This window comes from Nannobrachium achirus, assembly GCF_963921795.1.
Source record: "Nannobrachium achirus genome assembly, chromosome: 5".
Classification (NCBI taxonomy): domain Eukaryota; kingdom Metazoa; phylum Chordata; class Actinopteri; order Myctophiformes; family Myctophidae; genus Nannobrachium; species Nannobrachium achirus.
In genome coordinates, this window is record NC_137814.1 from 32,154,184 (window position 1) to 32,226,272 (window position 72,089).

At 41.9% G+C, this 72,089-nt stretch overlaps 2 protein-coding genes across 3 annotated transcripts in view; one reads left to right on the forward strand and one right to left on the reverse strand.

Annotated features, from left to right (window-relative positions):
- tmem68 (transmembrane protein 68) overlaps positions 1–2,388 on the forward strand; it is a 22,224-nt gene extending 19,836 nt beyond the window's left edge. For both annotated transcript variants that reach the window (XM_080726631.1, XM_080726632.1), the window contains one exon: positions 1–2,388. This exon is cut by the window's left edge and continues 3,132 nt beyond it. The gene's annotated coding sequence lies outside the window, so the exon portion shown is untranslated.
- An 11,650-nt stretch (positions 2,389–14,038) lies between these two features.
- On the reverse strand, positions 14,039–55,886 carry xkr4 (XK related 4). The gene is made up of 4 exons (XM_080726084.1): positions 54,971–55,886; positions 26,700–26,899; positions 17,674–18,028; positions 14,039–16,290 (listed from the first exon to the last, which is right to left on the reverse strand). The coding sequence occupies exons 1-4, from the start codon at positions 55,747–55,749 to the stop codon at positions 15,687–15,689; spliced, it is 1,938 nt and encodes a 645-aa protein (XP_080582210.1). The 5' UTR covers positions 55,750–55,886; the 3' UTR covers positions 14,039–15,686.
- Between the last annotated feature and the right edge of the window lie 16,203 nt (positions 55,887–72,089).

Consider the following 72,089-nt stretch of genomic DNA (forward strand, 5'->3'; position numbering starts at 1 on the left):
ATTTGAACCAGGGAACCCACCCTGACAAGCACTTGGAAATGCAGGAGTTGGGGCATTACATTTCGTTTGACTCCGTTCCACAGATTGTGAAAATATAGCCGATCTACATGTTGAGCTTTATTTTTTATATATTTTGCCTCTTATTTTATTTGATAATTTTTGTCCCATGTCCCATGTGGGAACCCCTCTGGGGGTCCCCACCCACAGGTTGAGATCCACTGGTCTAACATAACCTTTCAAGCTACACTGCTATTTAGTGATTTGCCCACTGCTCTTACTGGCACAGAGACACTTTTATTATGTGCCTGCTGCAGTGCATTTTTCTTTATAGGAAGAAATAACACATTGTGTAATAATACTGGTACAGGAACAGTTCTGGAGAGCAGCTTAATCTCAGCGGTTCACAATGGGTTTTGCCCAGGTAACTATACATCGAACATGTCAGAAATCCAATAATGACACTAAGGCCTGTTAAAAGTTCATTTTTTATAACTTGCCAGAGCAACTCGTGAACCATTTTTTGTTTCCCCAACCCATTTAGTGAGAAGCACTGCTGTGGTGTTAGTCACTCAACAGGGTGCCTTGTTTTATGTGGTGGTCCGAGGTCAATGAAGTCACTTTTTGCTAACCACCATAAACCTGGTGCCCTATTTTTATCAAAATGTTTCAAGGTATCAAGATTTGTCACATCATTCAAAATGTATAAAATATATTTTAAAAAAAAGAATAGCACATCTACAAGCTCAGCGCATCACAAGTCATGGTGCTTTGTGAGCTTGCAGAGGTGCTATCAACAAATAAGTGGTAAGTTTCGATAAAAGAAAGAATAACTAATTGTAAAATGGATTGGTCACCTCCAACCAAGTTACCAGTTATATACTAACACTGTTATTTACAACAGTGGTGCTCAACCTTTTCAGGCCGAGACCCCCAAACTAATCCTATGTGAAACCCCCACCCTGACGAGCTCTTGGAGTTGTAAGAGCTGAGGCATTACATTTAGTCTAACACAGTTAGTTCTATTGTGAAGATAGCAGATCTACATGCTCACAACTCCTCGAGGCATTGATACCCTCTATACACTTATACTATATGTTGGTTTGTTTACTGTTGAGTGAGAAAACAACGTTTCACATTAAGCTAATCATCTGGGGAGCCCCCAAAATCACTTGGGGACCCCCCTGGGGGTCCTGTCCCACAGGTTGAGAACCACTGATTTATACTATCATGAACCACTTAAACCCCAGCATCCGAAAATAGCAGATTGACAAGCTAAAGCAGGGGTTCTCAAACTTTTTTAGGCCGTTTACTGACAGATAAATATTGTGAAAATAGATCTACATGCTCGCAACGCCAACGCCTCACACTGCGAGGCGTTGTGAGCAAGTAGATCTGCTATTTTCACAATGTTTGCCTCTTGCTTACTTAATATTTGACAGTTTGGCCAGTTTGGCATTAAAACAGTCTTTAAAATCCTTAAATTGACACTTTATAAATGTGCAGAGATATACACTGTATACACTTATGTTGGTTTGTTTACCGTTGAGTGAGAATTCTTTTGTTACATTAAGGTAATCATCTGGGGACCCCACAAAATAATTTGGGGACCCCACTTGGGGTCCCGATCCCAAGTTTGAGAACCACTGAGCTAAAGCTTTCCACACATTTATTAACCCATTTAGAACGGGTACACATTTTGTGTTTCATTATTTTATGCTTTAACTATTGAAAAATAGCAGATATACAAGCTCACAGCGCGGCACCGAGTGCCGCGCTGCGAGCTCGTAGATCTGCTATTTTTGAAAAGTCGTGAACATTAGAATTTTGACCCGATTCTATAAGTGTCTTTTGAATCCTTCTAATTCTAGGCCTAAATGGGTTAACAGAAAACAGAAGAGACACTACAGTAGCATAGAGCCCTGAGAGACTCCGCTCAACCATATGGGGTTTAAGTGGTTAAAACAGTACAGTGCATCACAATACTAGTGTATAATTGTGTACCTCGCCCATGCAAATGCTTTTGCGGTCATCCGGTGCATTTTTCTTTATAGGAAGAAATAACACTTTGTGTAATAATCTTTTTGTTATGTAGAGTTTAATCTTTTGTTATGTAAAAGTCTAATAGCAGCTCTTATCTTTTATTGCCAAAACAATGTGCTTTAAAGAAATCGTGTTTTGTTCATTTGTGATCGTGTATATACAGTATTTGCATGTATGTACAGTATGTAAATATTCTGATTCCACAATGATTTAACACACGTTAATCACTGCCAGTGATGACAATGTTTAAAAATGGGATAATTAAAAAATGGGATAATTAATGTGATTATTATTAACGTCTGTAAAAAGGTAAAGTAATATATACTGTTTGCACTTTCAGAATTTAAGGTCCACTAGTACATCATTGTGGTTGAAGACATTAATTTCAAAATAAATATATTTTATTATATGAATTGTTGTTATTACTGTCCACTCACTGTCCACTCTATCTATCTATCTATTACACACAAATCAGAGGATCAACAAAAGATTAGATCCAGGTGATAATACACATCTTTAATGGTATGGCAGAAGTGTAAGAGAGGATTTTTATTTTAAAAACAAATCTTTTTTAAGACATGGTCAATTAAATGAAGTTAGCTAATTTATAGCTGTCATCTTGCACAAAATTCTACATTCATTAAAACTGACTGGGGAGGGAGTCAGGGCGTTAGGTGGATTATTGCTCTGGGTCTATGATCGTTATAACAATGTCCTGCCAATCACAATTAGGTACAAATATTTGTCATTAAAGTTTATGATGACACACTGGCACACTGACACTCTAGAAAATAAAAACATGTCACTTAATTTCAAAAAGGGTTGGTGACCCCTGATATACAGTATAAACCCTTGTATTGTCCATGTTAATGCAGGGGTTTATATATGCTTCACTCAAAATTAGCCCGTCACACATGAAGATTTGTATTCATCTGAAGTCCTCAACAGTCCCATCAATGTGCTTTTTACTACTATGGTGCATGAAGATAGATCTTAAAATAATATATAAAGTTTGCATTCTAACACCAGGTTGAACAATAATCTGCAGCCTGCACAGTGCTGACTTCATGTTGATGCTCTGTTATAGTCATACACCTGGACACTGCAGTGGTACTGTAGAGGTGCAGTGCATGCACTACCTCCCTTATCTAAAGTGGACAAAGGCAGAGTTTTAGCTAGCTAATTTCCACAACGGCTACAGTATTTGTTTTACCAAAGTGTCCATAACAAGTCACTGCACCCGCTCTCTGTGTAGTGTGTACAGAATGGTGTAATGATTTTGTTCTAAAGTCGATTCATTTGAATTGCACTGACTGAAGTTAACAAAATTGCTAAGTTAAATAATTGCTATCCAAGGCCAATGGAAACTTCGGGGCCTTGAACAAATCACTTTGTAGGCTAGTCATGCAGTCATCTCACAACAGAAACAGAAAGATAATGTCAATGATATCACTTATTGAGAGGAGATCTATTAACATTGCTGGCAATGATGAGAAACAAATAAGTAATGCTGGCCTTGTACTTGGCAATAGTAGCAATTTACATTTACAAACACACCCCAGTTTGTGCAAGCCCCCATCACAACACTTGTTTATTCACAAACTTCAGTGGTCTTCACACCGGAGTCAAGTAGGCCTAATTTTCCGTGAGGTGTGTTTACTACAAAGTCGATATGTTCACAGACTCAAGCATAGCTGTATTAATATATCATTTTCCCCCCTTCTTTACTGTTCACACAAAATTAATGTTAAAGATTTCCTTAAAGGTCCAATATTTTAACAGTTGTAGTCATTTTAGGATAATTTATACTAAGAATACACTGAGTAAGATTTCGACGTTAGCCCTTCAGTATGCTCTATGGTCCCTCCACCCTATATAGCCTATTATATTATATAGATGTGCGCTACCCATTTTTCTTGGGTATCTCTTTCTGCTCTTCTAACTCGCATGCCGTTGGTTCAGGCTTTGTTGTGTATTTTTGATATACAGTAGGCCTGTGAATAGACTACCTATACACCTGACCATGTGGACTTAGTAGAGGATGTGAAAAATGACCAAAAAGTGATGTCATCTTAATATTATTATTATTATTATTATTATTATTATAGTCTTTTCTTTTGAGAGACTGTGTGTGCTGTGACTTGTTGGCAGCCAGGAACAATACATTTCCCATAGCCTAAGGCCATTTTATTTTAACTCAAGTTCTTGTGCACACTATTATTTTACTCCACACTTTCCTCGACAGCGTGAACTCAATAGCTTCAATTTGACCTCCAACTTCAATTGAGTTCTAACTTGGTCTGGTGGTGCGGCTACAACCTTGATTCTATTAACTATGTTCCTGCAGCTGAACAATGATTGATCAGCCTGTGCAGCTGAACTGGAAAAACAGCTAAAGTAAGAGATCCGATATCAGAGACACCAGTTATCAGCCCCCTGAGTGCAAAAACTATGTAAAACAGACCAAAACACTGTTTGACCATAATATGGTTTGCTGTATATGGGCCCAAGGCTCAAAGGTTTATGACAGGTGATGGATGCAGGGACGTGCAGACAGAGAATGTTAGAGAGGCAGGGGCTGACATTTCTAAAAGGGCCTTTTGGTGGAAATATCGAAAATAGCCGACCTCCAAGCTCACAACGCGCCGACACGTTGTGAGCTTGGAGGTCGGCTATTTTCGAGCTTTGGTGTTGAGGGGAAAAAGAGCAGACTAAGTACAGAGTGAAAGGTCAAGTTTATTAGGTAATGATGGCTCAAGTGGTTAAATATCTGAAAACACAAATTGACATGAATCCAAAATACACTGATGATTGTGCTGTCAAACGATGAAACTATATGGAATCTATGAGAAGGTTGTGGGGGTCCCTGCTTCATCCCTCTATCAACTAAGGGGTCCTTGGCCTGAAAACGTTAAAGACCCCTGCTCTACACCACCAGTTCATTGTCTAGCAATGACAATGAAGTAATGAAACGCTCAGTTGGACACAGACAGTAGTTTAAAGATCAAACTGCATGTAAACAATGGTAAATACTGTAATTAATGAAGAGAGTAGTGCACGCACATCCGTGGCCCAGGTGCTAGACGAGCAGAATCATGTAGAAGGACATGTGTCCTGATGAAGATCTATTAAGATCGAAACATTGACCAGCAATAAACTTATGGAGCTTTACCAGTGTGCAGACTCTATATGTCCAAATACTGTAATTAAGCCATAATATCACACAAGACATGATAAACAAACAAAAAAAGCTGGAGACTAAAAAAATGACCACAGTGTACTTTATTAAATGAATTTTGGTACTTTGTGTTGCATTTAGATTCAAATAAAAATTTACAAAAATCCAATATATACAAAAATGTCATGTTTGTTGTCTTTTTTTCTACACTTCATTTATTTTTTTTACAATAAAATGTACCTTTTCCTATTTAATGATTTTTTTTAGCACTTCAGACTTTCATCACGCAATGCAACTTACTCAAAAGACCAACAATGACGTTTTTTTCGTCTTTAGTGTTATTTTTTTTATACACCACGTACACCACACATTTTTTTTAAACTCTGTAATACATCGTCATAGTAACAGCCATCATGGCGGCGTCAAACCTCTAAAGACACCCTTCACAGTCAGAACTCGAAAAGAGAGGAATGTTCATTTTCAACATGTACATTTTGCATACATTTATTTACAGATAAGATAAGTTTTGAAGTTTCAATTTCTTATTTGTGATCCTCTGTTTTTTCATCAACCAGACAATCTAAAAGGACTCCTGTACAGTATGGGGTTATACAAGCCTGGCGGGGTACAGAATGTCTGGATGCCCATTTACTCTTCATCTTTGTTACTGTGCTTGTACTGAAGGCTGGATTCAACACAGGGAGAAATGCTGTGGCATTTAACACTGTGTCACAAATGAGTCATCTCCTGGCTACCTAACAAAGAAACCAAAGGAAAAGAATGGTTGTTTCTCTAATGGATCAAGATCCATAGGTGGTTCCCAAGATGTTTTGACAAGAGTCACACAGGATTACTTTAACAGATCATTTTACTTTCTTCTTATTGAGAACAAACTACACAAAAAAAAGAGAGTTTTGCCTACTTATAAATATGGTGTTTTGCCAAAAGAAGATATATCTCCATTGTTGTCCAAAAAAAACTGTCCCAGAGCCATTCGGTTGCTTTGGCCAGAATAATTCATCATTGTGATGAACACAGCTATGTTAATCTTTCCTGGAACAACTTTATGAAGTGACAGCAATATAGATTTTTCAGTCAACATCCCCAAGCTTGTGTTACATTCTGAAAGGAAGATGCAAAAGCTATCGCATCACTTCATAAAGTTCGACAATGGCCATGCTCATCACAATGATGGGGGGGGGGGGGGCAAACATTTAGTTCTATGACTTCAGGATATGAGCTATATCTTGTTTTGGTATGACAGACCTTATAATGTACTAGCTTTTGGAAGTTTCGTTGGCTATGCTGACAATAAAAAAACAACATTATATTATCCAATTATCATCCTTTAATTCTTAACTTGACTTTAATGTGGGTCCCAGTGATATACGATATAGCCATGAAAAAGGTAAAATAAGTATAAATAGGACTTTGACCAATTGTTGTTGGTTCATGGAACCAAGACAACTATAGTGCTTTACTTAAGGGGCTACCGAGAAACACCTTCCTTAAAACTGTTCATGGCGCATGACAGTAACATCATTGCCGAATCATTGGTATCTTTATTCTAGAAAGTATGCAAGGGAGGTTCGGAAAGGCCAGAGGGACATTTCTCACAGTCTACTGCTGTTCTCCTTTATATAGCTAGTTTGATTAATTTGATATCATAATCAACACATCAAGACAAAAAAAAATGTATATCACATGACGAGACCCATAGAGGCCAGATTCACTAAGGGTTTGCCCTTCTTAATGGCCAGTTGTACCTTTGCACTAACTTTCACATAATGTGAGAAAAAAGCATGCCAAATTGCACAGACAATAGAATAAATCGATGTTGTGTCTGATATGGTTGCACATAGCAAATAATTACACATGAAAGTGATCGTTCAGCCTAAAGCTTTAGGTTGAGCCATGCAAATAGAAATGGTGGCTTCTATTACTGCTTGATAGCCACCACAATAATCGTTCTGTTACTGTATCATTTATTACTGTAGTAACCAATATATCTTTAATCTTGTAACCAACATGAAGTGAGACAAGGGAGATTATGTTCCCTCCTAGAGCATCTCTGTTTCAACTCTAGATAATCTGATATCATTTAAGCAGCCAATCCATTATGCAGCTCTGTGAGCATTGGTGGGCCACTTTAATTGACATATATGCAGATGATTGTTTCATTTGCGTCAGCCTTGTTGAATTAGTCTTGAAGACGCAATTTGCCCTTGCAGTTGATGACTAATAGATCACACTTTGTTTGTGCAGAGCTCAGTAGCCCATTTGGGCTACAAGCTCATTTGCATAAATACCTTAGTGAAATGTGCAATATGTTGCCTAATGCACGATGAGCTTAAGCAACAACTGGAGTGCAAAAAGAATGTGCAATCTGCCATCACAACGCATGTTAGTGAATCTGGCCCTCCGAGTCTGACATGGAGAAATGTTTTTAGGGTGAGGTGATCTGGAAGGGGAGGGAGGGACATTTCTACAACCTGTGTCCTAGTATAAGCACAGCAACTATAAATGACATTATAATGCTATTGAATAGTTTGAAAATAAAATAAAAAACAACTACACACACACACACACACACACACACACACACAGCACTTATCCAGAAAACTAAGGAGTGGGTCAAATGCACATTGAAACAATTTCCTGAATGATGAGGAAGCAATGAAAAAAATAGAGCAATTCTTTTCTTTAAGGCAAATGAAATTTACAAAGCAGCTTAAAACCATGACTGGGTGAAGGAGCTTTATTCACTGAAGTGCATTTCCTGTCCTGTTGTGTGATGCACTTCCTACAGTGGGCAGAATATCCACCACTGTTTATAGTTTCAGCATGTATGAGATGTTTACAGCTGGTCAAAAACCACTTCAATCCTCTAGTCTTATTAAAACGGACGTGAGCTACAACTGTAATTGGACCGCTTTTTTAACTAAGACCAAATCTCCTCGCCGAAAATAGTCACAAGCTTGTAGATCAGCTATTTTATTTATTTATTATTTTTTTTTTTTGCTGAAGGTTCCCCCCAGAATAGGCATGCTGGGATCAAGTGGATTACAGCACCATTTGTTTCTGTGATTGTAATTAGGCAGCAACAAATATGAGCTAAATACTATACACTGTAAATAATACCTGAGAGGAGGTTCTTTATGGTTGAGAACTGCTTTACTGGAGCTAACTTTGTGCTTAAATAAATGCTTCTTTGACCAATCGGTTGCTTGGATTAAAAAATGTGTAAGCGGAAACTTCATACAGTGAAAAAGTGGCAGAGTGGATGTTGGTCTTCTCTGTTTGCAAAGATTTCTTTTTGTCACGCTTTGACCAAATCCTACAATCAAACCAGTAGGGCTGCATCATTTGGTCAATATGCAATCACCAAGACAAATCATCTGTTCTTTTGCTGCTGCCTAATTAAACTGAAGATATAAACAAGGGGCTGGGATCTAAAGCATTGCCTTGTATTGCAGTGTCATCAGTGAGAGACCCATAAAGCAAATCAACCACAAATGATGGCGGGTATTCTGGCAAATCAACCACAAATGATGGCGGGTATTCTGCCCATGGATCCAAGTTGAGGTAGGTTTATGTACTGTTTTGTTCCTTCATGTGATGGCGGCCACTTGAATAAAGATCTTTGAGCTATAAGCTAGTGGTTATGCAAACAAACAAAAACTAAAAAAAGTATTTTGACACCCAACGCTTTTCTAAAAGCGTTAAATCCCTTCCAAAGATCAGGCACAGACAAAAGAAACAGGAAAAAAGAAAGAAAATATACACAGTAAAATCTTCAGAAATGGCAAATCATCTGGTTGACGACCTGTGCAGGTCTTTGGTTACTTTTGTACACTCTCAGAGTTAAATTAACACTCAGGATTTTACAGTGTACTATGGAGCCCAAACTAAATTTAAATGGATGTGCTCTGGTAGTTTAAACACTGATTAGTGTTTAATCACCCTTACTGCAGGTCTAATTGAGAAGGTTCAGGTCCAGCTTGTGGGCTGTCCTTAGCTGTATGTTGTCCTTTTTCCTTCCCCCGTTTCTTTACTGTGTAAAAGCAAATAAGCTGGTTGTGAATCCAACACCACTGAGGGTTCTATATTTTATGTTCTTGTACTATGAACAATTTATTCTATCTGAGTTCTCCAGGGACCCAGGAAGTTGGGTCATTTACAACGTGTGACCAGGTAGCGTAGGTGGGTGTTTCACTGTCTCGTTCAAACTTTATGGGGCTGTCACCAACAACTAGACCACTGTGGCACACAAAAGGTTCCGGCAATATTTGTTGAAGCAGACTCAGTTTCATTTGTCTTTCCGTGTCATATTCTACCTAAACTGAGATCTCTAAAATAAAATCACACATGAATATAAAATACCTGGACTCTCCATAGCACGGCTTAGTGTTTTGTTTGGTGAGGTAAATCACAAATCCATCTATATGTGGCACAGAGAACTATTATGTATTCACATATCTAGAGCTTCATTAATAGAAAATCCAGTCTTGTTGGACTTATTCATCAACTTCAGACTGAAGAACACACACACACACAGACACCCAACACACATTCATACATCTGACCCTTTCCATCCATACATATACACAGCATCTTCACGAAAACCCATGCACACTGACACAAATAGCCAGCGATTCCACAGTAAACAATGAAATCCATCAGATGTGAGGGTATACAGTACGCCTACACAGCGACATTGAGAAGGATTCAAATTCATGTTTCATTTATGAAGCTGTGGAGGGAGGGGCTTTCACCTGACCTCTGTTTAACCACGGGTGGACACAGGATTTCATAGCAACAGGCAGTTTTAAAGTGCCTGTCGTTTGCAGTGGCAGTATGGGTCAATGTTTACAATAGACTCTTTTGCTGTGTACATAGTGTTGGGATTGTGTAAGTACTGAGCACTTTTCTAATAAACCGTGGATAAAACATACACTACAAGGTAAATAGACTTTGTATGCACCTTTTGTGCAGTTTAACTGCAGTAAAACAGCTCTACGGTACACAGATTAGAAGCGGTATCGTGCACCTGCAGTTTTTGATTCCCTCTTCAATTAGCATGTTGTTAATCCAGTGCCGGGGCAGCCCTAATGCATTTTAATGAAGTGTTGATAAGGATCTGGGTAGTGAGACTAGCCTTTTGTTGACATAATGGTGTACTTGAGGTACATTAAATGAATAAATAATTAATCTTTCATACCTCTAGTGTGCTTCAGCTATCTATACATTTTCCTCTTGATTGAAAATGCAAGCATTCATTATCCTTTCCTTTTTTCCCTGTAAATGAGTTTTCCTGTAAACATCACTATTTGAACTGATCTGGTCGATTGTGGTTCCCAGAATTTGTTTAGCGGTTTAGACCGTCATCTCTGGCCTTGGGTTGAAACCTGTAATCTCTCAGTCTCCTGTATTTACCCTTTATTTAGCCAGGAAATGCAGAGCAATTGTATGACAGGGATGGCCCTCTTCTTAAATAAACAGTATGTGCATGTGTGCGAAATCAGTACTTTTTCCAGCACTGTGCTTGGGACAGTGGCTAATAAAAATCTGACTATGTTTCATTTTGTGCTTCTGACATTTAGATCGTCCATTTTGTTGCTTAGTCAGTGGATTGTAATTTTAATAGAGATGTGCATATAGGCATAAAATATTAATTTGTGAGGACAGACCCGATTTTCTCATGGCTGTCTGAGCTGATTTATATATGTGCCACAAAGGATAAATAATTATGGAAGTTTCTTTATTCCTGTTCTTGTCTAAATGAACAGCATTGTGCCTTCCATGTTCATCTACACCCTGAAGCCTGTACTGTGCTTTTAACTTTTCCAGTGCTGCCATTCTGGTTTCTGTGTGTCCTTCAAAAAATGAAGTGAAAATAATAAAATCCCTGCATTTTTTTCAAGTACATACCGGTAGTCAAAATAAATAGAACGAGTAAATAAATAAAAAGAATAAAAACTGACAGGGTTTACTTTCTTTTTATGGAATCCTCATTAATTTGATGCAATGAAAAATTATAACAAAAGAGTGAACTGTTTGTAGATACTTGTTTTGAACTTGTCTTTTTCTACAAATACCTGATGAGCAACAAGGTCAATGGTGTTTTCCGGTGGCGCTGCTACATTCTGGGTGTGGGACCTATCCAAAAGCTCTTTTTACACTACCTCCTGAAAGAGTAATGGCATCCTCCATTAATATTTAACAATGCTGAGTAAAACACACCACAGACCATGTGAACACACACACACACACACACACACACACACACACACACACACACACACACACACACACACACACACACACACACACACACACACAATGTAGCGTGGCAGCAACAAGGCAGATTAATGTCTAAAAACAAAGCAGACGTAATGTTTTTCCTAAGCATGACCCATGTTATACATAATTTAAATTATAAGACACAAAGAGCTCAGAGAATCAAAAGAAGCAGCACAATTTGAAACTCAATAAAAAGGACAAAACCAGGAACAACTATGTGTGTCTGCATGCGCATCAATATTCTCATATTATTATATTTCCATCTACCGTAAGCTACGTCAACCTGTACCAATCATGTCGTAGCAATCAAACCCTCATATGAAACGTGGAACTGAGAATTAACCGAGGATCATCGTTATCTCATTATCGCTTCTGTTCCCATGATGATATTTGGAAACTTTTCATGTACTGTATATGCATATATATGCATACTGTATGAGCAGCTTATGGAATACACCATGCATGTAAATGCAAGCACTGTGACAGGCACATGTTATTTGAACCCTTTTAAACCCTGGTGACCCTATTTTGTGTGTGTCGTTATACAGTAGGTAAACAATTCATAACTCTTTTGAAAATAGTAGATTTCGCACCCCTGGCGGAACTTTGCATTGGTGGAACACAGAGTACACTGAATAAACACAAAAAATACAAAATAAATACAAGCTTGGCTATTTCAAAATTAAAAAAGAGAATGAAAGAAAGAAAACTGTCATGCTTTCTCCGTTTAACAACTTCCACTGAACCTAATCCTCCTGTCCATTTCCACACTGCTGAGTGTCCTAATCCTGCACAAGTAATGCTTGATGTACAGTATACTACATCTCTCTGTGGTATCTCTTGCCAAAAAGAACTGATCTCAGAAAATCTCTTTTCGGCAAGCGCCTACAGAGTACAAAGTAGGCTTAAGGACATATGTGATTCAATATAGAGTAGAAGGAGAGAGGAGAGCAGTTTAGAACAGTGGTTCTCAACCTGTGGGTCGGGACCCCAAATTATTTTGGGGGGTCCCCAGATGATTAACTTAATGTGCAACATTGTTTTCTCACTCAACAGTATGTATAGAGGTTATCTGCACATTTCTTTGACAATTTAGGGAAGTTTTAATAGTAATAGGCCTACCTCTAAAATGACAAATTAAACATTGGCCAAATTGTCAAATATTACAAGCAGAAATAGTGAAAATAGCCGATCTACATGCTCACAACGCCTCGCAACACGAGGCGTTGTGAGCATGTAGATCGGCTATTTTCACAATAGAACCGTGATATACAAAATGTAATACCTCAAATCTTAGTGCTCGTCAGGGTGGGGGGTCCCCAGTTAAAATATGGTTATTTTGGGGGTCGAGGCCTGAAAAGGATGAGAACCACTGGTTTAGAACATGAGTTGGATCTGCTTTGATTTGGTCAGTGGTAGGTTTGGTTGAGCAGTGTAAATAGGACCTCCAGTCACATGCTTTGATTATCCAATGAATTCTTGTGCTTCTTGTCATCACTCAAAAAAACTAAACAAAACAATGAAGTTGTGACACATACATACATACATATATATAGGATTAATAAATAAATTGAATAAAACATGAATACAAAAATGTACCCACGCTTGGCTCAACTACATGATGATGATGATCATGATGTCATGGATTGTGTGTGTGTGTGTGTGTGTGTGTGTGTGTGTGTGTGTGTGTGTGTGTGTGTGTGTGTGTGTGTGTGTGTGTGTGTGCGTGCGTGCGTGCGCTCGCTTGCGTGCACGCATGTGTGGATACAAAATGTCCACAATGGTTTTGTGTTCATGACGTGTACAGTACGTATATCATGCCTTATGAGAAAACATCTCATTTGTAGTCTTTTCTTCACCAGCTACTCATCACAGTGTTTAAATATTGGTGCTTCAGCTAATGTAACATTTTAGATTTGTTAGTATTCTAGAATAGTAGGCTATTTCAAGACTATATGGGTATTTTAGAATAGCATTTAGAAAAAGTACAACGATAACGTACAGTAGCTTGTCTTCAAACTACTCAAGTCGTCTCAGCCAGTAAATGCTATTCTAAAGTATCTACTGTCCTGAAATGCTTTACTAAAATATCGATATAATATAATGCCAAACAACAACGCTATGAAACTGATTTTTGGCTAGCTGAGGGAGAAAAACTAGCAAACTCTTTTGAACAAACTGGCAAAATATAAATAAAAAATAAAAAGTTAAGGTATGTCAACTTGTTGATCCATAACTACAACAGCTAATTAGTGTCCAAACATCCTCAGGTGCTTCTCACTCGTCCTTGTCCTTTAAGGGTGTCCACACACACACTCGCACGCACGCATGCACGCACGCACGCGAGCACGCACGCGCGCGCGCACACACACACACACACACACACACACACACACACACACACACACACACACGACATTGAATTCAATACACTAGAGTTTTAGTTTTTTGTTGTGTTTTTTTTTCTGAAAAACATTTGTATGTTGTGTGAGAGGACTGTACATCCTGGTGGTACTGTACTGTACTGTACTGTACTGTACTGTACTGTACTGTACTGTACTGTACATTGTTTAATTTGGCTGAGATGGTTGACTGCCTGTCTTCTTTGCCGTCTCTCCTTTAAGCCCATCTCCTCTCTGTCTCCACTGTGATCCATTCACCTCTCATAGTGTTTTTTTTTCTTGCTTCTGCACCATCCCATTTCACGCTCTCCTCTCCTCTCCTTCGGGTTTCTCGTGTTCTTTTCCGCCCGTCATGTTCCTGTCATCCCTTTGTGCTTTGATCTACACGTTCTCCTTTACTTGCTCTCTTGTCCACTCCTCTCTGCTTTGACCCCAGAAACCAGTATGATTGTACGGCCAGGTTTATGAGGCTGGACAGGTTTATAGTTGAACTGAGCTGCCAGGAAGCTTTTTCTTGGCCTTGTGTATACTGTATGTTTTTCGTTTTGTTTGTTAAATATTTGCAGGCTAGAGAAGGACTAGCCAAAGTCTCTTCATCTTCCCCATCTCTCTCTCTCTCTCTCCCTCTCTCTCTTTCTGTAGCTACCCGTCCTAGACAAACCAAGTTGACCTTATTTCATTTATCCAGAAATGACACGATGACTATGTATAGATGCTACTTCATCAAGACGAGTCGTTTAAGACAAGGCTTTATATAATTCATAGGCAAACTATCCAGTTGTCCAATTATCCAGCCATCAGCGAGAAGGATCCCGGTCCTCTGAACAAAAGTGGAAGTTCAGACAAATCCTTTTTGGCACTAGGAGAACACAGCTGATGATGACACAGAATGTTTGAATGCTGATTGTGATGTAAGTGCCCACTCCCCTTGTTCTAACTGGTGAGATCCATCACATTACTGAAAGTCTGAAACCGGCATGGCCCAATGTTCTGCTGCTAGGCTACTACTACATCACACAGAAGAGCTAAAGTCTCTATCTCTCTCTCTCTCTCTCTCTCTCTCTCTCTATCTCTCTCTCTCTCTCTCACTCTCTCTCTCTCTCTCTAGAGATACTATCTCAGCATTTGTAACAACTATACCACAAAGGAGAAGGAATTGCTGTACTGTATGTAAACCCGGTCGTGGTCCATGATACCTGGTATGGCATTGGTGACACGTATTGCGTGTCACAATGAGCCAACATGGGCAGTCTACGTGGAGCACTTCCAAGACTTTGGTGACACAGAGGCGTGCTCATTTTGTCAGCAACAGATCCAACCTCAGCAAATGCTTGTCAATGTAACTTTTGCCAGATTCAAGTAAGCCTTTAAAGCATTCCGTTTTTGTGCCTTTATTTCTTACTGTGCAATTCTCCCTGACAAGCAGTTGTGAAAACGACAACAACAATAGACTGGCCACCTCCTTCACAAGAAGAAGAAACACAGCCAGACTTTTGCTAATGCTCTCCTTTGTTAATCAAAACTAGCCTCATGTGTGTGGACTAATGCAGAGAGACAAATGGGACTCGGGGTTGCTGTGGTAGTGGTGGGGAGTGGTGGGGTTTTTGATGAGTAAGAGAAGGAAAGAAGCAGAAAGCAGCAAGGGTTAAAACCTATTGCCATAGTCCGTGTTGCTGTTCATTTGTTGAGAGGACGGCCCTCCAACAAATGCAAGTGTTTCCATTCCCCCACTGTACAGGGGATCTGATGATGTCAGGATCAGACTACAACGTGGTCTCGTACTCTAACCTCTCCTGCACAAGAGCATCGTCTTTGTACTGCAGCCGCGGCGGACTCGGGGAACAGTCAATGGCCAGGATCGCCTTCCGTATACTCCTGTCCAGCACATGGCGCTCCCAAGCCGGGTAGCGGTTACGACAGAGGTCAATCTTGATGACGGTCTCATCGAGGCGGGGAGCACGAGAGGAGGGCGTGGAGGGGGCCGTGGGACGCACCTGGAACACCGGCATGCACCCGTCCCGCTCGGAGTACTTCCCTGCGTCGCGCTCCAGCGTGGAGGAGCCGCCGCGGTTGGAGCGCAGGGAGTTGGTGGCACCGTCTGGCGGTAGCATGGAGAACTGCGCCGTGGGGTCCATGAGGTCGAGGGCCTGGCCGCTGGGGGAACGTCCGAAGCGCGGGCCGTTGGGGTGGAAAAAGGCATAGTACATTAGCATGAAGACCACACCGGTGAGGAAGCTGCTGAAGATGACACAGAGTGCGGGTACAGCGAAGGCGTCTGTGTTGTAGGGGGAGCGGTAGACGTACCACAACGCACTCAAAGCCGCGTTCTCCACCAAGATGACCAGGTAGTATATGAAGAGACGGCACCTGCCACAGACGGATTATAAGACCATTATAAGAAGAAAATGAATCAATGGCCTGCTAGCTACATGTACTGTACCTATCTACATGACATTAGACTGAGAAAGAGATATCGGTGTAGCTAGCTAGCTAATGTTAATTTAATATGCAGAGATGGACCTGGGTCTTTTATAATGCATAAGGGTTCATTCCTTAAACTCTCAGTAAAATGAACACTCTGGATTTTCCTGTATACTCTGTATCAAGCACGTTATTGGACTGATGATGTTTTCTACTCTTAAATTATGGATTGTTTGTTTGTGTTTTTATCAAAAAAATGTCTATTTTGAGTGTTTGGATTTTTAAGTATGGCATTACATAATGGTATAACAAACTTTCCAAGACGAGTGAACAAACAATCTGATTCTCAAATTAATTGTTGACTGTCCAAATAATGTACACTTTATTGCCAATCAGTACTAGCAACAAAAAAAAAAGGTATGAAATTCAATGTAACTAACTGCTCTCAGATCAAATGCTATTATCCTCCCACATCTGTGTGTTAAGTGTACTAACCACCAGGTCACCGCAGGGTACAGTGAGTTTAAATGGATTTCATGTTCACATTGTTTGAGTCGAGCATAGACCATGAATACTTTTAATCAAGAAACGTTTCTTGAAATAATAATAAAATAAAATATCAAATTCAATGTGGATTTGCAAGGTATTCAACAGACATATTCAGTACATTTTATCTCACTGTCAGCATTACCTAAACTCAATCAGTCAAATGTAGATTTTTCATGCTATAAGAAGAAACATTCATGTGTTTCAGAAGTTTAATTCATAGATAGATGCTTATTTATCACTGGTACATCAATACAATAGTAAGGCCTATTTTACGCTTATTGTAGTTGTGCACCGGTGTCACAGATCTACAGTAGATGCTCACTTGTAGATCGGCTATTTTTGGTGTTAGGCACAATGCGCAAGGCTATAAATCCAAAAAAAGACGTCATGGGGAACACCAAATTTGGATTGAAAGCTGATAGTTTGTGGTGATCCACGATCACCCATGTTTTTAAACTTGGCAAACACAAACAATCTTTGCACACTCCTGTGTTTTTTCAGCCAAATATTGCAGCGAATTTCAGAGAACGCAAATAAAAAAATCAACCTCACGTTATGTGAGTCACGTTTGCACACTGCCGCCCGCTTCGTATTTATTTTCGGACCAGGGTTGATTTTTTTTTCTAGATTTTTGCAACTGATTTTCACCTCTCTCTCCCCTTGGCCTGACAAACGTTTTGGCGGATTTCGGATTTCCAATACGCAACAAAAAAATCGCAGCAGTGTGCAACCAGCTTAAATGGGAAAACACAACAGAGCAGAGACCAGCATCCTCCTCACCTTGTCCTCCCTTCCTTGACGTTGAACCAGGAGAAGATGTAGATGATGCCCACCACCATGTCGAACACAATCTCCTCCCACTTGGTGATGCAGAAGTCCGTCTCGCAGTGGACGATCCAGAAGGTCATGATGCACCAGTGCAGCACGATGAAGATGCCAAAGTAGAGCTGGAACACGGAGGCGAACAGGGCGAAGGTGATGACGCGCGCCGCGATGGTGAAGAAGTGCCAGCAGAACTGAATGATGACGGCCAGGTAGGTGACGGGCTTCTTGTCGTCCCGGGAGTCACGCAGGGCCTTCTGGTAGGACGCCAGGGCCCACGCCAGGGACACCAGGGAGGCTGCCGCCGTCATGCCTGAGGCAAAACACACGTATTAGACCCAATTCTACAAAATTGTCTTCTAAATCCAAAAGGTTTTCTATGATCAGTGGTTCTCAAACATTCCCACATAGAACCCACGTGGGCTAGCCCAAGTGGTTCCCACCTGGGTCCCATATAAATTTGCCGAGGTGGGGCCCACCCAGAGCCCATGTAGAACCCACGTTGAGCATACGTGGGCTAGCCCAAGTGGTTCCCACCTGGGTCCCATATAAATTTGCCGAGGTGGGGCCCACCCAGAGCCCATGTAGAACCCACGTTGAGCCCACGTGGGCTAGCCCAAGTGGTTCCCACCTGGGTCCCATATAAATTTGCCGAGGTGGGGCCAACCCAGGGCCCATGTAGAACCCACGTTGAGCCCACGTGGGCTAACCCACGAGGGACCCTTGTGGAAACCGCGGACATTCCCAGATGGGGCCCATGTAGGGAAGCCCAACTCATACCCATGCGGGACCCATGTGGGCGTGCTGGCTGGGTTATGAGTAAAATTAACAAGTGTTAGGCTGCGGATCCCCATCTCAAAATATGTTGTTCCAGGGACCCTCAGAAGCAAAGATTTGAGTTAAAAATGTTGCTTTAGAAATATATATTCAACATTTTTGCACAAAAATTATTCTTCAAAAATAGCAGATCTACAAGCTCATAGCGCTATGTATGAGCTTGTATATCTGCTATTTTTGAATAGCTAAAGTACAGTACAAAATAATGGTTAAAGTGGTTCAAATCTACAATAAAGTGACACAGATGCCAGGTCTAAATGGGTTAAAAATGTGATCACGATTGACACGTGGCTGTGGTCTTTACATAATGTCTAATTACTTGTTTTCAGACAATCACCACGGAACTCGGCATTATGACCCATGTTAGGAACATTCTCAACAAATGCCACGTAAATCCACCAAAAGGGTGGCTGACTGCCACACATGTCACCGTCAGAATACAAAGATTATTGTTGGTGGCGAGGGAGGGTTATCATGCCAGATACGCATAACATAGTTAGTCTGAAATCGAGGTTGGATTGTCTAGCATCACAGCCTCTTTAGTCAACTTCGGAAAAAATGGTATAACCCTTTACCCCATTTAGGCCTAGAATTAGAAGGATTCAAAAGACACTTATAGAATCGGGTCAAAATTCTAATGTTCACGACTTTTCAAAAATAGCAGATCTACGAGCTCGCAGCGCGGCACTCGGTGCCGCGCTGTGAGCTTGTATATCTGCTATTTTTCAATAGTTAAAGCATAAAATAATGATACACAAAATGTGTACCCGTTCTAAATGGGTTAATTAAACTGTTGCTTAACCTGCCAATTCACAGTAACTAACGTATTTTGTGAATATAAATACTGTCATTATCCCACTGTGTGCACTGGTGTAGGCTTTAGTTGCCTTCCCATTCAACTAGATGAAGAAAGATATTTTGCTGTGCTGAATTACATTCATTTACTCATGCAGCATCTTTTTCCACGTACTATTAAATATTTCTCCCACTCAGTATGTTCACACATTCAAACACATCTCACATACACATAATGTAAATGTGCCAGCAGACTGTCCCTAAAAATAGTATGTGCTTTAGGCGATGAGCTGGCACAGACCCACAACGGAATTCTGTCTTTTTATTACTCTCTCTGTCTCTCTCTGTCTCTCTCTCTCTCTGTGTGTGTGTGTGTGTGTGTGTGTGTGTGTGTGTGTGTGTGTGTGTGTGTGTGTGTGTGTGTGTGTGTGTGTGTGTGTGTGTGTGTGTGTGTGTGTGTGTGTGTCTCTCTCTCTCTCTCTCTCTCTCTCTCTCTCTCTCTCTCTATATATATATATATATATATATATATATATATATATATCCCTTTTGTTGGCAGTTCAGCAGGTCCATTGCCAGCACAGTAGATCTTCTCCTTCAACTACATTTCCCAGGTCCCATGTGAAATGTGGGCCCAGCCGACTTCCACTCCTGTTGACCCCAGGGCTCCACCGGGCGCGTCGAGCGTCGCGTCAACGTCAACGCTGGGAACGCTCCCGTTTTAATCAATGAAGGGTGCTCCACTGCCGACGGCGACGTCAACGTCGGACGCTCCGGTGACGGCGTCCAAACTCGAAAATTGCCCCGGTTCAATTTTTTGACGGCGTCCACAACGTCCAGTCATGTATAAAATATGAATAAATGCTTTGTATATTTAAATGTAGGCTATATACGTGCGTTTCTGCTGTTGGCTATCCATTCACAAGGGTGACTAGATGTCCCAAAAATCCTAGCATATTTTTTTATGTAAATTATGTATAAATACAACAGGCTATAATCATGACAAAACAAAGTGGTCAGTGGTGCATTGCTGCTCTCTGCTGTGAACATAGTGTGCTCTATATGTTCACATTCAGGTCACAAATAGTTTTATTCCTGTTTGAAAGTGATTTTCATGTTGTTTTGGAAATGGGCTATATTGGCCATAGAATGAATACCTCAGTCACAGCCGCTGCGCTGCGGTGGAGCCGGTCGGACGTCAAAGTGACGGCGTCAATGACGGCGTCAAGACGCAGAGCAACGCGACGCCGCCAGCGGAGCCCTGGGGTGATGTGGCTAGCCATGCACTTGTAGACAGTTGTGTGGTTATGGTAAAAACTATGGTTAGTTAAGTTTTGGAATCAACTCAACCAATTGTCCTGAATTTGTTGTTATATTGTGTGTGTGTGTGTGTGTGTGTGTGTGTGTGTGTGTGTGTGTGTGTGTGTGTGTGTGTGTGTGTGTGTGTGTGCGCGCGAGTGTGCGTGCGTGCGTGCGCGTACGTGTGTGTGTGCGTGTGTGTGTGTGTGTGTGTGTGTGTGTGTGTGTGTGTTTGCATGTGTGAGTATGTGTGTGCGTGCTTGCGGTAGACAGCATCTTGCCGTAATATAGGACATGGGAGTGCTTGGAGGCCCGCTGTGGGCTGTACACTTCAAAATCCTGAGTGGTAACTTAAAGCTGAGAGTGTACTAAAGGACCAGTAAGGGTCCATTTTGAACCCTCTTGGGGTTCAATTTGGACTGAGGGCTTACAGAGTATGCATCATCACTCCCTCTTGCTGACTTGTTGTCACAGAGCGAGGAAGGTGGGAGAACTCATCTGTCAGCGTTTTGGTGTTGCAACATGATGAATTCAAGAATATTTTCTGGACCCTGGTACTCTTAACGATTTGTTGAATATAATTGATCCAGAACAGGGGTGGCAAACTCATTTCGGGCTGAGGGCCGCATTGGACGAAAGGTGACTTGATGAGGGCCGCAACGGTGCAACTGGTCACGGATCGGATGGCATGCACACTCGCGCACTTGTTCGCTCTGATTTTCTTGTCTCAGTCACTGCTATAGCTAGCAGTATAGCAGTATATCATTTTACAATTTGTGTTCATTATGAAGTAAAATAGCTACTTTCATTATTGGTATTACAGTTGCAGCCTACAAGAAATTTGGTACGAGAGGTGCTATTTGTTTAAGAAGTAAATCATTTGATAATAGAATAATTCAATTCAATACTGTCTCTGCTATAATTTGTAAATGGCTACAAAACATTTTGTTTGATGCAGGACAATAATTATTTTATTTTATTTTAAGTAATGAACAATAATGGAATATTCAGAAAATATCAGTGATAATAATACTTAAAAAATATATACATTTTTACATTTTAAAACCCTTTTTAATTATTATTTTTCAAAATGTTGAAAAATATGTTCTTTTCTTAACCCTTTAAGTGCCTATCCCGAACATGTTCGGGATATTCGGGATCAAAAACATTTTTTTATTTGCTATTTTACTTACCCCGAGCTGCTTGGAGCAACGTGGGTGGTCCCGGCTCGCCCAGCGCTCACCAACGAGAGACGCTAGATGCTCCGACGATTTATTCCATTGAAAATGGTTTAAAATAAAGTTTAGACCCCCCCAATGTTCACCCAATGTTCATTGTAGGCGGCGCGACGTATTCCAGGGTGCCTATCCCGAACATGTCCGGGATATTTAATAAAATGAATTATTTTATCGGAGGCCTCAATGAAGCCCCGGTCTAGACGTCCATCCTTGGCCGGGACTTAGACTCGGCCATCCATGGGCCGTATTCGCGCTAACGGCCAAATCGCGCCGCCCACTCCAATAATAAATCACATCTTTAGACAGGATTTTCTCCGGATTGTGTCCCCAGACCCAAAGAGAAAGTTTTTTGCGGCTGAAATAGCTTTAGATCGGGCTTCTAAAGGGGTTAGCATTTTGGCTACGTGTCAGCTAGCTTCCTCCTCTCGACACCCATAGCATTGACTGGAGTGAAAACACAAGGCAGTTGGGAGAGGGTCGACGAAAGCTATAAAGAAGGTCAATGGAGAAATTTCTGGCACTCTAGCACCCCTTGTGGCCGGATGGCACTGTATGAGTTAACATCATTTTTATGCCTAATATCTGTAATCTTATACAGTTTGGATATTGTAGGTATGTTCAGATACATTCCTAGCATTGCTGTCATCTTCAGAGAGAGAGAGGTGCTTGGCTTGCAAGCTGCTCTACAAGCCTCGGGCCGGATCATTTTGCTGGCCGGTTCCGGCCCGCGGGCCATATGTTTGACACCCCTGATCTAGAATTTTGCATTCACCATGAAGTGAGGGACCCAATATTTCATTATATCCCCCTCTTAACTACTTTCAACCTGACATCCCTATTTTAGGCATGTTGTTATAGGCAAAAACAATGCACAATGGTACATTACTGTAGGTTGGAGGTTACCTGTACAACTACATTCCTGTTAACTACAATGTATTTCAAAATTCAACTATACGATTAATCCAGAGCCTTAGATCCTTACCCTAAAATGGGTCATATTCAAGGTGACGTTCTACCATAATGTATTCCAGGAGGTCTTTCTAATTTTGTCATCTTTCAATCATAGTTGGGTCGGGATACTTGAGCCTAGCACAGACAGAGGTACCTTATTTGCAGTGTAAACACGCACACGCGCGCGCGCGCAAACACACACACACACACACACACACACACACACACACACACACACACACACACACACACACACACACACACACACACACACACACACACACACACACACTTCATTTACCGTAGTGTTCCATTAATATAAACTCTGTCCTCACTTGGGATGGGCCGATATACATTATTTTGCAGTGATAAAACACTGCAAAAACACTCTGGATTCCAAAAGGTTGACTATACAGAGTGGTTGGAAAGATCTGTCACTAGTGATTGGTTTAGAAAAAAAAGAAGATGGCCAAATGACCATTCAATCTGAATATCAGGCAAATGAGTTTCTTTCTAACCAAAGACCAAAATTGTGAGTTAGTTTAACTCTGAGATTGCAAATACAATATGCATCCTGTAAAATGGACCTAGCGTACTGTATCCGGGTCCATTTCTCCCAAAAGAAATAAACACTCATGCTTTTGCTTTAGATTTTTCACATTTATTTTGGTGCCACCTGACATTGCGTTGGAGCCCCAAGTGAGGCAGTGAGCCATTGTGGGTCGGTGCCATCTAAAGCAGAATATATTTTCAGGCATTCTCTGCAAGGAAAGCACACTCAAATACACTTCTAAAAGACAGACAGTTGCAGCAGTGAGGTTCATGCCGTGAGCGTAATAAGTACACAACATGTTACATCCAGTCACTGTCAACTGTCTTGTCAGAGACTGTAAGCACTATGTAGTTTATTAGATGCTACAGGCACAGGAAAGAGAGGGCGGATAGGGGATAAGGTGATACAAGTGTTCCATTCAGTGTGATTCAAATCCAAGGAGATGGATTATGTGATCTGATCTGGTTGAGACATCAGAACATGCGGATTGTCACACATTGTCTGTTCATTATGGACTTCATTTCAGAGGTCAATGAACTGTCTGACAATGGCATACTCGAGTTATTTGCACTTTGTATTCAGAATCAACTATTATTGTTAAGGAGCCATCAAGGCACACACTGTAGGCAACGCTGAACAAGCGAAGGTACCCGTTGTTTATGGTTGAGATTGGCAGATTTCACCCAGGTTTTTTCCTCTCACTCACGTCACTTTGTCTGCTGACCTCACTCAGCAACGAAATAAAAAGAAAATAAAGTAAAATAAAAATAAAACAATTCACAGGAGGCAAGCACTAAGCAGTGATCACCCCATGATGTGCACTGCAATGTAGTTTCAAATGCACCGCTTTTTTGAGACATGTGTGATCTTGGTAGTTTGCTCCAGGAAATCTGCCATTCTCAACAGGAAACAACGGTATGTATTGGAAAGGTTCCTTAAGGCAAAAAAGGTTGGGGACCCCTGGTGTAGGCTACTTGAACTATGTGGGAACGCCTACTGAGTGGCAAAAAACGACTTCCTGGCCATGACAGCTCATACATCCAAAAGTCCTATCTGATTGCATTCACTTTGCCACTCAATTTGCCACTCGATTTTCTACCCACTTTATGCATGCGCATACCCTCTACTGTATATGGATAATGCCCCCATGTACGCATGGGGGCAGGTGGCTAAATATGTCTTTAGACACAATAAGCCGTCAATTTCCTTTTTACTATTTACAGTAACACTACTAGCCCCTATAAGTCACATCTGCCCATGAAAGATTACAGAGCTGTCAAGTTGAAAGTGTTCTGAGAAAAATAACACCCCAATTTTACTTGTGTTGAAAAGTAGTCAAATCCTCTTTCTTATGTTGAGATGAAGAATTGTGCAGTCCATATCTGAAGGACCAGAGCTGATGGTCTGTATCTGGACTTGGCATCTGGGCACGTTCCAACTACACAAGCCTTGTTTTCCAGCAGTGCTCTTTGGGCTTGCATGCACGACGCCAAGCCTCCCTCCTTCGTTCTCCGTGTCATGCTAGTTCTGCCATCACTTTGGCGAGGGAGGGCGATCTCTTCTTGTGTCCTAGACCCGGGGTTGCATCCACACGGTGGGGACGGGGGGACAGAGCGCCGGCAGGCAGCACCTGGCGCTGGTGAAAGCTAACCTGGTGAAATGCTAACCTCTGTCCCCCCGTGGGGACCGTGGGGACCGTGGGGACTGTGGGGACGCGACCCCGGGTCGGGGATGCAAGAAGAGATCGGTCTTGCTGACTTTGGCTGCAGTTCGGGCCCCTGTCAGTGTTGTCATCTGGTATTCCCGGACTCGACCGGCAGAAGCAGACAGGGGGATTGGGGTGGACATCATAACCAAAGCCTGGGGATTTTCTCTGCATTTCATACATAGCTGTATGACATCCACTTTGTATTTGGTTCATTTATTGTTCCATATTCCTGCAGTTTGACCGGTAGGGTACACAAACAAGTTGTCTGTTTTAATAAACATCTAAATAATTGTATAACCCAACTTTCCTGCAGCCATCTTCTGTGTTTGGAGAGAACAATGAGCCTGAAACATGGATTAATTGCTCCCTATATGCACCGCTGCCATTGACTAAGAACAAGACAGCAGCAAAAGCAAAAAACAACACAACCCGGTGTAAATGCAAACAGGCGATACAATTAGCTAAGCAAAAACTAAGTAAAACAAATACATCACACTCTGCAAAACAAGGATGTGCACCGTAGAAGGTGGGACAGAATGCAGCTAGCTCTTAAGTACTCAGCTAGTCTTAAGGGTCGGCCAATCGAGAGCAGTGGGAGGAGATAAAGGTGCAATGAGCCCAAAACGTACCGTAGTTTAATTGCTCTCTCTATCTGGAGCGCTGTAGTTGGTTCATAGCAAATGACAGACGCAAAAAAGTAAAAACGAAACCACCCAGTGTAAAAGCAGGCAAAAAACAAGTAAAACTGGATACATCATCATCAGCTCAACCACAGACACCAGTGCAAGGAGTCACTCTGTAAAAATGTCCACACAAGTACAGTACAGTCCTCTGCCAGCTTCCTATCACTAATCCCTTATTGAACATGCATAAGTGTGTAATTCATTCTGAAAGTGAAACCTGTGGACCTACATTACAGTATAGATTTAGAAACATCTATAAATTAGCCAAAACTCTGTCTGTCTGTCTGTCTGTCTGTCTGTCTGTCTGTCTGTCTGTCTGTCTGTCTGACAGACAATAATCCTCTCGAAAACCTTAAGGATTGGTGGATTGGTAAGTTTTATCTATTAGTTTGGTCATTAAGGTCCAAATGCCGGAAACATTGCGAAAGAAAGTTATGGCCATTTGTATATTCACTGTCCCATCGACTTCACTATGCAGGAAAAGAAAAATATAAAAAAAAATAATAATAATCTGCTTTAAGTAGCATGTGAGGGGTCAAACTAGGGATTCTTCATGATTATGAATCCATCGCAAGCATTTGTTTTGCATGAAAAACATTCCGCGGGCTAAAAACGGCCCCACAAAACAAAATGCTGCATTCAAGTTCAGGAGAGTTTGGACAAGGCAATTCTCTTCAATGCTGCCTTCAGGTATGGCATGGAAAGGTGGCATTTGCATTTCTTTCACCACAGTAAAAACTGCATTAATGGTCTGGAGAGGGCACGTATTACACAAGGGTAAAAGGGCAGGGGCTTGAGCCCCCTTTGATGTCTATGTGTGCACGTGCCTGTGCGCGTGTGTGTGAGCGTGTGTGCGTGTGTGTGTGTGTGTGTGTGTGTGCGTGTGTGTGTGTCTGAGAGAGAGCGAGAGGGCATGTTACCTTGTACAGCCTGCAGTTTGTATGTCTGTATGATGATGCAGAGCTGCAGCACCAGTTGTGGAGCACTCTCCAGAAAAGTAGCCAGCAGGTGGAGCATGCTGACGTCGGCAAACTCATACACCATCCTCCAGTAGTAGCGCCAGCGCTCCGTCTCACCGCTCCGACGGCTGCGGATGCCCAGGTAGATAGTGTGAAAGTACCTGCGCAAACAGACAGTAGTAATGTTAACATGGCCAAATGGCACCCAATGATGGCACACAGGTGAAGAGGTTATTTGCTTGTCAGCAATATGACACAATGACAGACATATGACACGAGGTATGTGACATCTCCCTCCAGACACTGTCCCCTGTCTCTCCTATGAAATGAATAATGAATAAATAACCCTAACCCTAACCCTTGCATATGAGTTGCACAAAATAAACCCAAAGATCCTAACATAAAGCAAAAACATGTCCGTCTTTGACCACTGCGGGGAACCAATAAATCAGCTAAAATGCTTTTTGAGTCTGAACCATTTGCGTTACATAACGATTTTCCTTTTATAGCGTAAATGGGTTAACCGTTTACATTTAATACACACACATAACGGTCGCAGGTATGATTCCAGCTCTCAGCAATGTGTCTAAGTGTCCCTGATGAAGACACTTAACCCCTACCTGCTACCCCCTCCGCACGCAGTCCTCTGTGGGCTGCACTCAGTTGGGTAAAGCTGAAAACTCAAGTTCCCCGGCCCGTGAGATATGGTAGGTATAAAAAATATAAAAGGTAAAGATTGCAGCTGAAACAAGTGGGATTTGAATTTAGGTGGCCTGCATCATCCGTTAAAGCGGTAGATTTTTTTCAACCAATAGGTGTCACAGACACAAGGGCAGGGGTATGACCCCTAGGGGGTCCTCAGAGTTACTACAGGGGGGCCGCCAAATCTTTGTGAGATCCTCGCGTGAGGCGTTGAGAGCTTGTAGATAGATAGATAAAAAGAGCAGACCAAGTACCGAGCTATAGATCAAGTTTACAAAGTATTGACAATTCAAGTGATTAAATGTCTGAAAAAACATATATCTATCTATCTATATCTGTCTATGAATCTATCTATGAAATCTATGAATATAGGGTATAAATGGAAGAATATAGCGAGTAGAGACCACCTCCACTCAGCCACTGCTAATGTTTTACAGTAGCTATGTTGTATTCACATTCTCTTCCACACAGATTGGTTAAAATTATGTTCAAATAATAATAATAATAATGTTGTAATCATTCAAATAGATTGAATCTTTAAGCACAGCTACTCTACTTAGAATGAGTGAGAAGTCAGCAATTCAATGTCTTCCTCAAGGACACTTGAACTCAGAAGCACTTTATTGCCACATAAGCGGTGTGTTCTGTGTACAATTACCGTAACAACACGTAATGGACATGAAGTGCAACAAACATTACACTACACCACTGTATATTACAGAACATACACTGGACGGGACAGACGATAACCAGGGGTCATCGCTTGTGGTGAACATTTTTGTAAAAATTCTCTTTTTGCTACGGACAAAATGAGTGGACAAACACAATGACAAGAGCTAGCCATACATAGTGCCATAGTAAATCAGTGTCATACATATTCTGAAGAAAAGGTGGAGACTGTCATCCAGCAATAGTTGTATTAATTGACTATTAAATAATTGTACTTACCGTAAGTTAACTGAATTAATAAGTCAATTTGTGTGTGGTGTTTTCCTCTGCTGGTACTGTATTTAAAGTTATGCAACACACTCACACACATATTATTGTTCACCCACTCACTCATTAAACATTCCTCTCTAAGTTGTCACCAATTCAAAGTTAAGTGCCTCATTGAACATTGTATTTCAGCCAGGCAATGCCCTTTTTATTGACTGAATAGAGGAAGAGGGCAGAATGGTGCTAGCGTGTATGTGCGATTGTGCGTGCATGTGTGTGTGTGTGTGTGTGTGTGTGTGTGTGTGTGTGTGTGTGCGTGCGTGCGTGCGTGCGTGCGTGCGTGCGCGCACGCGCGCGCCTGTGTGTGTGTGTGTGTGTGCATGCCTGCGTGCGTGTGCGTATGCGATTATGTGGAAGCTCTCTGGTTTACAGAGGTAGCTTTTCGAGTTTAAAACGATGCATGAACTTTTCTTTATTCCACAACATGTATGATTCTCTAGTGACCACGACTTCCCTGCCCTTGCGAACTTCCCACCCATGAAAACAGCAAATTGAGTTCATTGGCATGTCCAGCCAGGCCAGCCCAGAGGCTCAGTGGAAGAACTGAACCCCAGTCTCCACAGTGGTGGGCAGATACTTTACTCCTGTACACTGATTTAGTAGTTTCTAATATTCCCAAAATATTGACCAAACTGTCCAAAATCACAGGAACACCACAGTAATACATTTATCATGTAGGCCTCACAAATATTTAACAAGCTGTCAAATATCAGTAACGTTTCTCGGGCTGTCGGGCAATGTTGTTTTTTCCACTTCTTCTCCAATGTCTATGACCAGAATATTGATTTGGTTTTGACGCTACATAGCAGAGACTATGCATCTGTTTTACAGAAAAGTCCTTCATCTGATAGCACTTCTATTACACAGCAGTGGCTGTGTACTCATCCACCACTGATTTGGAAATGCTCAGTTCAAAAAAAGAAATTAGCAACACAAAACCTTATCTCAAGACCAGGCAGTGGCAGTAATTTGTGTGGTAGCATCCTAATTTGTTGATACAAAAACGAGACAAAGGGAAATTGCCGACTCAGCATGAAGCATAGCAGACGAGTGGCGGGCGGGGCAAGGCCAATGTGCACTTTTCATTACGTTTAAGAGCAGTGGACTGCACTGCGCTCAGAGCAACAGCATAGGCCTGCCAGTAATTTCCTCAGCGTCATGCAAGAAAAGCCATGGAAATGTATTGTCCAAAATGATGTCCTTGTGCAGAAGGAGAGTCAAATAACAAATCTATTGTACCTAAAACCATTAAGACGGCCTAAGTACGCGAACACACATAGCTGTAACAAGAAAAAAAAAGTTGATGTCAGAGACCACTGAATTTAAGTCATGGCCCCTCATTTCAAACGATTCAATATTAGGGACCCCAATATGAAAAGATTGTTTGATTAAAGGACAACTTTGTTTTTTTTACAATAAGGGTTCATATTTTAGGTTGTAATTAGAGAAAAAAAAAAGATGAGTGTTAAAATGTTTTCATTTACTGTACATGGGCATGCGTACAAGTGGCTAAATATGTATATTTAGACACAATAAGCCCATTCCCAAGATGCACTTTCTTAGGCAGATGTGATTTATGGGGGCTAGTAGTCTTACTGTAAATATACTGTAAATCGACAGCATATTGTGTCGAAAAACACATATTTAGCCACTTGTACGCATGCCCCCACCCAATGAAATCAAAATCACTAAAACAATAGAAAGCAGTAAATGAAAACATTTTAAGACTCATCTTTTCTTTTCTCTAATTAAAATCTAAAATAAGAACACCTTTAAATATTGTATTACGGTATAATTGTCTCAATGTCATAGCTGTATAAGAATATTGAAACAATCGTTTCAAGTGAGTTAAATTGTAGTTCAATTAAACTACGCCCTTGTTTGACTGGGGACCCCCTGGAACCGGTGGGCTTCAGACCCCGTTTTGAAAACCACCAAACTGCTATAGCATCAATGTACATATGGCCACTGTGAACACACATGTAAAACATTGATTTCTCAGTCACATTATTTTTGTTTGGAGTTGACCAGTGTTGAGCATTCCCCCCTAACAGGTTTTTCACATGAAAAAGTAATGCTGCGGATCAATATAAACTAGCATAAAATTGATTTCTGACAGAGAATTAAATAAACATTCCTGTGCAGATCTGCAACAGCCCTCTTTATACAAGACATTCAGACACTAGTCTCGCATTGCCAGACGATTGGATATCTCCGCCTATCTCCGACTACCAATCGTCCGAATACATTTAAATTAATTGTAGGAGCACCCGGCGAAGGCAACAGCCCTGTTTTTGCCTCCACCCAGATTAGGAAGGACCACCTCTGTCCTTTTCATTGGTTTTTGTTACCACCCACCTCTAGCCCAGATACCAGTGGTCCGCAAACCTTTTCAAGGACCCTAAATTGACACTTATTAGCCCGCAGACCCCCATTTGAAAAGATATGCCAGGGGCCCCCATAAAAGAAGATTTTTATGGCTCAGCAGTGATTCCCAACCATTATAACCATAAATTCAAGGACCCCCAGTTTAGCATGCATTTTAGGCTACAGACCCCCATTTAATGGCATTTCCTTCTCTGAGACGCCAATTGTTATTGTAAAATCAATGTACAAATGGAACCAAATGGACCAGTTAGGGTCCATTTGGTTCCATTTGTACGCTCTCTGAGTTACATTCACATAATGGTCCATTTGGTTCCAAACTATCATTTAGCTGGGGACCCCATGGAACTCCCTCAAGGACCCCACTTTGAGAACCAATGCCATATACAATAGAACGCCACTATGAGTAGGCAGAAATCTGGCTAGTGGCTATGTGATACTACTCGTACACTGAGCCTTTTATAGCCTACCGTATACTTTGTTGTATGATGGCGTCACACGTCAAAAATAGCCAATCTACTAGCTCATAATGCATCGCACTGTAGATCTGCTACTTTCTGCGAGTGACATCATTGTACTCACACCTACAGTATGTCGTTACACCACAGCAACCATGCACATAAGTCGCAGATGTCTGTGAATACCCAAATCTGATGTGAACACGCCTGCAGTCCGAACAAAGCCTATAAATGCTGCCCCAGTCTAATTACAAACGACAGCTGTCCACATTGTCATATTACAATTGACAGCTAGCTAGTTAGCCCATCTGGCATCTCTATCCAGGCAGCAACATTTTAGTTCTCTGTTTTATAAAAAAAATAAAAATAAATCGAGCATTGTGAACTATCTCACTATCCATAAACTTTCCCCAAGTTGCTATAAGTGAACGGGTAGAGAGGCCGGGAATTGGAAGGTCACCGGTTCAACCCTCAGCTCACCCAGTGTATGCGTAGAAGTGTCCCTGAACAACTGAACAAGGCACTTAACAAATGTCACGTGATTAGGATTTACTGTAGGAAGGATTCAAAACATTTCATTACTACCAAACTCGAATTCTACTCAACGTCTGACATAAGGCACCCAAGGGCTCCAATCTGACATTAGACCCTAAAAATCCACTCATATGGCAATTTTTCTGCAGTATTTTCTAAACCCAAATAACCAGGTGATAAATCCGGCTGCAGCCTGGGCCAAAGCAGTAGCTTCTATTCAGCTGCTGTCTGCTTCAGACATAAATGTCACGCCGGTCTGTAAATTGTAGTCCACTAACGGTCGGATCGATAGTACCAGATACACTATAAGAGTCTCCATTTTACACTCACGTGTTAAGTGGTGAATATGGCCAAGCTATAAAAAGCATATGAGTGTTCACAACCTGCTCTTTCTCTCTCTTTGAACCTTGCATTCTGTGTCTCTCTCTCTCTCTCTCTCTCTCTCCCTCTCTCTCTATCTCTCTCTGTCTCGGTCTCTGTCTCTCTGTCATCCATGTATCAGTTCTGTCTCACTGTCTCCCACAATCAATTCTCTCTCTTTCTCACTTAATATAGCCTTTTTTATTGTAATTTCTCTCTCTCTCATTTGTGCTTTCATCCTTCAGGTGGATTAATATTTATACCTTGTTGAAGGGCCACATCATACGATGAAAACATTACGTGTTTTCAAGAAAACTCAGGGACTAAGCATTGGTTCGACCTCCCGTTGGTCCGACCACAGTTAGGGTTAGGGTTAAGGTTAGCTCTGGTCCAGAGCATCAGCTGCACTTACGCTCTGACAGGCGGCTGCCTCAAAGACTAGACCAGGATTTCTCTACCCCTACGAGGGCTGAACTTCATTCAAAATAAACAAAACTACTTCGCTACTCACCTAACCAAAGGTAGTTTTATGTTGTTGAAAGTCTATTCTCCGCGGTGGGAAACCTCTCAGCACCCCACCCACTCTGTAAAATACATAATTGTTATCATGAAATAAAATGCACCCACCCCAAGCCACCACAGACACAACCCGGAAATAAGCGGCGGTCGAGTTGGATCGAGTTGGATGCGTTTTATTTCATGACAAGAATAATGTATTTTACAGAGTGGGTGGGGTGCTGAGAGGTTTCCCACCACAGAGAATAGACTTTAAACAACGCAAAACTATCTTTGGTTAGGTGAGTAGCGAAGTAGTTTTGTTTATCTTGACTGAAGTAGAGCCCTCGTAGGGGTAGAGAAATCCTGGTCTAGTCTTTGAGGCAGCCGCATGTCAGAGCGTCTCTGGACCAGAGCCAGGTCAAGGTTAGGTTTAGGTGGTCGGACCAACGGGAGGTCGAAACAATGCCATGTTACCACTCTCTCTCTGCCTCTCCATTCCTCACATTTCCCCTCTTTTGCCCCCGACCCCCCACTCCCTCTTCAGATCCCCGCCGTCTCTTGCAGGAGTTGACTCAACTCAACACAGCTTTGCTTTTTAGAAGGAGAGAGAAATAGAGAGAGGTGACAGAGCGGAGAGAAAGGGCAGTTTGTTAATAAAGGAGAAAGAAAAAGAAATAGAGGAGAAAGAAGAAAGAGAGCCTCTCTTTTGACACTGAGTGGCGGCGACATGATGCAAGCCCTTGGAGAGACACACAGGTGCACGCGCACACACATACATACACGTAGCTAAGAACCTGCATAGCTGCAGTTTGTCCTTAAGGGTAGCATGTCTCTGAGGTAAAAGCCTCCCCTGCTAGCTCACACACTCACATATACCCATATACCGTAATGTACGCCCTACAATATATGGGTATATGTGGGGTAGGGTAATAGGACAAAGGTTGAGAAACAAAGCTACAGTATCACTATTTCTGAATAAAAGCACTTCAAGGCATATTATATCAATATGACAGGCTTAATCAACAATACACTATGTTGAAAGAGGCTATTTGGGTCATTCGAAACCTAGGCCTGTGTTCACGTGACACCCGTCAGAGAGAATTTTGTACTACAGTATTCTTTGAGACACATACGGGTATTTTGGGGCTTGGCAGAATCTGCCATTCCTTTGCCGGGTTGTGCAAAATGAAAAAGGGGTCGCCAAATATTCTAAAACTTCCGTGATTCTGCCTATAATCATATTATTTGAGACACACATCTGATTTCAAGGGAATCACGTGACTTGGATATCCCCTTCCCCTATTTGCGTGTAGGCAGGACGTGTAGGCAGAATAATTCAATGTTCCGCTTTGGGCTTTGCTTTAGAATAGCCCACCTTCTGTTTGTGTAGTTAACATTTGGGCCTGTTCTTTACAAGTACTTATAAATACATCTAAAGGTTCGGGTGGGACATCATGAATCCCTTTAATTGCGTGCTGTAGGGTGGGTGGTGGCTGATTTAAGCAGTCACATCTGGCCTGAGTCAAACTAATTAGTCTCAGAGCTGGGTGTGATGACGCACCTGTTGTGCATCAAGCTAATCGATGCACAAGGGATAGATCAGTCATCCCTGCACACACATTCAAAGAGATACAGATCCTCTGTTATGACATCTGCTTCAGCTTGTTTTTACTCTGTATATTCCCATGCGGTTATGGCAGGGTTACAACTTGGGCTTGGAAAGCAGTGTGATGTTGCATGGAAATAAAGAAACTTTGGCTGTCATCTGTTCTTCTGTACAACTGAGCCTGACCTATTCCATTCTACAAACGCCTTCTAAATCAGTTCTCAAAAGGAGCAGATGTACTGTACAAGCACAAAACGTGGCGCGACACGCTAATAAGTCTAATTGGTCCATATAAAAGACAGGGGTCAATTACAAAGATCAAAATAAAAACATAATTTTCTCCATCAAAAAAAAAAGTTTAGGTATGGAACACAAGTTTGCAATAAAAAAGTTTGATTTGATTTAATGCCATAGTCTACTGAGTAGGACTATCATACCCCCAAAAATAACACAGATGAGACGGATATTATTTACTGCACTGTAATTTATTTGTAGCAGTAGCTAGTGCACCCATGAGTGCATTTAAAGGTATTTAACATGCTTCGTTCATCTGGCAAAGTGCTCTTCATTAGCACTCTCTCCCTTCCGTTATCCAAATCAAATCCATGTATGATTCGATTTATTTAATAGCATGTATTACAAGCCTCTACGGAGTCTAAGTTTCCCTCTCTGGGGGGTGCCACATACCCTGCCTTGTCACAAAATACTGTCTACTATGATGAATTCATACAGTATTTGGCGTCATGTTATCAATCTACCTCTTCACTATATCAGGAGTAGAAAATATAATATTACACCAGTGACTTCATTGCAACAGTACAAAGGCTGCCACTGATCCCCCGTGCAAAGTGCAGAGAATTGGCATTTCTCCGCAAGCCAAAGCAAAAAGACATTTCACAAAGTGAATTTATTATGACTTCTCTGTCTGTGGCCTACATTTCTCTGCATCTAGTCTCTCTCTCTCTGTATCGGTCTCTCGTTCTCTCGTTCTCCTTTGCCGTCTTTTTCTCAGTCTCTCAACACGTTCGCGCTCCCTAGCTCTCTTGCTCTGTGAAATATCACCAGCACTTGGCAGTCATTTAGCAGCAGGCTAATGGGCTGTGAAATGAAGTTCCATTGTCGATAAAGGATTTGAAAATTAAATCTGGGCCAGGGGCATTAAGGGGACAGCCTTTTCATGGCCAGATGCACTACACACATCTCTAAGAGAGAGAGAGAGAGAGAGAGAGAGAGAGAGAGAGAGAGAGAGAGAGAGTGTGTGTGTGTGTGTGTGTGTGTGTGTGTGTGTGTGTGTGTGTGTGTGTGTGTGTGTGTGTGTGTGTGTGTGTGTGTGCGTGCGTGCGTGCGCTTATTCTTATAGTTCTACATTTATGAGGACCAATGTCCTCAGGTTAGGGTAAAGGTTATGGTCAATATGCCCAGTGGTGGAAGAAGTAGTTGCATTTTTTTATTTCAGTAAAAGTATCAATACTGCAATGTAGAAACACTCTGTTAGGGCACGGTCACACCACACTTTTATTCTACCTATAAGGACGGAATCTGCCAATGCATTTCAATGGGAATGAAGTGGTTTGCTGCCATTTGCGTATTTCTGAAAAAAGTACAAAGGTATTTGTACTGTACTTAAAGGGATATTTTACTTTCAAATAAAATAAACATTACTGTGTTTTTTTTAATGTTTATTTTATTTGAAAGTGAAATATCCTTTTAATTTACCAAAAGTAGAAAGTTCTCATTAGGCAGAGACTGCTGTCCCAGTACAATATTTGCCTCTGAGATGTAGAGGAGAGTAGAAGAAAAAGCACTGAAAATACTCGAGTAAAGTAAAAAAAAAAGAGAAAAAAAATGAAACACCACTGAATATGCCATTGATTAACAGTTTCAGCCACATCATTAATACCTTACCCAACTTACCTGAACAACTCAAGTCAATGTCTAAACATCATTGCGGCGGCAGGGTTAAGAAGTCATTGAATTTCATTGGTAAGTCAATCTTTCCTCCAGGGACTATCTGCACTAGCCTGGCTCCGGTCCCAGAATCGCTAGCCATGCCCATTAAAAAATATGTTTGAGACTAAATGAGAATTCAGGCTGATATCTGCACATTAATATATATGTAAAGATAATGTAACTTTGACAAAGAATAAAGGCACCATAAAGATCATGACGATGTCATGTCACAGATATCCATCCAGCCATCATTTAGTGCCAAAGGAGAACATTTTGAAAACGGCTGGGTAAATTGCCTTGGAATTTATTGTGCACATTCATTCTCCTAGGGGGATGAACCCTACTTATTTTGGTGACCTCATGGCTCCTCTAGAGCAGCATGTCCTTTTCCTTTTTCAATTGCACACACCACAGATATACCGGTATATACTTCTGACTTCATTTGGATAGTACAGTATAGATTGACAGGAAACAGGAGAGAGAGAGAGAGAGAGAGAGAGAGAGAGAGAGAGAGGGAGTGGCATGCCGCAAAGATCGAACCCACAACTCGCTGCCAGGCACTATAGCCTTTAACAGTAGTTCACCCCAAAAAATACTTGTTTTCAAACACACCCCATCCAATGATTTGATGACCGGGTCTTTGGTCAATAGGAGACTCAGTAGGAGATGTAAATCTTTTCTTATTTTCAAAAATGCAATTAGCCATAGGACTACTGCCCTACAAAGGCAGAGTGCAGTACCTACGTACAAGAATGTCACTAAAAAATTGGTTTAAAAGTGTTACAGCTGATCAGCCAAATGAGATAAAGGCATAAAAGTGATATTAAACTGATTGTATATCTGTTCTTGAGATAATTGTCAATATCATGAAGACTAATTTGACCTTTGGGCGACACGAATAAGTTGGTGTGTCCGAAAACGTAGTTACTGCACTCTGCCTTTGTAGGGCAGCATACATTGTGTCCCTTACAAGAAGAAAACGATCACAGTAACTGTTCTCAACTGGGTTTGATGTAAAAGTGGAAATACATAATCCAGCTCTGTGAAACAAGTGCATGCGAGAAGTGCAAGCGAGATCCACTTTCAAAATAAAACACATCTGCCCCATTTAGCAAAGCATAAACGACAGATGCATAACCTGTACGTACAGCTGGAAGTATATGGACATTTTATCCAGCTGTATCCGTCCTGTCACTCACGTTAAACACAGCTATAACCACCTCTGCTGCATGTGAAAGGCTTTTTAGTGCAGCTGGTCTGAATATTGAATAGGGAATGTATTCACACAACACAACTTAAAACAAACCAAAAACCGCTTCTACTGAGGGTGAATAAGTAGTTCACATTCTCACCTGCCAGTGCCACCACAAGAGACCTATTTCACCTCATTTGAAATGGACAGAGGATGTCATTCCGAACAAATTCTCAAAAGGTTTCTGTCCTGCCCACAGCCCTCCAATGAGACACAGGCAGTAAATTCTTTTTTTTGTGCTATTTTATCATTCACATTAGTGAGGACCAATTATATTTTCAAGACAGGTTGAAAAGAGGTGAAGGTCCTGTTTGACGTTTTTTGTTTAGTTGTTGAAGCATAATTTATTGAGTTTGTTTCACTGTTTTGTTGGGCTATAAAGCTAAAAGTGGAACTTGTATTTTATTTTCTGAGAAATCTGCATCTACAGCATTTCAGGTGTTTGACTAATGCTGACACACGCACACACTTACACGCACGCACACACACGCACGCACGCTTGCACGTACGCATGTGTGCACGGCACGCACACGCACACATGCTCATGCACGCATGCATGCACAGACACGCACACGCGCACAAACTTACTGTTGAAGAACAGAATTCTTTATTTATTGGATGACATTTAAATATAACAGACAATGTAAATGTGGTCAGGTTGCAGCCAACAGACAGTCCAGGCTTTAATCAATGGAATAATAACAAATACTGTAAAGCCTGGGTTAAACTGTTAGTCCATGGGATGGTAGACCTAGCAGTGTCTCTTGGCAATCATGGAATAATGGCCAGGCAACGACAGCAAACACCATATAACCCACTGTAGAAAACACTCAGGACCAACTTGAAACCACTTTAGTCATGACTAGCACTGATGGAGGACTATGTGCTCTCCTCTGCTTGTTGCCACATTTACAGTAAGGCAGATTACATTCACATCCGGCATTAAAGGTAGGGTAAATGATTTCATTTAATTCTAATTATAAGAAAAAAGGTCTGATGTTCTGATAGTCCTAATTACTATAGAGCAGTGGTTACCAAACTTTTTTTTTCAGGGTTAGGGTTAGGGTTAGGGTTGGACTCATTTTTTTAAGATGAAAATCCTGGCACGACTAGCCTGACAATCAGCCTGAATTGCATTTTGTTTCACTCCCTGAATCGCCAAAACAAAAATTTAAAGGGGTGTGGCTAGCGATTCAGTGTCTGAACCAGGCTATGGCACGACAGTTTTAAAAAATATCTTTGTTTTTAGTAGCCTACATCTTTCTTTGAGATTCACATACTGAAAATATTTACAGCCTTTAGAAAGAAGGCAAGCATACACAATAGCGTGACACATCCACTGTCATTTACAAGCTATAATTGACAAATTATCTGCAATTTTCTACTTGTAGTTTCTACTTGAATCAGTGCAAAAACATTTCCCTCACCATGGCACTGCAATTACAGCACTCTTAATAAAATGTATTTTATTTATATATTTTAAGTAGGATAATTATGCAATATACAATGTAGTAGACTACTGCGGCTGATACAGACAACAAGGGTGGATCAATAAAGAATTATAGTTATAATTATTGTACTTGTTGAAAGTGTACACAGTTACATACTGTACATTTGACATTTCACTTGTATGAATAAATAAATGCCTTATTGCACTTGTATTGAGAGCGCATCAAGTGTATTCACACAGAGGGTACAGTACTGGGTAGATTACCAATCCTAGATATCTGTCAGTGAGGGGCAGTGGGCTCCAGTTCCTCTGCATATTGTAAGGGTCAGGACAGGTGGAAATCTTGTTATGTCCAAATTAAATGATATGATAGTGAAAATAGTTGCATCGCTCTGCGTTGTGAGCTTGTAGATCTGCTATTTTCACTGCTTTTTTTGCAACGCTCTTGTATGACGAAGTAGGGCAATCATTTATGTTATAGACATAAAGTACAAAGTTTCTGCCTGACAGCAACAATGTGTGATGCAAAACTCTCTCCATCTCTAGATGCTTGATTTCAGTCCGTGGGCATCAAATCCTGAGCCTCGATCAGCAAGTTCTCAGGCCAGAGGAGTCGATCTCTGAACCGGTCCTTTATGTTTTCTCTCTTTCTCTGTCTGCCTCTCTCAGTGTATGTCTGTCTGTCTATCTGTCTGTCTGACCCCTCTTCTCTCTCTCTCTCTATCTCTCTGTGACTATGGCAGAGTGAGATTAGACATGGCTCCCATACCCCGAGGACACAACTCAGCGCAGCATCAATGCAATGTGACAGTGGCGAAGTAGAGCATGCACGTACGCAAGTGCGCGCGCGCACACACACACACACACACACACGCGCGCGCACGCACGCACACACACACACACACACACACACGCGCACACGCACGCACGCACACACGCACACACACGCATGCACACGCACACACTACAGTCCCTGCCAAAAGGAAGTACTGGTGAAGTAGAGTGGAAGATAAGAGCATTGTTTTATTCATCCACTTTGTTCTTTCTTTCTTTCTTTCTTTCTTTCTTTCTTTCTTTCTTTCTTCAGCTTTGGATACAGTACAGTATTGTAGAAGTCACCAATCCTGAATGTTATCCTCCACTAGCACTACAGTATGTTCCAATCAATTCCTCTCAGGTACAATACAGCAGACTTGCAGTAAACACTTAATATTGTACATTGTCTTAATACTGTCTAGAGGTTGACGTTGTGTTGTTTGTTGGATGTTGAAAATATCTGTTTCAAAAGGTTGCAAATGTGTGGCCAGGACCCAAATAGGCCAAAGTCACAGCAGACAATTAATATGATGAGACAGCAACAAACTAGAGCATGGGCATGGACATACACGCACGCACGTATGCATGCATGCACGCACGCACGCACACAGGTATCTGTGTCACTGACCATTGTATAATTGTCCATTGTGTAAAATGGTCAGGGGATGCGGGTGAATCAAAATATGAAGAATCAAACTTTATTGGAAGCGTCCAAGAGAAGAGTCAGTCCAATTCCACAGAAAGAAGGAAAGAAAGAAAGAAAGAAAGAAAGAAAGAAAGAAAGAAAGAAAGAAAGAAAGAAAGAAAGAAAGAAAGAAAGAAAGAAAGGAAGGAAGGAAGGAAGGAAGGAAGGATCAGGTTAATGCAGCCAGAGACTCCAGAGACCGAAAGACAAACATACAAGAAGACACCCACATGGTGACTGGCAGTCTCCTCTCATTTCTCAAGCAAACAGAGGAAGGAGAGAAAAACAGACAGAGAGGGAAAAATAGGCTTTATATCATGATTCTGCTGCCATTTCTATGGTAACCAATCAACTCAGCTAAAGCCTTCCTGCCTGCCTGCACTGGTCTGGATTAAAGAGAAGAGACAAAAAGGTAGCAGGTAGAGGTGAAGAAATAGAGGAGACAAAGGATATAGTCTAGGAAACTACAAAATGTGGTTGTTCTTTAGTCTTTTTTCTTGTTAGTTTCACTTCTTGTCAATAGCTATATGGGCAACTCATGCTTTTCCTGTACATCTAGTATTTTTACTGTTGGTGACTGGGAGCTGTCCATACAGTATAGCCACTATGTGCCACTGCTGGTTTGTTTTACACTGCAATGTCCAACAAGCAGAAACGTTGATTACTCTGATTTCAGTACATCAATTACATTAAATAGGCCTGATCTTGTTCATTGACATGTTTCAGATCCAAGAGTACACATGCATGCAACTGAGTAGTACACCCACCCAGGGTGTACAACTGGGTGAATCTCCTCAATGTCAGGTGAAAAGAAGCGGTCTACGATGGTCAGGGGGTTAAAGTATAATCCAATTCGGAATTGAATTTAAAAAAATCATTGGTTGTCCGCTCTACATCCTCCCACGCAACTGTAGAGGTTACTGTAGATTAAAAAAGACTACAGAAGAAGGGGAGAAGTGAAATGGCTTAATTACTAAATTGGAAGAAATGGGTGAAAATAGAAGAAAACAAAACGTGGGTGCATAAATCTTTAGTTCCTTCAAATTGTACCTTTATGATGTACTGAAATAAGACCAGTATAACAAAAGCTAAAGGGGACATTATCATCCCTATAACGCAAGTTATACATATGTATTCTTTAAGTTTTAATCTATCCATCTCTAGAATTAAGTGAAACATTTATTTATTGATCCCTTGCTCCTTCTGGCATCGTGTTTGGTGTGCAAATGTACTGCACATTCTGAAGCTCTTTGGATAAAGGTGCTGTTTAAATACAGACAATGACAAAGACAAGACATCACACTGACACACACACACACCACACACACACACACACACACACACACACACACACACACACACACACACACACACACACACACACACACACACAGCCGGTGAGACTTGGCTCATATCCTAGGCACTGTGTACAGCAGATGTTGTCAAATGCTAGGTGTCTAAGGTGTGATTAACGAAAATAGCAAAAAGAAAATACAATAAAAATATCATAACTTGTTATTGAAGATCAGCTATTTTAGCTATTTTTGAAACACGGCTTAAGTGGTTAAGATCTGTGGTTTCCATATAGATACAGTATACACATACAGTAGACACCGCATCGGCTGCTGCTGCTGCTGCTCACTGGAGCGATCAATGGGGCTGCCATATCGGTGCCTTCTAGCTGTGCCTTCTTATGCATGCATGCTCCCCATGTACTGTACTGTACTGTATGTCTATTGAAGCAGGAAGTCTCTCCACAATTAAAATCATCATAACTTGCTGAATTCCAAAACGATTTGCAAGTGGTTTGGCTTGTTAAAAATGTTAGACATGTAGTAGGATACTTGGTTAAATTAAAAATGTGTATCTCACACCGTATCTCATGTAGGCAACTAGAAAAATATTGTTCCTTCGAAACAATTGTGGGCTCGCTTCAAGCCAGAAAACAATGGCTATAAAAGCACAAAATGTCAAGATCGCAGGCATTGCTCTCTTTGACGTTACTGACGTCAAAGATTGGTCCATTTTGTTCCAAAAATGTGTTGTGCAAAAGTTGACCCGCTGGTGGCGCTATAACAGGCCAATGTGAGAAGGTTGGTATCTGTTCCTTGACCTATTGGGAATGTGCTTGCAAGATTTCACGCACATCCCAGGCTGTGTTCATGATTTGAGGTGTTTTTGGCTTTGGACACTTTATCGCTGCTTGCAGCTATATTTATTATTATTATTTTATAATTTTTTTGTGTGCACTTCATAGGCATGTTAGATAAAGGTCCTTAGATTGCGTGTAGAATGTTTCATGCAAATTGCAAAAAAAATCCTAGAATAAAAACGGGTTTAAGCGTTTTACAAACTGCTCAAAATTATATAGCGCCCCCCTTTGGCCATTTGGGGTAAGATTGGTTTCAGTGATATTTGAACTAACCCTCTACACTATTTTGTCATGAAAATGTGACTTTGCATGTATGTTTTAGAGGCAGAAGAATAATTTGCATAAAAATGCAATATTGTTTGAATTATTTAAAAAAGCATGTTTCAATGTTAAAGAAATCCGATCTGACAGATCTTTAGATATCGGTCCAAAGTTCACGTAAAAAAAGTTTTGTGCACGTGACGCGAAAATTCCAGAATAAAAGCGGGTTTACGCGTTTTACAAACTGCTCAAAATGGCGGAAAATTAAAGGGCGGAGCTTACTTAACAACGACACAGATGTCTTCCGCTTGAGTCAAAGCACACGTGTAACAAGTTGCATGTCTTCAAACGAAACGAGTCATGACTTATGCCCGTTTGAAGTTTGAATTTTCAGACGCTTCGTATAGCGCCCCCCTTTGGCCGATTGGAATAAAATTGGTTTCAGTGATACTTTGACTAACCCTCCACATCTTTGCCAAATGCCATGAACGTGTAACTTTGCATGTATGATTTAGAGGCCGAAGAATAATTTGCATAAAACCGCAATATTGATTGAATCATTAAAAAATTATATTTCACTTTAAAAGAAATCCGCCGAGATTAGTTTAACCGTATTGGTCCAAAGTTCATGTGAAAAAAGTTTTGTGCACTTGACGCGAAAATCCCAGGAGGAGATAGATTTTTACTGTTTTTCATATAATTCCGAATTGTGGGAGACCTAAAGGTCAGAGGTCAAAAGTTAGAGGGTAAAAGTTGTTCGGCATGAGGAGACGCATAAGTGTATACAGGTTTCATGGCTGTATGTATAACACAGCATGAGCTATACCTGTTCAAAGTTCGCACTTTCGAAGGCTTCCTACAGCGCCACCATTTGGCCGATTGCTATAAAAAATAATAGCGCACTTCGCCACTGTAAACTGAACACATTGATGTTTTTATTTTCATTTTCTCACTAAGTATGTAGGAGTAGAAAGGAACCGAAGTTCCCGTCTACTGTCTGACTGACTGATAGATAAATAACTAGAAAAATATTGTTCCTTCGAAACAATAGTGGGCTCGCTTCAAGCCGGAAAACAATGGCTATAAAAGCACAAAATGTCAAGATCGCAGGCAGTGCTCTCTTTGACGTTACTGACGTCAAAGATTGGTCCATTTTGTTCCAAAAATGTGTTGTGCAAAAGTTGACCCGCTGGTGGCGCTATAACAGGCCAATGTGACAAGGTTGGTATCTGTTCCTTGACCTATTGGGAATGTGCTTGCAAGATTTCACGCACATCCCAGGCTGTGTTCATGATTTGAGGTGTTTTTGGCTTTGGACACATTATTGCTGCTTGCAGCTATATTTATTATTATTATTTTATAATTTTTTTGTGTGCACTTCATAGGCATGTTAGATAAAGGTCCTTAGATTGCGTGTAGAATGTTTCATGCAAATTGCAAAAAAAAATCCTAGAATAAAAACGGGTTTAAGCGTTTTACAAACTGCTCAAAATTATATAGCGCCCCCCTTTGGCCATTTGGGGTAAGATTGGTTTCAGTGATATTTGAACTAACCCTCTACACTATTTTGTCATGAAAATGTGACTTTGCATGTATGTTTTAGAGGCAGAAGAATAATTTGCATAAAAATGCAATATTGTTTGAATTATTTAAAAAAGCATGTTTCAATGTTAAAGAAATCCGATCTGACAGATCTTTAGATATCGGTCCAAAGTTCACGTAAAAAAAGTTTTGTGCACGTGACGCGAAAATTCCAGAATAAAAGCGGGTTTACGCGTTTTACAAACTGCTCAAAATGGCGGAAAATCAAAGGGCGGAGCTTACTTAACAACGACACAGATGTCTTCCGCTTGAGTCAAAGCACGCGTGTAACAAGTTGCATGTCTTCGAACGAAACGAGTCATGACTTATGCCCGTTTGAAGTTTGAATTTTCAGACGCTTCGTATAGCGCCCCCCTTTGGCCGATTGGAATAAAATTGGTTTCAGTGATACTTTGACTAACCCTCTACATCTTTGCCAAATGCCATGAACGTGTAACTTTGCATGTATGATTTAGAGACCGAAGAATAATTTGCATAAAACCGCAATATTGATTGAATTATTAAAAAATTATATTTCACTTTAAAAAAAATCTGGTTGATCAATCTCACCGTATTGGTCCAAAGTTCATGTGAAAAAAGTTTCGTGCGCGTAACAAAAAAAACCCAGGAGGAGATAGATTTTTACTGTTTTTCATATAATTCCGAATTGTGGGAGACCTAAAGGTCAGAGGTCAAAAGTTAGAGGGTAAAAGTTGTTCGGCATGAGGAGACGCATACGTGTATACAGGTTTCATGGCTGGACCTCAAACACAGCATGAGCTATACCTGTTCAAAGTTCGCACTTTCGAAGGCTTCCTACAGCGCCACCATTTGGCCGATTGCTATAAAAAATAATAGCACACTTCGCCACTGTAAACTGAACACATTGATGTTTTTATTTTCATTTTCTCACTAAGTATGTAGGAGTAGAAAGGAACCGAAGATCCCGTCTACTGATTGCCTGATAGATAAATAAATAATGACAATATCTAAAGTGTGCTCGCCTTATAGGCGAGCCCACAATGACAATATCTAAAGTGTGCTCGCCTTATAGGCGAGCCCACAATAACAGTAATGATTATAAAACAGAAAAGAGGAGTTATGGCAAGCTGCCCCGATGCATTAGGAGGCGTGGCTAGCTTTCACCAATACAGCTGCGGCGTTGACACTCCAATATGGTCTACGTCAGGGGTCTTCAACGTTTTCAGGTCAAGGACCCCTTAGTCGAGAGAGAGACGAAGCAGGGACCCCCATAGCTCTGGTCCATAGCGTTAGTGGAGTTCTCCCTAACGCTATGTTCCTCTACCTCCGTATTCCTTGGCAAAACCGGAAAACCGTGCCGTCTGGTCCGAAAATAACAAAAACTGTTTCGCCCCTCACCAAACCAAATGTATCAGAGGACAGTTGAAAGCTTACTCTACTTAGTGGACGCGGTCTGAGCCCCCCACCACACGATTAAAATACATTTCTAAAATATTCCACCGGATGGAGACTCCATTTCTTCTAGTTTTTTACTATTTTGTCGTCGCCATCATGGCACCAACTCACTACTGCCGCGCAGGTCAGAGGACCGAAATGCACCGCATTAACAGAGCATTAGTCTCGTTGGAACCACTGTTTCGTAAAAACAGTCTTCAACCAGGAAGAGTGTCTCCGTCAGGTGGATTATTTTTCATTTCGCCCTATAAATGTATTTTAAAGGAGTAGTTCACCCCCAAAATGACTTTTTTCCTATTGATTACTCATGCCATGGAGAGTAGAGTTCAATAATATTTTTTGTTTTTTGTCACATTCCTAAGACAAAAATTTGATTTGAGTAAATTTACCCCCATTGTTTCCGGATGGTGACCCGTTTCGAAACGGGTCCCCATCCGGAATGAATGGGGGTAAATTTATTGTTATCACATTTTTGTCTTAGGAATGCGACAAAAAACTAAAAATATTATTGAACTCTAGTCTCCATGGCATGAGTAATCAATAGAAAAAAAGTCATTTTGGGGGTGAACTACTCCTTTAAGCGTGTGGTGGGGCGCTCAGAATGCGTCCACTAAGTAGAGTAAGCTTTCAACTGTCCACTGATAACTTTGGTTAGGGGCGAAAGAGTTTTTGTTATTTTCGGACCAGGCGGCGGGGTTTTCCGGTTTTGTCAAGGAATACAGTGGTAAAGGAACATAATTAGGGAGAACTCCACTAATGCTATGGACCAGAGCTAGGACCCCCACAACCCATAGATATCATATAGTGTCAATGTTGGACGGCACAATCATCTGTGTATTTTGGATTCATGTCAATTTGTGTTTTCAGATATTTAACCACATGAACCATCAATACTTAATAAACTTGACCTTTCACTCTGTACTTAGTCTGCTCTTTTTCTCCTCTACCCAAAAACCTCTGAAAATAGCCGATCTACAAGCTCACAATGCCTCGTCGCAGTGCGAGGCGTTGTGAGCTTGTAGATCTGCTATTTTTGGCTTAAGTTCTCAGAATATGGACGCTAGGGTTCAAGTGGTTCATATAAAAAAGGAAAAAAAAAGCTTCTATCACACAAAGATTTGGAGGACCCCCTGTAGTAACTCTGAGGACCCCTGTTGAAGACCCATGGTCTACATCTTTATGTGGTTCCCATGTCCAGGGAGAGAGCGTCTGAACTACCCTCTCTCTGATTGGTCTCTCAAGTTGTCAATTGAAAATGTGAACAGGAAGTGTTAAGACGATATCCCTACTTGGTGCGGAAATAGAAATCCCTTTACCACAAGAAATCTTTGTAAATAACTTCACTTATCCAAGAAGATTATTTTAGGTATCCAAATGCCTTTTGATGGCCAAAACAAATAGACATTAAAGCAATATTGTTCCAAATCCCTTGGTTTGCAGCAGCAAGTCAGATATCAAGTTTGTATGGTTCCACACTTTCGGTTGCCTGAGGCTGTGACACAGGCTTAAGACCTGGGTCACATACTGTCTGGCCCTAGCTGTGCTGTTCTGTCTAATGAAGCAAAGATACCTTCCAAAAGTAATCCAAAAGGTTACTTAGCACCAGCCACAGAGCATGACCGCGGCAGCGGCATGCTCACAACGCCTCGCAGCGACCCACAGGTTGAGAACCACTGCTCTACATCTCTCTCTCTCTCTCTCTCTCTCTCTCTCTCTCTCTCTCTCTCTCTCTCTCTCCCCCTCCCTGCTCTCTGTCTCTCTTTCTCTCACAAAGAAATAAACCGCTGGGAGAAAGTTGTGAATAATGCAACAGAAGGCAGGCAAGCCTTTCAACACTTGCATGCACACACGCAGGCATGCGTGCATGTACAGTCACACACAATACTACTGGGACGTTAATGTATAGCTGTTTCAATCGTCATTCCCTGTGGTTGTTCACACGGGAACCACTTGCATTTCAGGACACAATATCCCACTGGTCCCCCAGTATTTATTAAACAATCTATAAGGCAAAGGGTTACTGTCAGTAGCAAAGAGGACAATTTATGAACCTACTACCACAACAACTTGCTGATAATGAAAGGACATTTCTGCCCATTTTCAACTCAGGGCTCTTCAGCAATCAATATCACACAAGAGGGAGTGCTGTTATATTGTATATCAGCACAGAGTGTGATTTGGTTGTAGGTTGTAAGCACAAGGCCGCAAAACACTATACTGTATATGCTATTCATCAAGTAATGGGAGACTGCTGTTTGCTCCATCCACAAAAATAGTTCCTTCAGGATTCCATCAATACAAATGTTGCTAAGCAACAAACAATCAGGCCTGACTGAGAGGGTGAATAACAGACTTGCAAATTTTTACTAGTGAGCTTAGTTAGTAGGAGGTGAGAAGAGGGTGTGTGTGTGTGTGTGTGTGTGTGTGTGTGTGTGTGTGTGTGTGTGTGTGTGTGTGTGTGTGTGTGTGTGTGTGTGTGTGTGTGTGTGTGTGTGTAATATGCATTTTGAGGCAAAACAGCATTATTACAAAAATGATGCTGTTTTATCTCATAACACAGGAGACAGTGTGGCTTCAGAAAAAAAAGTACTAGTCTGGACATGATCTTCGCTGCTCCCAATGGCATCCTCCCAAATGTCTCGGCATCCTCAAACAGTTCCACAATGGCATGCAGGCAATGGCATGTGTACTTATTGGCCAGAAATCAGTTGTGGTGAAGCAGGGATGTGTACTGTACGGGCCCCTGTGACATTAAAAGAAGCAGCGGCACCCCTCTTACACAAGTACATAAAGGAAGATGGGGGTGTTCAAAGTCAGTGCACCTTATGGGAGCTTGTTATCTGTGCCAGGACAAAGGCGTGGCCGAGACTATGTTTTCGCCCCTATCCGTCCGCGTGTCAGTCCGTCCGTGTGTCCATGTGTCCGTCCGTCTGTCCGTCTGTGAGCAGCTAATCTCCAGCAGCACCGTTCGACTGATTGGCATGAAACTGTGCAAGCATGCTCATTGAAGGCCAAGTAAAAACCTCTGCCCAAATTTCTCACATTGGCCTGTTATTAAAGGAGCAGGAAACCCCCCCTCATTATTTGTTTTATGGGATTTCAGAACATGAAAAGAAATCTAAAATGTAGGTGTGGTTATCTGCTGTTGTGGGGGGAGGTGGCGGAGTTGTGACTGTGTGTGTGTGTGCGCGCGTGACACGTGTTTGTGTGTGGTGACAGTGCGCGCACACACACTACATACACAACGTCCACATGCACGAAAAATAGCCGGGACACTTTCGCAACGCGTTGTGAGTTTGTAGACCGGCTATTTTTTTTTCGGAGAGAAAGTAGCCTGTCATTAATTAATTTTGTCCAAACATCAAATTGGTACACATTATCTCGTTATGTGATCAAGATGTATCTGTCAGATTATTTTGGCTATGAACCAAAGTTTGTGGGCCCTGTATGGGTAAGCAACCCAGCCTGGTGGAGACCTGTGCTCGGAGGAGCACACTTTCTGGTTTCGCATCAGACGCCTACAAGCAAAAAATAAGACCTTGGTCAGCAACATCCAGGGGCTGCAATATGCAGATACAGTAGTTGTACGCATCTGGCCCACAGCCCAGCTGCCGTGCATGTCCTCAGTTAATCACTCACCAGGTCTTGTGATCGCCCCAAGAAACTGAGGTCATCATGCCAGAGATGTACTGTACTTCCTCTCCTCTATCCCTCTAGTGTTGAGCATCAACCCCTCAAGGTTGTCCAGCAGTTTTGCTATATCTGTATATTGATGCCCACCTGCCTAACTGATGATGACATCCAGGCCTGCGTCAACCTAGCCTCCTCCTCTGACAAAAGTCGCAGTCGGTCTACAGCAGGGGTCTTCAACAGGGGGTCCGGGACCCCTAGGGGGTCCTCAAAGTTACAACAGGGGGGGGCGCCAAATCTTTGTGTGATTGGATAATTGTTTTAAATTAACAACTTGAACCCTCACATCCCTATTCTGAGGAGTGCTTTAGCCAAAAATAGCAGATCTACAAGCTCTCAACGTCTCGCGCTGAGAGCTTGTAGACCGGCTATTTTCGGCAAATAGGTTTGGTGTAGGTAAAAAAGAGCAGACCAAGTACAGAGTGAAAGGTCAAGTTTACTTAGTATCGACAATAAAAGTAGTTAAATGTCTGAAAAAACACATTAACACGAATCCAACATGGACTGATGACAGTGCAGTCAAACAAGTCTATGAATCTATCTATGAAATCGATGAAAATCTGCAACACAATTTTATACAATATGTAGTGGGGGTCCCTGCTGTATCTCCCTCTCAGATAAGGGGTCCTTGGCCTGAAAACATTGAAGACCCCTGGTCTACAGAACAGTGTGTGTCCAAGTACATTTTTGATGCCAACACTTTCATACTTTTACTCAAGTACATTTTTTGAAAATCCTGACTTTTACTTGTATTTATACATTGCAGTATTGATACTTTTACTTAAGTAGACTATGTGAGTACTTTTTCCACCACTGCCTGGCAGGACCGTGTTCCCCATAGTGACATTCTCCAACGCCATCAGCATCAAGGCAACCCTGGCACAGAGGCAACTCGGTGGGCCCGCCATGTGATCCTGATGCCTGGCTACCGTTGGCCCTGTCAATATGGACAGATCCTGTCAGCCAGAAGAAACCCTGGTGGTCCAAAGCTGCGGTATAAAGATCAGCTAAAAGAGACACTAAAGAGGTGCAACCATGCAACATCAACCCCAATGACCTGGAGTTAAATCAGCCTCAAGAAGAAACGCACCCAGCAACGGTTGGTACAGCGCCGGCAAAGACACCTTCATGCTGATCCAGCACCATCCATCTCAGCCTCCTGATCCAGGCCTCATATGTGTGTGCGTGTGTGTGTGTGTGTGTGTGTGTGTGTGTGTGTGTGTGTGTGTGTGTGTGTGTGTGTGTGTAGAGGCTATAAACATGGACTTGTAGTGGAGCCAGGGGTATGGTTGCTAAAGACAGCCTTACCAGGAGAGTGGAGTGTACGGGGAAGAGAACAGAAGAGAATTGGATTTGTTTCTCCTTGACAGGATTGTTTTGGAGTTGTCGTTCTATACCAGGTTTAGACCAGTTACAAAGGAATTGTACTTTTATGTACCACTACACAAGATGTGACAATAAAGAAACCTTGAGGTTAAAGTTAGTGTTCTTTACATAATAGCTGTGGTGTGTCATGTACAGAACATGGTGTGTCCTATCAGTAGTACACAGGCAGTATCATGTACAGCAGTGGTTCTCAACCTTTTCTGGATCAGGGCCCACTTGAAAATGTCAAAATAATTTGCGGCCCAGCCACCTGACCACTTAATGGGTGGGGAGTAGGGCATTCACGAATAGTGATTTTAAGTATTCGAATTATTCGACCTCAAAGTATTCGAATTGTCGAATATTCGACAGGACTGGCCAAACTGTCAAATATTAAGTAAGCAAAAGGCGAACATTGTGAAAATAACTGAGAGAGGGAGAGAGAGAGAGCCTATCTCATCCATACAATAACCCGGCCAAAGCTGGATACCAAAGCCTGAATCCGCTGAATGTCATGTCACAAAACGTCACGTTCTCAGCACAATAAACTCGCAAAGACAGGCAAGCCAACAACACAGAGCGGTGTACTGCGTCGTGTTTTCTGCTTGTTCATAATAGTTATGTTGCGACAATCAACAGTGTTGCAATCCAAAATAGTAGATCTATTCTAAACTTAAAATCCATAATATATAGCAAATCAATCTACAGTCAGGTGTAGCCTCTAACCACTCAGACCTACAATAAATGTGACTGTGAATCTTATTACAGCCCAGTCCCCAGATGGAGGGCTAATAATAGAAACCATGGTGAGCTCATCTGAGACTACAGGACCAGCTCTAGCCTGTCAGTCTATCTGCCACACAGAAACCTCACTGCTCTATTTGGGACTAATGACTTTCATCTCACGCACGCAGTTTTGTCTTGCTACCCTGTACTAGTATGGACCTTCCATTCACGCACGCACACGCGCAGTACATACATCTCTAGGTACAATTAAATGGGATGATACAATGATCATGATCATGATCCAACATAAATCATGACACATCCCATCCCGGTAGCTTCCACTGGCTCTACAGCACACTGCTATATTATAAATAAACATTCTAAAACAGTACACTTCCTCCAGGACGGTTACAGTAGTCTTAAGACTCCTCTGTCAATACTACAATACACCACCCAGATCACATAGTCAACAGTTAAAATGAAGACTCTAATCTTTCAAGCCCAAGTCACAGATTCAAGATGCAGATCCAAGAACAAAGCATGTCCAATTGGTGTGCCTTGGGCATAAAACATTTGGAAATCACTATGAACATTATAGTAACATATATAACTGTGGTCAGAAAATATGTCTTCGACATATGAGTTAAAGTGTTGTTAAGTCTATGGCAGCTGCTTCTCTCCTGTCTCCCAGAGAACTTGACTGCTATTACTTTGAAAAACATTTTACGTCAAAGCTACAATGTGGGCTTAATCTTTGTAGTAATAAAATACATTATTTTTGCAATAACTAAACCAAGCATCCACCTAATTTTCATTCGTCCCATACTATGATGCCTTGGGCTCAGCATCACTAGACAGCATCAAATGTCTACGACAAAGAAATAAACAGGGGGTATTACAGTATTGAATGTGAAATAACAGTGTCCATTATTAGCCTATAAGGATGCTGTGGTATTAAATGAAGAGAATTACAGAGTCCGGCAAAGCTGAATGTGATTAATAATAGATTGATAGTTTAGTTTTATTACAAAGTTGTGGTAGAGTTGATCAATAACCCATCCATTACTGTTGGCATAATGGATTAAATTATTTTGCTTCACAAAGCTTGGTTAGTATGGTCTCCTGATAGTGATTACATTTTCTGATTGCTTCCTCCCACGATAGGACCTAAAAACTGCTGCAGACCCATTTCTAGTGGGTGAATCCATGACAAGAGTATCAGGATGTTTCCATAAGCCTGTATGCCAGCGATACACTTGTTTGTGTGCTTGTATTTTAAGAGAGTTGCAGACAAACCCACATGTCTCCTTAGTTGGCCTGAGATCACATCCTTCCAGTGTCTCCTCTATAGAGTAAATGTTCATTTAACTCAGAATGTGTCAAGAAAGGACCTTTACAGGTAAATAATAGTTAAATTATCACACACACATGCACGCACGCACACACACGCACGCGCGCGCACGCACGCACGCACGCACGCACGCACGCACGCACGCACGCACGCACGCACGCACGCACGCACGCACGCACGCACGCACACACACACACACACACACACACACACACACACACACACACACACACACACACACACACTGTGTAATTGGTGCATCCTTCTCAGCCTTCCAAACTTTCTCCATAAAGATACAAAGAATACAAAAAGGGGTGAGCTGGCCTCTTTTACCCTTGTTTGTACGCTGGCAGAAAATGTTAAAGGACGACTGCCCAACATTGATTGGTATGCCACACAACCAGAGGCATTTTAGTCAGCGATATGAAGAGAGGCAAGAAGTTGAGGGGATGACATGACAGAAGAGGCAAGAAGTTGAGGGGATGACATGACAGCTGGGGCCATAAGCCAGATTTGATCTGTTGCACGTGCATGAATACTAGTAGGAATAATGAGGACACAGTGAAAGAGTTTACATGTGTAGCGTTACTATGTCACGTAAAAGTATAATTACAACAACAATAAGAGAGATGAAGAGCTAGAGAGCTAGAATTGTCTTTTAGTAATTGTGTTGGTAGGAGGATTACTTATGCACAATGTTATGCAAAGCGTATATTATCTGCATTTCAAAATAAATAACACATTTTTTAATTTGCATTTTAGATAGGCCTAAGTGCATCGTTTCCTTTATGGTGCAAGGAATCAAATCCACTGAAAGTCGGGGGCGCCCGCTGGCCTACTGGTCCAGGCGCATACCGGTACCTCTTAGGCATTGCCACATAGGCACTGATAGCAGAACATATTAATAGATAGTCACCAGCTATGATAAAGCATGTATCAGGTGCAATTCAGTTTTAGAGTAGGCTATATATTTATATGTAGGCTACACACACACACACTCACACTCACACTCACACTCACACACAGTATAGCCAGCCTGATATCATGTAGCTACTGGAGAGAGAGAGAGAGAGAGAGAGAGAGAGAGAGAGAGAGAGAGAGAGAGAGAGAGAGAGAGAGAGAGAGAGAGAGAGAGATATGGGGGGAGGGGAATAGCAATTAGCATCATGACTTATAAATTGATGATGGCATTGGTAAAAACAAAAAGCTGTAGACAAGACATTCATTATTATTTAAAGCTATAGTATATGGAGAGATGTTATGTTCAATATCAAAGGAGCTACCTGAAGGTGCACAGATGTGTGTGACAGTGTGAGTGTAGTGTGCTCACATTCATCCAATTACACACACTTCATTTACACACAGGTGACAGAGGCAACCAGGCAACAGCCTGCTCATCGGGAGCAGTTCGGTTTTAGTGTCTTGACTCTTGCTCAAGGTCCAGGACACCTCGAAATGAAGCCACTAAAGCCAGAAAGGCATGGGAAATGGAATCGGGGACCTTTACTGTTCCCACTCGGACTCCTGAGCCAGTGAGCCCCAAACCCTTTTGGTCTTGTTGATCCTGTAGTGTAAACAACATATGGCTCGCAAATAATACAATAATACAAGCCTAGTTACATTATAGGCTTCAGGGGGGGCTATTCACGTTTTGGCACTGTAGTGCCAACAAGGCTAATAATAGCAGACTGTATAAACTACCACTCTTCAAGTAACCGCGCCATAGGCTAAATGAAAACACAAAGCAGTTGGCAATGAAATGGATAACGCTGCTGTGCCTATACGTGCTGTCAGGGCACGATATAACGAGCGTACCTCCCCGTTTACTCCTTCATTCATTTATCCAAGAACAACACACGCACGCAGGCTAGAGGCGCACGCACGCACACACGCACGCGCGCGCGCGCACACACACACACACACACACACACACACACACACACACACACAGGCCCTGCATGTTTCATTCCATCTTACCTCCATAACTGTCCTAGCTGCAGAATATGGATGAGGGACTGGGCGAACCAGACGAAGAACGAGTACGAGGCCGAGCGTTTTTTACTTCTGCCGCCCCCGCCGAGGGTGCTGCTGGCGTTGCTGTTGCTCATCGTGTTCTTGCTGGCGGTCGACGCCTGTCGCTGAGGCGTGGACGGCGGGTGATGTTGCTGCTGCTGGGGGGCCGTGACGTCCCCGTGCGAAGCCGAGCCGCTGAGCAACTTGCTGCCGTCCATGTGGGAGCAGTTTGCCGCACTGCCGCCGATGCCCGAGCCCGGCCCCGCGGAGCCGGCGCCGCCGGCCGCGCTGCCCTCCTCGGCAGTCGTGAAGTCGTGGACGAACCATCGGAAGCTGAACACCTGCACGGAGAAGGAGCCCAGCACCACGAAGAACAGCGTCAGCCCGAACCACCAGTACTGGCGGTGGAGGTAGTAGTCCACCGACAGCCACACGTCGGTCCCCACATCGGCGAAATAGACCGCCACTGCGGCTAGGATCCACAGGCAGTCCCACAGCGTGTATTTCTGCGGCTGCTCCCGCTCCCTGATGCCCAGCCGGAGGCACGTCGAGTTGGAGCTCCCGCCGCCGCCGCAGCACCTCGACTCGCCGTTCGCGAAATCCCCGTCCCCGGTGCCCGCCGAGTCCGGCTGGGAGCCCGGGTTGAGCCCCTGCACGGAGCCCGAGTGCTCCGAGTTCTGCAGAGGCGTGAACGCCACGTCGCTCTTCTTGATCTTCAGCACCCCGTCCGATTTAGCCGCCATTGTTAGGGTCTCTGAATATTCCACCACAAGTATCCTCCTCTTCTAATGCCTCCCCTCCTTTCCCTTCCCCTGCGTCGACACCCTTCTCCGAGGCTCTGCTCCGCTTTTCTCCTGACGGGTTGGGTTCGAGGCTCCGGCTGGGATTGTGGGTTCTGGGCAGGGTTAGCTCTCCTCCTCTGGCATACTTCCGTTATAGCGCCGCCTATTCATAGAAAATAAATAATTAAAGAAAATACCTACATAGAATAAAACCTTTTGCTATATGGTTGGTTTTATTTTGGCTACTTGATTTGTTAATGATTGATAATGTGAACATTCAACATCTATATGTAGGCTATTTATGTTGCCTCTTTGCACATTTTGTTTGGTTTTGATGACACATGAACATAACTTACTATGGTTTGTTTCGCTATTGATGACAAACCTAAATAATTAGCCTCTCAAATTGTATTGTGCCCCCCCCCCCCCAATAATAGGACTATATAAATAACGTAATGATAACCTTACTTGCAGTCGACTTCGCAGAGAAAGGGCTGCAAACCATATGCTTCTTCCATGGATGAAAACTATGACATCATTGCTTTGCCCTCCTCCCCCCCCCCCCCCCCCTTCTCTCTCTCTCTCTCTCTCTCTCCTCCTGCAAGTGTATCTAAATAGTCAATAGTCAAACCGGGGTTCTATATTGCTGCCAAAATCTTAAAATAAAACAGATGAGGAATCCTTAGCTTAAGTAGCTTAAGCTTAAAATCCTCTTTCAATAGTCAATTATTGAATGAATTGCACGCTGAGATTTCTGTTCCCAAAAGCCTTGGATTCTTTGAACAAATAGATCAAATTAGCCCACAGATTTCTCTCCCTTTAAAATGTTCTGTTCACCATTCGCCCTGCTTACACTCACTCACTCACTCACTCACACACACACGCACGCACGCACGCACGCACACACACACACACACACACACACACACACACACACACACACACACACACACACACACACACACACACACAGACACCACACAATATTACAAGGGCTATAAATAAACATCTATGACTCAGCGCTATAACACGTGTCAATATGCCATTATCAAGTTATGCCAGTTCCATTGGCCACCAACATGATAACATATGACACATGGGGAACATTGGGTAAGAGAGGCTGAGTTTCAGCACCATGGCCAGTGTCTGTGTTTTAGCCATGGTTAGTGCCTCTGTTTCAGCACCATGGCCAGTGTCTGTGTTTCAGCACCATGGCCAGTGTCTGTGTTTCAGCACCATGGCCAGTGTCTGTGTTTCAGCACCATGTTGGCCAATGTCTGTGTTTTAGCACCATGGCCAGTGTCTGTGTTTCAGCACCATGGCCAGTGTCTGTGTTTCAGCACCATGGCCAGTGTCTGTGTTTCAGCACCATGTTGGCCAATGTCTGTGTTTTAGCACCATGGCCAGTGTCTGTGTTTCAGCACCATGGCCAGTGTCTGTGTTTTAGCCATGGTTAGTGCCTCTGTTTCAGCACCATGGCCAGTGTCTGTGTTTCAGCACCATGTTGGCCAGTGTCTGTGTTTTAGCACCATGGTTAGTGCCTCTGTTTCAGCTAGTCTGGGATCACTTCACTTTATGGGGTTTGATCCGGTCGGGAGCGGAAACCACTTTACGTCATGTTGTAGTCCTAGACGGACTACACTTTGGCCGGAACTATCAACCGGATTCAGTTTTAACCCAAAATATTCCCCTGCACCCAAGGACATACTTTTAGGGCCAACCTAATAAACACCTTGATGTGGCGTAGTTTTGCTTTTGAAAAATTCGTTTGGTATGTGCATCTTTTAATCCAACTCGTAGCGACTGGTAAGACTACGTAGGCTACTCCAGCATTTTAAAAGGGATTGGGGAAACAAACGGAGGGAACCAAATCAAAGCGACGCCGCTTCTTCTAGTGGTTTCCGCGCTTTAGGCGGAAACCAAACGGTCTGTTGTGAACCAACACCAGGCTCTCTCCCGGGAGAAAGCCTGGTAGGCGAGGTTAGTTTCAGCACCATGGCCAGTGTCTGTGTTTCAGCACCATGGCCAGTGTCTGTGTTTCAGCACCATGGCCAGTGTCTGTGTTTCAGCACCATGGCCAGTGTCTGTGTTTCAGCACCATGGTTAGTGCCTGTGCTTAAAGTAGTAGTTCACCTCCAAAATGACCCCTTTTTTCCTATTGATTACTCACTCACATTTTTGTATTTGTCACATTCCTAAGACAATAATTTGATTATAACATGTTTTACCCCCATTGATTCTGGATGGGGTCTCAAATCCAATTGCATTTGGGTCCCTTACGGCGATTAATCAATAGGAAAACAAAATATATTTTGGGGGTGAACTACACCATGGTTAGTGCCTGTGCTTCAGCACCATGGTCAGATCCTAAAACAGCGAAAGTGGATTGGTAGGCTAACAGTAAGATGCCTAAGTGCGAAAAGCGACATCGCGCCATCTGTCTTGGCCATCTGTCTTGGCCATATATGGATTCTGTTAGTGTGGCTCTCCTAACAGGGCATCATCTGGGCTTTTATGCCCATATATGGAGATCCCTAACAGAATCCATTTATGCCCATATATGGAGATCCCTGCTCTGAGTATCTGACATCACTGTGATGTCACCTATTTATGCCTATATATGGAGATCCCTGCTCTGAGTATCTGACATCACTGCGATGTCACCTGTGATGTCACAGTGATGTGTCAGGGGAACCACAGTGTCAGGCGTTACACGTATACATACGGTCAAGCTGTGACGGTTCTCATAGTAAACATGCTCCCTACGGTCGCAATTATACTGCGTGTGGCCTGTAGAGAAGAACTGATCTACAAGCCACTGTAACAATGTGTCATGGCAATAGGATGGAAAGAGACACTGCGTGTTGTGTGTTAAGTTGTGTATGAGGATGTAAAATAGAATAGCCTTAATGTACCTCGTGCTGTTTACGTTTCTGACTAATAAATAATCAATCAATCAATCAATCAATCAATCAATCAATCAATCAATCCAAAAAAGAAGCTGTGTGTGTGTGTGTGTGTGTGTGTGTGTGTGTGTGTGTGTGTGTGTGTGTGTGTGTGTGTGTGTGTGTGCGTGAGTATACCCCACGTGAGCAGCGACGTTTTCTGACGTTGCGGTCCTTTGAAATCAAGCCCCCAGGACCAGATATTAGCTCAATGTTTGCAATATCAAGAGGAAGAGTATAGACGATGTGTTCTAATTGATTGATTGCACACAGTTTTAATACCCTTTTATTAAGCTAGACTCTAGCTGCTAGATTTAACCCTTGATTTGAAAGATCTCCCAGGGAAATACTGTCTTCTGTCTAGACTAGTTTGTTTCATCTGTCATTAGGCCTAGGGGTTTCTGTCAGCCCATATGATTAGCCCACACATTTGGACATCTTTGTCTCCAGGAAATATTTGATCTATGCATCAGCATCATTTATATTAATATGAAATTGTTCTGTCATATTTTACTTGCCAAACCCATTAAGGAATGACTATGAGACCATCCCCTGCAGCTATACAGGATCAAAATAGCCTACCATTTGACAGACAGGCCTTTACAAAGCCACTCTCCTCTGGACACACCCTTCCTCTCCTATACTGCCCACACAGAGACATGCATTTGCACACAATGTGTATTTGTGCACATGTATTTACAAATGCGTGCGTGGCAATGTGTGTGTAAGATATAGCTATCAATGAAGATATAGACAGAAAGACAGACAGACAGATAGCAATGGCATTGATGCGCTGTTTAGTATAGAAACAACAATATTTCTGATACAATAAATATTACAGACATTTGATGTATTGATGTTGATGTATTGATGTATTACCATGTGCTGTCCTTGCTTATTGTAAATCACTCTGGATTAAGAGCGTCTGCTAATGTGTCCCTTTCTGTCTATTTCAGATGTTCACTGAAATCCTACAATTCAATGATACACAGACAGACACAGGATTTGTGAATTTGTGGAGTCAGGAATGATGCAACACACACACACACACACACACACACACACACACACACACACACACACACACACACACACACACACACACAGATAGATAGATACAGAAATTCATGGAGTTTCTGTTCTGTTCTGGAAAACAGTCCGACCAAATTCCTAATGGTTACAACCAGGGACGGTGCTAGCGGTGGCTCTCCCCACAAACTCAATTGTGATGACAAATATGTATTTGATAATAAATGAAATATATGTGAAAGACAACTGACTGAGCTCTATGTAACCATACTATACAGACAGTTTGTTCTGCAAGTCACTATGGTGGAAAGCATCTTCAGCCTCACAAAAACCCTATCCGATCACCTACAGTCCACTGATTTGGAGCTGGCATCTGCCAATGATCTGGTCTGTTCAATTATCAAGTTTGTTGCCAAAATTCATTAACCCTTGCTCTAAAAAAGCCAGCCCCCCCATAGCCCCCCGGTTACAATTCTCTGGAGCAGTCGCTGGTTACTTACAACACATCCCCAAGTTAGAAGCCTGTGTGAATATGTGTGTGTGTGTGTGTGTGTGTGTGTGTGTGTGTGTGTGCGTGTGTGCGTGCGTGCGTGCGTGCGCGCACGCGTGTAAGTGTGTGCGCGCGCGAGTGTGTGTGCCTGTGTACGTGTGTGTGCTTGCTACATGTGTGTACAGCAGTAGTTAAATGAATAAGGCTCTATATTTTTATTTCACTTCTACCTCTCAACTCTCTGGCCAAACCCCCCCCCACACACACACGCACCTCTCTCCAGGCTCCAGTGCTCTCTCCATCTGTCCCCGTCTATTCAGCCCAGGCGTCACAGAGCTGTGGTAAATACCTTGGCACCACACACACATGCACGCACACATGCACACAGATAGATTAACACATACAGTATTGTTGTTGTCGGGTGGAAACCTTGTATGTCCAAAACCGTTTTGTTTTTATCATTTTAAAATAGTGAAAATAGCTGATCTACAAGCACACTATGGCTCGCATCGCGAGGCGTTGTGTGCTTGTAGATCTGCTATTTTCTCTAGTTTTGTGCGACAGTCTTGTATGATGAGGCAGGGCTTTAATTTATGAAAAAACATACAAATTTGAAACTTGGAGATACAAGGTTTCTGCCCGACAGTGATGATATGTCCCTCATACATGCACTTGCACACAAGCACGTGCGTGCATAGTTACACATGTTTGTTTGTACATACATACATTCACACATTCTTTCATACACATTGGCATACATTAGCATAGAATTCACATGCATACACAGATTCATAGACACATGCATGCATCAACCAACACCTAATCGCAGGGATACACACGTTTAGGCATAGGCCTATGTCACACCAAATTCTGGGCCCTGGGTACAAGGATTCACTGGGGGGGCCCCCATGAATGTTCTTCATAGGGGGAACTGGGAACGCTTTCTTTGTGCTTTAACTACAGCAATCTTGTAGATCAGCTATTTTTTACAAATCTTGAAAATTTGTGCAAGTCTTTGAATATTTCAAATCCTTCTAATGTTTTTTGAAAAAGAAAAAAAAAAATGTCAGTGGTGCTCAAAGCTTTTCCATGTCAAGGACCCCCAAAAAAGATTTATTTGGCCACAGACCCCCATCTCAAAATATTTAGTTCCAGGGACCCCCCAGAAGCAAAATTTGAGTTAAAAATGTTCGCTTTTACATATATTACATATATTCAAAGATTTGCACACATTTTCACGACTTTTCAAAAATAGCAGATCCACAAGCTTGGTGCTGCGCTGTGAGCTTGTAGATCTGCTATCCTATTTTTCAATAGCTGAAGTATAAAAAATGTAAGGTCCCTCCACCTTGGGCCCTAGTAACTCAGTCCCACTTTCCCCCCCTTGTGTGACGCCCCTGGTCCTACAGTAGATTCAAGTGCTTACTAAAGTATGTGCACACAGCCACACACAAAGGGAGGTGGTTAAATAGCTTACTGTGACAGATAGGGCTTCTCTTCAACAGCAGAGCTGCCATGGAGTCCAGTGGCCATGAGATGGCTAGTGGCCGCTGTCAGATTATTCTTGGGGTGCGGAGAAAGTACAAAAAAAAGGAAGAAATTTTCTAGCCTATATTGTACCAGATTAAAACATTCTGAACTGCCTATCTGTTGTGTCTATTGTATGTTGATGTATGATGTATGAATAGCCATGCTTAAGCGTTAATGGTAAAGTAAAGTAAATTAGCCCTTTTACCATACATCCAACACTGTGGGTGTGGCTAACTTCAGCTGGGTCACCACCCACCTGACAACCAGGCATACTTATGAAATGGTGGGTGTGGCCACATAAAAACACAATTTTAACCCTTTCTGTACACCTTTTTTTTTTTTAAACGTCCTCCTAGTATAATCATAATACCTGATCATCATGTTTTAGGGGAGAAAAAAATCATGGCACGCATCTTTAACAAGGATTCAAAGTACATAAAACTGAAGAAACAAAATAAGATAAAAATCAGACCCAGCTGAGTGCTGACAACAAGGAGCGTGGGGGAGGGGAGCAGTTAGAGGTTAGGTGTTTTGCTCATGGACAATTCAACACATTGCTGGAGCTGGAATCATACCTGGGACCTCTGGGACCTCCGGAGTCCTAGGCATGGACACTAACCATTCAGCTATGACTTGAGGAGCTTAAAGTTGGGTGGGCTTTGGTAACATCCTTAAAGAGGTAGTGCCATAGTTTTGTTATTTTTCTAGTTTTCAGGTGTCTATGAGGTTGACAGTATTTCATTAGACCCCCTGGTGTGGTTGTTATGAGCAATTATGTATTCCCTTTGTATTTTGGATTTTTTTCCCGGAGGCTGACACCTATAGTGGGTCAAAAGTGCCAATCCAAAAACAATGATTAAATTACATCATATAATCATCCAACACTGTGGGTGTGGCTAACTTCAGCTGGGTCACCACCCACCTGAACAACCAGGCATACTTAATGAACTTGTGGGTGTGGCCACATAAAAACCTAATTTTAACTCTTTCTGTACACTCTTGGGAAAAAAATCCTCCTCCTAGTATAATCATAATACCTGATAATCATGTTTTAGGGGGGAAATAAATCATGGCACTGCATCTTTAACACAGAGGTGAAAAAAAACATGGATGTCCAACACAATAACACTGGTCAGTAATATCTCACTGAAACTGTCAGGCCTTTTATGCCAATAGATCTTTGAGAGGAGTTTGATGTACGGTATAGACCTTCCACAACTTCACCGCAGGTTCAGAAGCTGCTGAATCCATGACCCTGTATAAAAATGCTACTAAATGCATTTAACCACAAAAAACCTAGTTGACCGTATTCCCACAGGCTCTACAGTATAGGCCCTCTCCTGTTTTCACTCTACACCAAATATATTTGCAGAAAATTGATGATCTACAAGCTCACAGAGTCACAACGCGTTGCTTTGTGAGCTTATGGAGCTGTTATTTTAGCTGAATGTTAGCCACTAATAGTGATGCTATAGGGAGACAGACACCAAGTGTAATATATATTTCTGCTTAGCAATTACTGTTTTATTGTTCATGTTCGAGGTATTTTTTTGACTGACTATTGCGATCGCTTTTATTACATTTGTAATATATATTTGAATACACATATTTCCCTCTTATATGGTTTTATGCTGCAAGGTAGAGTAGATTACTGCTGAACTAAGTTTTGTTGTGATTTATTATGCAATAAAACACAACACGTCTAATCTAATCTAATCCATCTGTTAGCAGAGGAGGCTGCTAAATTGTCACCAAATGAATGAATGAGAGAATTAATGATTCAGCAGGATGCTGTCGCCTCCTGCCAAAGCCCTTTACACACGCACGCGCACGCACACACACACGTACGCACACACAGAAAGTCTAGTGTGTGTGTGTGTGTGTGTGTGTGTGTGTGTGTGTGTGTGTGTGTGTGTGTGTGTGTGTGTGTGTCAGTCATGATTATCACATTGTCACACAAGTAAATGTACTTAGTTACTTTGCACCACTGGTATCCTCTGTAGTTTAACCATATCTATATGATTTCTTTATTTGCACTACAACACACAGTACACCATGAAATTACTTTCCTTGCGGTGGTTATAAAAAGGAGATTTCACATCATCACATCATCTTATGTGAAGTAAGGTATTCTATTTATTTATTTATTGCCCAAAATTGGGACACCAGGGATAAAGCGGTTAAACCTTTTACTCAAAATATATAAGTAATATAATTGTAATTAAAATGTATTAGGCCTACTGTAATCTCACATTAATGTGCAAATAAATGTAAGATATCTTATCTCACAGTGCATTCTCAAAATACAATGCATTTTACACACTCACACACATGACAATCCTGAGTGCTAATTAAGACCTTAGTTAATTTAGTCCCGGGAGGAAGTGGACTAAGAAGATAGGGAGGAGCCAAACCGAGTTCCTGTGTCTACATAAAAAGGAGGTGTAAGGTGTAAGGTGTAAGGGACCAAGAGGTCCCTTTGTATTTACTGATTGAGTTCCCAGATTGGTCTGTAATGGACCCAAACACGTTTAGAGTTAAATTCACTGTCAGGAATTTAGTAAAAAATCACTTTAATTTGTTAATTTGTTTCTACTGTTTGCCGTCTTGACAGATGTCCATCAGAGGCCTTACATGGCAGCTATAAAACCACTCTTAAAATGCACCAAGGATCAACATGTTGAAATGCCACGTACAGGTTTCTGTCAGATACATTCCCTCCTGACAGGAAATGTATTTCACATATCGGCTGCTTGTTGAGGAGGTGCCAATCAAATGGCTGCTCAGCATGAAGTGAATGAGTGTGTGCGTGTGCGTGTGCGTGTGCGCGTGTGTGTGTGTGTGTGTGTGTGTGTGTGTGTGTGTGTGTGCGTGCGTGCGTGTGTGCGTGCGTGCGTGCGTGCGTGCGTGTGTTTACAGCAGCACCAACAGTGCAAGTCAGGACAAAACCTGTTCAGTTTCCCATAACCTTTTCAGTTTCCCATCACCCATCCACCTCACTCCTCACACGCACACTCACATACACACGCACACGCACAAGAGCTCCTCACCCAGCTTGGGCTTTAACCTAGATTACATATCCATTTCGATTGCATTTGAGGATATTGACCTGGCAGCTCCTTATGTATTTTCAACCTTCGCTGTGCTGTCAATCAATATTATTTTTCAAGTTTGCTTGTTGACCTTCATGTTCTGTCGCTGACTATCTGGATGTTCTGCTTCCTAATTGGTGCCAGAGCTGTCAGGCAGAAAGCTTGTATCTCCATATTACAACTTTATATGTTTTATCATAAAACTATAAAATGTTAAATGATTTAAAAAGAAATACATGCAACGCTCTTGTATGATGAAGTAGGGCATGACCCTGCTTCATCATTCAAGAGTAGGCCCTATCACATAAAATAATTTTAAAAAGGAACAGTTTTAGACAAGGTTAACCCGACAGCGACAATATTTGACAGTGATTGCAGACTGGCAAACATTCATTCCCAACAGCTTTGCAGGAAAAAATAATAAATAAAAGAGACAGGCTCAGGCGGGCAGCCAGCCCGATTATACTTCATCGTACGATGTGTGGCGCCAAAAACACACAAATCGAGACAGAGAGAGGCAGACATACAGGCCCACACAGACAAAATGACAGACAGAGAGTGCGAAATACAGGCAGATCGACTCTGAGAAATAGGCAGACAGGTAGGCAACCAGAAAGAAAGGAGGACATGAAAACAGACAGACAGGCACAAAAAAGCAGGTATGAAGGTATGTTAACTCACAGATAGACAGGCATTCACAGGCAGACTGGTAAAGAGAGGCAAGCAGACCACCAAGAAAAGACAGACTGCCGTGCCTTTAATGTTTTTAATGTTACCTATGGTGTTGTTAAAAGTTCTCGGTGCAGGAATGTGGGTGTGGTCAAGTAGATAGTGACCAGGACTGTGGGGGCATGTTTGAGAGAAGCTGCAGCCCTCAACGACTTGAGCCCTATACGATCACAACATGATTGTGAAGTATTTTGAATTACACAACATACTATAACCAAACCATCACGGCACTATGACCACCAGGGCAGGAATTTCAGGGAGGCCATGAAAGCTATGGCCGTCGTTGCCCTCCAAATAATGGCATGCTCTGAGGCCACAGTGGCCTTAATGCCCCAGCCGACTGTACCACTTTCTCCTCTGTCTCCTTCTTGTCAATACATAGACACCAGTGTGTCTTTCGTCATGTAGACACCAGTGTCTTTTGAAGAGATTCTGAATTCTTAACTCCCCTGAGTCCCCTGCATCGTTAAATCAATCCAGTAACTTTGATTGGTGCAGGGATGAGCATGGATCAGATTGTAAATACCATAATTTATTTCACTGCAGATAGTCATACACATTCAAATAAAGAAATAATAATAATAATAATAATAATAATAATAAAACCTTATATTCAATTAATTATTTCAATGGACTAAAATCTTGTTTTATTTGATGGCCTTCCTGCCCTGGTATTTGTGCCCTCAAAAAATGGACAACACCAAAAGCCAAGTGTCCTTGCCCCTAAAAGGAAGAATTTCCAGGCCTGATGACCACAATGAAGTTTCCTTCCTTCCATTAATCACATTGCAGTAAATGTTCTTTCTTGCCTTCTCTCTCTCTCCTGTCTGTCAGTCTCTGGACACAGTCGTTGTCTTTCTGTGTCTCAGTGCGGTCCCATGGTTCCTCTCAACATGGCAGGGCCCATTTGGACTGGTCTCTGGAGGTCAGCTGCCATCATCCATTAGCCAAGATGCTGCCAGCAAAGCCACTATCTCTGTCCATGGAGGGAGAGAGGGGGGTGTTGGGGAGCACATTTAATAAAGAGAGAGAAAGACATTAGAAACAGGGAAACATGATAGAAGGAACGACAGTGGGTAGACGTGGAGGGGTGGAGTGAGGGAGAGATGTACAGTAACAAGAGGTGAAAAAATGAAGAGAAGTGTACTGTCCTCTTGTCTATGCACAATGCATACTATATGATTCCTCAGATTTACTTTGCCACAACTCTAAACCTAAAAGTATGAAAAGGCAGTTAACCTTGATGTTCACACACAAAATTAATATTGTTAAAGGGATCCCTGGCTAATATGACAAATATGTCTTAATACATTATAATTGTCCTCTATAACTACAATGTAAAATTAAAAACACCGTAAATATTTAATTTCTCCTAGAAATAGCTAATCTTTCACTCAATAGGGGAAATGCCTGTCACAAGTTGATGATGTCATAAATGTCATGTGTGATCTATCCCTATGGAATGTATGGCATGCATGTGCAAATAAAAACAAATGTAATACTTCCTATGGTTAATATGAGCATCAAATCAATATTTCAAATTTGTTTGTGTTTTGTTTTTTTGCACATGCATGCCATAAAGATGACTCATGACATTTATGACATCATCAACTTGCGACAGGCATTTCCCCTATTGAGTGAAAGATTAGCTATTTCTAGAAGAAATACAATATTTAAGGTGTTTTTGAGCGGTGCTAACCGCTCCTATAGGCCGCTTAAAAAAAATGATGTCACAAATGATGTCACAAATGATGATGACATGAGTCCACTAGACCAATGAAACACTTCGATTCTGTTGATCTGTCCATGATGTCATAGTCACATAGGCACCCGATTGGTTAACTCTGATTTAGAACGCGTTTAGGCCGCCTAAATTACGTCATAAAAAATTATTGAGCGGTGCTAACCTTGAATTTCAAAATAGTTCATTTGAATTTCTCAATTGTATGAGTCATGTATTATTATCTATAATACATGAAAACAAACCACACTTTTAGACAGAGCGCTTTAATCACAGGGCCCTGTCTAAAAGTGTGGTTTGTTTTCATGTATTATAGATAATACATGACTCATACAATTGAGAAATTCAAAGAATATAAATAAACAGCTTATGATTATCATGTAGATCGAAGTACGAGCTTTACCACGCCTAACCAACCCCATATCCTGGACACCTCATGGGAGCGAAAATACAGTAGAACCTCCTTCTCCTCTTTGGATCTGCAACTACTGTTGAATTTTGTACAATCGGTCTCTCATCTTGCCGGCCTTCTGGCTAAACTGGGACAGTGATCATGAAGGTGATACCTATAATAATGTCATGTTTGGCAGATCCTTGCGGATGTCAGCAGAGTGACAGAGAGAATGTTTGCAAGATGTCTAGAATGTCTAGAACCACTCCACAGCAGATGTGGGAAAGTCTCGACCAAACAAGTCCAGTATTTGTCTGCAACTCTACAGATCCTTTTGTCATTGTGGTTAAAGTAAAGCAATAGAAACTGTGCATGACATTCCAGCTGCTCTTCATGCTCTTTGGTCTTGGGCTTCTCAGCCATGATTTGCAAGAAGACATCAAATATCATCCCAACAGAAATAACACTCTGCCACATGCCAGACTTGTCTTTTCGAATGACTTTGTCTTCAAAGTATCTTAACATGACCTTTCAGGGTCATTAGAATGCACTATCCTCATGTATTCTAATATTTAGGTACTGGTATGTAGACATGGCAAAGTCCAGCTTTTGGTCCTTAGTACCAGTACTCATCCAGACACCACAGTCCCACACAGAACCATAGTGTTTCTACTCTAGAATTGTATTTTAATTTGTTTCATGGCTGTTATGCACCACACACCTGGAACACAAAGAAGGGGGCGGTGGCTCTCTCCCTGAAGAGCTCCAGGAAATCAGGCACCATCAACAGTTGGGTCTCTCCTTAGGTCCTCTGTACAGGTGGGTCTCTCCTTAGGTCCTCTTCCTCAGGTGGGTCTCTCCTTAGGTCCTTAGGTCCCACTTCTCCAGGTATTCTTTGTCTTTCTTCAGGTGATGAATAACACCGGTAGGTTTCCCCCGCACAGTCCTTTCCAAAGTTTCCTCTGCCTTCTGGATGCAGAGTCTGAAGTCGGCCACATTTGGACGCAGCTTCCGTCCCCTATGGTAAACAGCCAGTGCAGACTCAAAATCCCCCATGGTGCACAGTGCCTCTGCCTTACAGTACAATCCCTTGTAAAATGTCTTGTCATGTTTAAGAGATGCCTCAGCGTCCCTTAAAGCATTTTCTGGATCCCCCATCTTCAGGAAACATTTAGATCGCTCAGCGAGGCAGTCCTTGTCTTCCACCTTGAGCATTAATCCCATGGAATAGCTTTCTATAGCTTTGATATAGTGCCCCTTTTGGTACAACTGATCTCCCATTGCCAAATAACTTTGAAATGTCGGGAAGAGGGGGATGACCTTTGGTGGGACGACCTTTGGCGCTGGGGCTCCTTCCGTGTCAATCATGGTGGCGGCCATTTCAGCCTTTATGTGGTGCTCGATGCTCGTGCGATACCAGACAATTGTGATCCGCTTTTGGAGAAATTACCTGTGTTGGTTTGACTGCTGCTTTTATATCCGTTACGCTGACGACAGATCTACCCATGACGTCATCCATTGCTTTGTGGAGTTCAGTTTTGAAGCCTTGATTTCGGCAAATTGGATGTACTGTAGCCTACATGTAGGATGCTGTCATCATGCCATAAGTGACCATATACTGTAGGCCTATTTGTTGTTGTTGGGTGGGAGAGTGGAACTGGGGAGACACATCTTTGCGATCCCCATCTTCAAGAAACATTTATTTTAGATCATCCGACATAATGTTCAAGTGCCACGCCGGGGCCGGTACCTATTCGTCCGGCAAGGCAATGCGGAGACCCCACCCCTCATTTCTCACATGGCCCTCTTCTAGCGCCACCTGCAGGCCGATTTTTAAAACTCATTTTTGGACACTGCTCCTACAGTTTTTGCCCTAAAATCACGCAAATCGCTACACAGTATGTCTACACTCATCCCATCAACATGAATCTGTCCCATATAGCGCCACCTTCAGGCCGATTTTTAAAAAACACATTTTTGGACACTGCTCCTACAGATTTTGCCCTAAAATCACGGAAATCACTACACAGCATGTCTACACTCATGTCATCAACATGGATCAGGAAGATTTTGGAAAAAAACATTTTTGCCCTATTTGTGGAGATAAGCGACCATCTCCCGATTAGGGAGTCTTACTGGTACTCCCTAAATATTTCTGCACCGCTCACTTCGCACGGGTGCGATTTCAGGTTCAGATTTCAGATTGTGAATACTAAACTGCTCATGTTGAATTCGGCTAATTCATGGTTAGAACAGTTATTGATCGATCACGGCCATTTGATTGAAGACACACAAAGCATTATTATTATTATTGTTATTATAGATTATTTAAAGAAAAACAAGGCTTGAAAATTGTCCACAATGTATCTCCCTAAATATATTTGCACCGCTCACTTCGCACGGGTGCGATTTTTAACTTTACATTGTAGTTATAGAGGACAATTTTAATGTATTAAGGCATATTTGTCATATTAGCCAGGGATCCCTTTAAAATGTACCATTAATGGAATATGTTAAATACACACAGACAATGCTTCCAAAGGGGTAAAATGCATGCAGATGTACACAGATGGCAAAACAACACGAGTCAGCCTAAGAATGGATCCGTCTCGTCTCACAGGGCCTCCCGGTGGCTCACCTGCTATAGAGTGTATTAAACCATTAAGGTTCAGTCCTTCTTGCACAGTTGGCCTCGGGTTGGAATCCAATTTGAGGCCCTTTGCTAGATGACCTTCCCCATCTCTGTCTCTAGCCATTTTCTGCCTATCTTGCTATCAATTAAAGCCTTGAAAAACCACAAGAAAAGGGGGGAAAAGAATGTCTCTCAAAGGACACTGTCTCCATGGTGAACACTCCCCCAGTATTCATAACCACACAAAACCCAAGCCTAAATGTAACCTTACCAACCGTACAAATTGGCAAAGTCAGGGAATACCATTTCAGCTTCAATTATAGTAGAAAGAACAAGAGAGAGAGCAAGAGGATATGGGGAGCTTTATTTTGAAATGCTTCATAGTCAGGCACTCAGGCAGAGATGAGTGAAAATACGTCAAAAAGTATTTTTGATAAAATTACAAATACTGTTGTTTTTTTCATTTTTTTTCATTCTTTGTATATTTATGTCATATCTGCCATGTGCAACTTCAAAGCCTACAAGCAAAAAACAGAAATGTAGGCTAATTGTCAACAACGAAAACAAAATTAAATTGTTAACGTAATTATTTAAGTGTCAATTAATCGTCATGTAAAATGTCATAATGGTGACAGCCCTATGCGGTGCTAGAGGTGAGGGGGAGTGACAGAGGGGAGAGGAGAAGCACACAGCTGTCTAAGGAGAGACAGACAAGGAAGAAGGGAAAAGGAGGAGATAAACAGAGAGACTGACAGGTCTGCACACGAGGAGTGGGTGACAGAAAAGAGGAGAGAGAGAAAAAGAGGAGCGCAGGCAGAAGAAAGCAACAGTGTAAAGCTGTCAGTATCAGGCACGTGCACACTTAGACATCAAAGGGGGCTTTATCCATCTGTAAAAAGTGCCCTCTCCAGACCATGAATGCAGTTTTTACTATGGTGAAAGAAATGCAAATGCCCTCTTTCCATGCCATACCTGAAGGCAGCATTAAAGAGAATTGCCTTGTCCAAACTCTTGTCCGACCTCCAAGCTCTCGCGTTGTGAGCTTGGAGGTCTGCTATTGTCGATGTTTCCACCAAAAGGCCCTTTTGCATTATGAGCAGAAATGTTATGTAAATCAAATATGTTGGTATTGTTATACTATAATAAAGTATAACAATGCCAACCTATTTGATTTACAAATATACAGTTCGAGACTTCGAGTTATTATTACTATGGACCAGACTGATATAGAGCAGTCGTTCTCAACCTTTTCAGGCCCTCTGATATTGACAATTTGGACACTGTTTTGACAGCTTTTATAATATAGTTTGTTGATTACTTTTGAAGCAGTAATGGTCTTTTCTTTTTTTTACCCCTTTCATTTTGAGGTATTAAAATGGTCCTAAAAGTCCTTAAATTGTCACTTTACTGTCATTTGGGGACCCCCTGGGGGTCCAGACCCACAGGTTGAAAACATTTACATTTAAGCAATATAATAAGAAAACACAAAATCATTGGCATTTAGAATAATTTTTCTATTTTGGTGCTTTATCCAAACTTACTGTATGTACATGAAGATACATTTAACAAACTCAGTCCGCAAATTATTAAAGATTACAAGGAATTTGATTCACCAATAGAATATAAACCCCCTTGGTGTTTATATTCAAAGGTTAAAAGAATGTTCATTGTATCCATACCTATTATGGTATGACACCTTTTATTGAGGATGGACACTTTTTG

Excerpts from the sequence above, each read along its gene's own strand:
- xkr4 (XM_080726084.1), bottom strand. The coding sequence starts at position 55,749 with ATGGCGGCTAAATCGGACGGGGTGCTGAAGATCAAGAAGAGCGACGTG. Across the intron at positions 18,029-26,699 it reads CAAACTGCAGGCTGTACAAG|GCATGACGGCGGCAGCCTCC; the intron begins GTAACATGCCCT and ends GTTTTGCCTCAG. Across the intron at positions 16,291-17,673 it reads GTCAAGGAAGGGAGGACAAG|GTGCCGTCTCTTCATATACT; the intron begins GTGAGGAGGATG and ends CGTCTGTGGCAG.